This window comes from Bufo bufo, chromosome 8 (genome assembly GCF_905171765.1).
Source record: "Bufo bufo chromosome 8, aBufBuf1.1, whole genome shotgun sequence".
Lineage (NCBI taxonomy): Eukaryota > Metazoa > Chordata > Amphibia > Anura > Bufonidae > Bufo > Bufo bufo.
Window position 1 is genome coordinate 21,737,623 of NC_053396.1, and position 72,089 is coordinate 21,809,711.

Genomic DNA, 72,089 nt, shown 5'->3' on the forward strand with positions numbered 1-72,089 from the left:
ATTTAAGGACCTCAAGAAGTTCTTCATAACCTCTGAAGATGCAGGAGAAAAACCCGGCTCCTCCTTCAGGTTATACAGTTGTGAGTAGTAGGACATGAACCTGTTTGCAATATCCTTTGGGTCATATAATTTGTGTGATTTAGAGGGGTCCCACAGATAAGGAATTTGGGATTTTAAGGCCCTTGTTTTCACCCTGTTTGCCAGGAGTTTCCCTGCCTTATTGGCTTGAGAGTAGTATTTGGCTTTAATCTGTTTGAGGGAGAGCTCATATGAGTGTAAAAAGCTTTCTCTGAGCTGACTTCTGAGTAATCTAATCCTATCAGAAAGTTCTGTCAAGGGTGTGAGTTTGTTTTGCGCTTCTATTTTTTGGATTTGCGTTATAAGATCATTCTGATGTTTGTCCCTTAGTTTTTTATGCCTGTGCCCTAGTTTCAGTAGGATACCCCTTATGTATGCCTTGTGGGCAGTCCAAACAATTGTGCCACACTCCATTTTAAATGATCCCTGGCCCAGTGAAAACGCCTGAGCTTGTGGATCTTGCTTAGAAATGGCTTCTTCTTTGCACTGTAGAGTTTCAGCTGGCAATGGCGGATGGCACGGTGGATTGTGTTCACTGACAATGGTTTCTGGAAGTATTCCTGAGCCCATTCTGTGATTTCCTTTACAGTAGCATTCCTGTTTGTGGTGCAGTGTCGTTTAAGGGCCCGGAGATCACGGGCATCCAGTTTGGTTTTACGGCCTTGACCCTTACACAGAGATTGTTCCATATTCTCTGAATCTTCGGATGATGTTATGCACAGTTGATGATGATAGATGCAAAGTCTTTGCAATTTTTCGCTGGGTAACACCTTTCTGATATTGCTCCACTATCTTTCTGCGCAACATTGTGGGAATTGGTGATCCTCTACCCATCTTGGCTTCTGAGAGACACTGCCACTCTGAGAAGCTCTTTTTATACCCAATCATGTTGCCAATTGACCTAATTAGTGTTAATTGGTCTTCCAGCTTTTTGTTATGCTCAAATTTACTTTTTCCAGCCTCTTATTGCTACTTGTCCCAACTTTTTTGGGATTTGTTGACACCGTGAAAATTGGAATCAACGTATTTTTCCTTTAAAATGATACATTTACTCGGATTAAACGTTTGATCTGTCATCTACGTTCTATTACAAATAAAATATTGACATTTGCCATCTCCACATCATTGCATCCAGTTTTTATTCACAATTTGTTTAGTGTCCCAACTTTTTTGGAATCCGGTTTGTACCTAGCTTACCTCAATCAGTGTACTGCTATGCTGGATGCGGAGATTCACTACATCACCATTTGTATTAGATAGATCGCGGTGTCTCCTGTGGTGCCGCTTGTTTGATCCGGCGTCCCACGTGATACCTCGCTACTTCCACACCACTCAGACCTTCATAGGAATATTTCTATAGTATCCATGGAGCGCTCCACAATATTCCTTTCTTTCAAACAGTTGAATGTTGTCCCCAGTACATCTATGTATCACTTAATTAGGTCTCGGATCTTATTATTACCGGACGCGTTTCGGAGTTAAACTTACTCCTTCAACAGTGGCCCTGATGTATGCAATCGAACAGCCAGGAGGGCTGGGAAACTGCAGTGGCTGTAGGAGACCATCCCATACGAGGTAGTCCGGCAACCCAATCCAAGCATACCAGTGTCCGAGGTGAAACCTGAGGGTGTAACCAGGCCTGTGCGCACAGTGCAACGAAATATGCTCAGGTCATGCACTTTTCTGAGAAAGGCTCCTGAGCCTATACCAGAGAACTCCTCCACGACGGCAATGCCCTCTAGGAAATAACAACGGTGGAAACCACCTCAACTAGAGCCAATCCTCTCGGAAAGAAGGGAAGTGTTCAGCTGAGATAAGACATTTGCAGCGTACTAACTTTGGGACAATGCCTTCCCCTTATGACAATTATGTCCTGGGAACACAGGTTGCTGGGATGGCCACCCTCAAACCAGGGAGGGAAGGTGTAGTGTCAGGAGGAGCTGTTGCAGTGCTGGGACATAGAATCTCGCAGTTGTCATTCCAGTCCAGCAGAGGGAGCCATTTCCCAGTTAGAGATATCAGGGGAAGACAAAACTTGCTACACAGGCAGGATAGCCAACTAGAATTTTTCTTTTTTCTGGACAACTTACCCAAAAATCATGGGCATGGAAAACCGTAATGAATGATAAAGTTGATAAGTTCTACATGTCTATAGCTCATTATACTGATAACACGTCATCACCAGCATTTACTGTGAGCTGTAAAATGCTGATAATTACAGCCAAAATAATCAATCGGACATTTATGGCATTTCCTATCGATATGCCGTGAACGTCTAGTTCTAAGAAAATAAAAATAAACAAGTGGTTGTAAAAAGGAGAATTTATTAAAACCGACATTGTTTCTACACATAATCTCCAGAGGTACAGGTCACACAGTAGTCATTCATAACATTGCAGGCAACTGGCCGCCATGACGGTCTCCAGAACAATCACAATCACAACCAGAGCTGCCTTTTACCATTCTGATCCAGAGGTTATCCTTTATGTTCTCACTGGTGGTTTAGTGATCTGTACTTTATAATCAGCCTGTCCTTGGGATAGACTTGTGTTTATACAGAGTAGCCAATCATAGGAAGCAGAGCTACAGGAAGGAGGAAAGAGTAGCAGCCTGAACCAATCATGAGAAGGGGGTGTGTCTCAGACTACCCCAGACTCCCTGTAGGCACTGTAACCAAACTGTAGTCACAGATCACAGCTCTGTCCTAATCAAGGAGCAAGATTGGGGAAAAATAAAAATGAGGTAATCATCCCTTGTAGGTACTGTGGGGATTCGCTCTGGTAGACAGGGTGTGCGGACGCAGTACAGAGGCAAATTACCAGTTCTTAAATCAAACTTCCGTGTTTATTCACACATAAAGCAAAAACAAAATGTCACTTTGCAGTCTTGGTGTTAGTTCACACAGGATGAAAAGTCCACATAGCAAAAATTACCTTGTCAGTTCTGCCTCCAGCAGTCCATAGCAGGCTTTCAGGGGGCCCGTTTCCCTTACAGACGTGTCTCAGCCCTCCAGCATGGCATAAGCCTCAGATCCCAGCACACACCTCCTGAGCTCCACTGTCAGACTGAGGTAATCCTCCTCACCTGGCAGTGCTGACTGGTTTTTAGGCCTGGCAAAACCCGGCCTGGAACATGGGGAGTAGTCACCCACCCAGCACTTTGACTACTCCCAGTAAGAGCCGTCCCGGATCAGCTATACAGCCATATTTAGTTTTAAGGTGTCAAACAGCAACTGCTGCTGACACATAAAAAACGGCTCTTACTCCACCAAGGCCAGGAACCTCAGTGACACGTACCTATCATCCACAATGATTCCTTGTACCTTCTTACATACCTCCCCCCTTTGTTCAACCCTGAGGGGGTTAGCACATGCCATACAGTATACTCGGGACAGGGCATCTGCGTTTCCCTGCAACCGGCCTGCCCGTGTTCTACGGAGAACTTAAAGCTTTGTAAGGACAGGAACCACCTGGTGACTTGGGCATTTCTCTCTTTGGCCTGGCTCATCCACTTGAGAGGGGAGAGGTCAGTCACCAGGCGTATTGTTCTCCCCAACAAATAATAGCGAAGAGACTCGAGTGCCACTTGATAGCCATGCACTCTCTCCACTATACTGTACCTGGTCTCGGCTAGAGTGAGTTTGCAACTTAGGAAGACAACGGGATGCTCCTTCCCGTTGAATTCCTGAGACAGTACAGCACCGAGGCCTACTTCGGAGGCGTCTGTCTGCACTATGAATTCCTGCTTGAAGTCGGGCGTCACCAAAACCAGGGACCCGCACAGGGCCAACTTCAAAGCGGAGAAAGCCTCTTCCGCCCAGTCATTCCAGTGAACCATCACTGACTTGCGTCCCTGTCAATGGCGCGGCTACAGTAGCAAATTGGGGAATAAATCTCATGTAATAGCCTATCATACCTAGGAATGACTTTACTTGTTTAGTGGTGACAGGTCGGGGCCAATTTCTTATCGCCTCTATTTTGTTTACTTGGGGTTTGATCACTCCGCGCCCAATGACATACTCCAGGTATTTAGTCTCCTCTAACCCTATCGCACATTTTTGTGAGTTAGCGGTTAGTCCCGCCTTCCGAAGGGAGTGCACTACAGCCAGCACTTTGGGTAGGTGACTTTCCCAATCGGTACTGTGGATGACAATATTGTCCAGGTAAGCCGAAGTGTACCGACTATGTGGACGAAGTACAATGTCCATAAGCCGTTGAAAAGTAGCAGGGGCACCATGCAGACCAAAGGGTAGCACCTTGTACTGATACAGCCCTTCAGGTGTGATGAAGGCAGTTTCCTCTTTGGCAGACTCCGTTAATGCACCTGCCAGTACCCTTTTGCGAGGTCCAAAACAGAAAAATACTGGGCTTGTCCTAACCTCTCGATAAGCTCATCCGCCCAGGGCATGGGATACGCATCGAATTTAGAAATCTCTTACAGTTTACGAAAATCTTTACAGAACCGGAGTGTCTCATCCGGCTTGGGTATTAGCACTATAGGACTAGCCCACTCACTTTTAGACTCCTCAATGATGTCTAGCCTCAGCATCATCTGCACTTCCTCTGAGATGGCTTTTCGCCGAGCCTCGGGTACCCGGTATGGTTTTAGCCGGACTTTCGCCTGAGGCTCAGTGACAATGTCATGCCGAATTTGGAAGTGCGTCCAGGGAGGTCCGAAAACACATCTGTGTTCCGGCTAGAGGCTGCTTAGAGGAGAGGCTGTCAGCAATTCTTACTGTGACAGCCGCTTCCTTTGCTTCAGACAGAGGGGCTGAAACTGCTTTCCCTAGAAAACCTGGCCGCGGGCTGTCTTCAGTACAGGTTTCCCTATCTTTCAGGTTTAAGTAGATTCACATGGTACACCTGTTCCGGCTTTCGCCTCCCTGGTTGGTGTACCTTGTCATTTACCTCTCCAATTTTTTCAAGTACCTCGTAGGGCCCCTGCCACCTGGCTAGGAACTTACTGTCCATGGTCGGCACCAAAACCAAAACCCGATCACCTGGGTTAAAGATCCAGACCCGAGCCTGCCAATTATAGACCCAACTCTGGGCTCACTGAGCAACCTCCATATGCTCCCTGACAAGAGGCAAAACGGTCTCTATCCGCTGTTGCATCTTGGTAACATACTCAAGGACACTTTTATGCAGAGTAGGTTGCTGTTCCCACGCCTCTTTGGCTACATTCAACAAACCGCGAGGATGTCAGCCATATAGCAATTCGAAGGCCGATAACCCAGTAGAGGCCTGGGGTACATCTCGCACAGCAAACATAAGATAGGGCAGAAGAAGGTCCCAGTCCTTCCCATCTTTAGACATCACCCTTTTTAACATGGTTTTTAATGTTTTATTAAACCTTTCAACCAGACCGTCTGTTTGCGGATGGTAAACTGACGCCCGTAACTGTTTGATATGCAGCAACTTACAGAGCTCCCTCATGACCTTAGACATAAAAGGGGTCCCCTGGTCAGTCAGAACCTCCTTAGGTAGCCCCACTCGAGAGAACATTTCCATTAGCTCCTTAGCTATCAGTTTAGCCGATGTATATCGCAGTGGCACTGCCTCCGGGTACCGAGTGGCATAATATAGGACAACCAGGATGTGTTGGTGTCCTCTAGCGGACTTCGGTACTGGGCCTACGAGGTCCATCTTGACTCGCTCAAATGGTACCTCGATGATCGGGAAAGGTACCAAGGGACTGCAGAAAAGGTGCTGGGGGCTAGTTGCCTGGCAGGTCGGGCAAGACTTACAGAATTCGTCCACCTCTCTAAACACTGGGCCAGTAAAACCGTTGTAGTATCCGGTCCTGTGTTTTCTGCATTCCCAGATGCCCCCCCGAGAACATGTTGGTGGGCTAACTCTAACACGAGTTTGCGATAAGCCTGGGGCACCATTAACTGTTCAATATGGTCACCCCGCAGTTGGTTTACCCGATACAACATATCCTGATGAACCACAAAATGGGGAAACACCGACTCTGCCCCTGGATGTTGTTTGTCACCATCTACTATTAATACATTTCCCCAAGCTCGGGATAGGGTTGGGTCTCGGTGTTGTGCAGTAAGAAATTATCCCCAGAGACATTAAGGTCGGCCAGCTCAGGCCCCGGCAGCAAGTCCTCTACATCTCGCACCATTACATTCAGTGGGGTTGTCCCCCCCTCTTCCACCGAAGTGGTGGTCACCCCTACCGCTAGCCCTTCGGCTTTGGGTTCCCAGGGTTCTGCCCTCCCCCTGGAGCCAGGCCACTCTGCTGGGGTTACCTCTGTCTCTTAGGTATCAGTCACTCTCGTAGCAGACCGCAGTGCTGGCAAGCCCAGGGAGTCTCTCCCTATTATAAGTTCATAGTGTAAATTTGTGGCAACTGCCACTTCGTGAGTCCACCTGTCGGCCCCTGTGGTTAGAGACACCAGGGCAGTGGGATAGTCTTTTAAGTCTCCATGATGCAAATAACCCTGGCTTTCCGGCCAGTATACTCCGTGGACCATACAAGGGGAGCCCTTACTAGGGACACCAGACTCCCTGAGTCCAGCAGAGCCTCCTCTGGAGTGTCTCCCACTTCCACCCGGCACAAGTGTTTTCGAGTTTCTGGGGTACCTGCTGCACACAGCTTCCTGGCATATAACGACTGACGGTAGCCATAGTTAGTATCCATGGGTTTCACCTGATGTGGAGAGTCAGCTCTTACATGGCCAGGCTCCTGACACCGCCAGCAGACTATCGGAGCCAGGTTCGTAGGGGGTACATCCCGGGTGGGTTTGGTTGATGCAAGTCGCCGGGTCTGGGATGGAGATTTACGGGGTTTGGCTGCCCTGTAGCTGGCCAGCTAAGATCTGTCCTAGGTTCCTAATATAGCTTATATGTTTATACAGCTAAACCTGCCAATAACCTTAATACAGTTCCTCTGTGTGTTAAAGACAAAAGCAGATTTATTTACAGTGACTTCATGTTTGGATGTCATATAACTGTTATATATATTGTGTTCACAGAAGCAGAAAAGATAATATGCCTTTAAGATTCATTATATAGATGTGAGGTAAGCTCAATGACACAGCAGAAACAACAGAAAGCATAGAGTTAAACTGTTATTGCTGGGCAGGAGTCTAGACCAATCACAGCCAGTCTCACACACAGCAGGAGTTTTGACCAATCACAGCTAGCCTCACACACAGCCTGTGTGGGAAATTCCTCTAGCAGGAGCTGCTAGAATCATTAAACCAGAGGAGAGAAGCTGAACAGACATTCACTCCACTAAGAGCTGTGCTTTATGGAAGCAGAGAGGCCAAAATAGGTATTTTAAACAATGATATAATGTTCCCTATTGTTAATATAGTTATTAGAACTGTATACTGAACTAGTTATATATATGTTTACTTACAGTTCCACCAATTGCAAACTACAAAGTTCACAATCCAAATTCAAATTCCATATTGCAATCCAAATTGCATACAACCATACCAGATCTTACTCAACCAATCTGCAAATAGTTACTGCTTACTGCAAATTGCGACCTAATTCAGCAAGTAGAACTATTAGTTAGACCTCAGAGAGATCATAACGTGCTTAAATAACTTAAAGTGAGAGTACAGATACTCAAGAGAGAAATATATCCACCATTTTATGTTGAATGACAAGATTGAACATTTGAACCACCATCTTATGCATTCTGCCATTTTGTGAAACTTTATTCAACACGTGTTATGTACATGGACTATCTGCTGCGGAGGCGGCAGTGTTATATATGAAGAAAAGTTGAAGTTAATAAATAAGTTATTTCAAGCATTTGGTGTGCTCTTTAAACCTACTTCCATAGAATGGCAGAAAGAAAAAATATAGGCGTGCTCAACCCCCGCCACACCGAGCACGGACCAAGCCAGGAACCATGGCGTTAGCAAAGCAAAAAAGAAAGAAGGGGTCCAGATCGATTAAAATGTTACCTTTATTTTTCAGTGCGGGTAAAAGCCAGTTACACTCAAGTTACATGTTTCGGATCAGGAACAATAGCGATCCTTCCTCATGACCGGTCATGAGGAAGGATCGCTATTGTTCCTGATCCGAAACGTGTAACTGGAGTGTAACTGGCTTTTACCCGCACTGAAAAATAAAGGTAACATTTTAATCGAGCTGGACCCCTTCTTTCTTTTTTACTTCCATAGAATGGCGCTAGAGGAATTACAGAGTAATAGACAGTCTGGTTAGACTAAAAAGTCAGAGATATCAAAATTCTTCTAATGCCACAGCGCAAAAGGCACTTCATAGTGCTGCGCCTGCCACATGCCCCCCTCCCAAAAGAACCCCTCGTAAGATTCTTAGTAGCCTTGTAGCGCTCCACCATTTCCAGGGCATTGCCAGGAGACACCTGGACGATCCAGTGCTGGAGAGGGGGTGGCAGAGCCCTCCAGAACATATCAGCCAATAGTCTATCCAGCATAGCCGTGGGACTCAGCACATCAGGCTGTAGCCACTTTTGCAAGAGGTGGAATAAGTCATAATACTGGGATCTCGCAGGCTCTGCAGGCTTAAACCCCCACTGATGTACCCGCTGGGCCCGGACCAACACATTCATCCCCAGTCTTGCCAAAATCTCACCCTTTACTTTTTGGTAGTCGGCCGCTTGATTGTCCGGCAAGTCAAAATACACTCGCTGGGAATCGGATGCCAGGAACGGAGCGACGACCTCAGCCCACTGGTCTCGGGGTAGCTTCTCCCTGATGGCCACTTTCGCGTATATCGCCAGGTAGGATCCGATATCGTCTGTAGGAATCGCGGCACGGACTGCTTTCCGGGCATCGTGGGTTGCTCCTGCTCTCTGCAAAGCCATCACATGTTGTAGCAGCAACTGGTTGGTCTCCTGCTGCTGCTTATTAGCCTCGCGTTGATGCAGGTTTGTCTCTCGCTGCTGCAGATTAGCCTCCATGAGAGCCTTCACAACAGCCTCCATTTTGTCGTGGGGCACTGGTTGTAATACAGCTAGTTTAATGTACGACATACAACTGTGCCTGAGAAAATGCAGAACCCAAAAATATTGGCGCTCATGCCAGCCTCACTGCTCTTGCGCGCATCCTCCACCAATTGTTGGGATTTGCTCTGGTAGACAGGGTGTACAGAGGCAAATTACCAGTTCTTAAATTAAACTTCTGTTTTTTTTCACACATAAAGCAAAAACCAAATGTCACTTTGCAGTCTTGGTGTTAGTTCACCCACAATGGAAAGTCCACATAGCAAAAATCACCTTGTTGGCAGTTCTGCCTCTAGCAGTCCATAGCAGGCTTTTAGGGGGCCTGTTTCCCTTACAGATGGGTCTCAGCCCTCCAGCACGGCACAAGCCTCAGATTCCAGCACACACACCTCCTGAGCTCCAGTGTCAGACTGAGGTAATCCTCCTCACCTGGCAGTGCTGACTGGTTTTTAGGCCTGGCAAAATCCGGCCTAGAACATGGGGAGTAGTCACCCACCCAGCACTTTGACTACTCCCAGTAAGAGCCGTCCTGGATCAGCTATACAGCCATACTAAGTATTAAGGTGTACCTATCATTAGTGATGGATGAACATCGGCCGGAACGATTTGTGAACGCGATCAAATGTTCGCGAACCGCAAGTTCGCGGTGGGCCCCATTCACTTTAATGGCATGTGAACCTGAAAAACCTTCTGGTCATATTTGCAGCCACCAAATACTTACTAGATGTGCACAAATCGTCCCACAACATGGACAGTGACATACCAGAGGGGGATCAATGGCAAAAATTCCCACAAAAAATATGTATTTTAATCATGGGCCATTTTTATGCGTCTTAAAGGGAAACTGTCAAAAATGTGCCCTGCTGGAGCCTAGAAAAATGTTATTTTAGGCCACGGGAGTACAGACCCCAAACATTAGGCATTCAACGGACAGAAAACATCAAGTGATTATGTGGCTGGAGGTATATTAGATGGTCAATGAATATCAATTTTACTGCAGGCCATTGGAGTACAGGCCCCAAACATTAGGCATTCACTGTACAGAAAACATCAAGTGATTATGTGGCTGGAGGTATATTAGGTATATTAGACGGTCATTGGATATCAATTTTACTGCAGGCCATTGGAGTACAGGCCCCAAACATTAGGCATTCACTGTACAGAAAACATCAAGTGATTATGTGGCTGGAGGTGTATTAGACGGTCATTGGATATCAATTTTACTGCAGGCCAGTACAAATACATGTCAAATACATATGTTTAAAAGAACTAAAAATATAAAATTGGATTAAAAACATGGCTAACGAAATCCCCCCTCTTGAATAAACCCCGAATGATTATAGGTGAAATTTGATAACACGTGGTCGTCACAGGTGTTGAATAGGCGGTCACCGTATAACAATTTTACTGTTGGCCAGTTAGATTACAGGCCCCAAAAATTATGCACTCACCGTACAGAAAACACCAAGTGATTATGTGGCTGGAGGTATATTAGATGGTCATTGGATAACAATTTTACTTCAGGCCAGTGGAGTACAGGCCCCAAAAATTATTCATTGACCGTACAAAAAAGAACAAGTGATTATGTGGCTGGAGGCATATATGACGGTCATTGGATATAAATTTTACTGCAGGCCAGTACAAATACATGTCAAATACATATGTTTAAAAGAACTAAAAATATAAAATTGGATTAAAAACATGGCATCTACGATCACTTCAGGAGGAAGTGGTGATCATACAAGAAACCCAATTCAAGCTAGGTAAGACCCCTGCCTCCTGTTGCAGTGAATCACGGTCCAGAGGTGTAACCATTGCAATCAAGAAAAATATCCCATTTACACTTCAATCTAGTCTGATAGACCCAGAGGAAAGGTTCAGTTTCCTAAAAGGCATGATAACAAACACACCAGTTACTATCGCGGGCTTATATGCTCCAAACTCAGATCAAGTTGCATGGCTTTCCGATACATTGGGGAAGCTGAAATCCTTTGGGACTGGGGTATATATTATAGGAGGTACCTTAATTTAGTTTTAGAGCCCACAATGGATTCCACCTCGAAACGATTAAATGTATCGCAAAAGAAACTCGCAGCCTTAAGGAAGTCTTTGGCCTCAATGCTGCTGCAAGAGACATGGCGGGTAGCTCATCCACATGACAAGGATTACACTTTCTATTCTGAGGCACATACAGTGCTGCCTATAATTATTCATACCCCTGGCAGACCAAGGAGGACGCCACTTCTCCAGATATGGCACACAAAAGCTCGCTTGGCCTTTGCAAAAGCTAATCTGGACAAAGAAGAAGACTTCTGGTCAGATGAAACAAAAATTTAATTTTTCCTTCATTTGGCGTAAAAAAGGAGAAGCCTTCAACCCAAAGAACACCATCCCCACTGTCAAACATGGTGGTGGGAACCTAATGCTGTGTTTTTTTAGCCAATGGACCAGGGAACCTAATCACAGTAAACGGCACCATGAAAAAAGAGCAATACATGAGGATTCTCAAAGACCACATCAGGCAGTCTGCAGAGAAACTTGGCCTTGGGCACCAGTGGACATTTCAGCATGACAATGACCCAAAACACACAGCAAAAGTGGTGAAGAAATGGTTAGCAGACAACAACATTAACGTTTTGGAGAGGCCCAGCCAGAGTCCAGACTTAAACCCAACTGAGAATCTGTGGAGGGAGCTAAAGATCAGGGTGATGGCAAGAAGACCCTCCAACCTGAAAGATTTGGAGCTCATTGCTAAAGATGAATGGGCAAAAATACCTGTGGAGACATGCAAAAAGCTGGTCTGCAATTATAGGAAGCGTTTGATTGCTGTAATAGCCAATAAAGGCTTTTCTATTGATTATTGAGAAGGGTTTGAATAATTTTGGACTGGACACTTTTTGCTCAAATGTAACTAACAGCTGAGAAATGTATTTTTTTCCACAATAATGCCTCTTGTACATCGTCTTATTATCTTGTGGGAGACACCTATGTCATTATCCGTCAAAAAATTACTTGCTGGTTGAATAAAAGTAACTAAGTCAAAATTTGCCAGGGGTATGAATAATTATGGGCAGCACTGTAAATCTTACCATAGATTAGATTATTTGTTTATCCCTTCCGCACATCTCCCTAATATGGCAAACTCCTCCATAGGCACCATAGGCATTTCTGATCATGCACCTCAGATATCCCCCTCTGTGATATGAGAAGCTCATAAGACAGTTGTGCGCGGAGATTTAATAGCTCTCGGGATCTTTGTTAAGAAGGAAAGGCAAAAAGACATAGAAGATACATTACTTTCCATCGCCAAACTAGAACAGAAACACAAGTACTCTTTGGCTTCGAGAGACTTAGCTGAATTTACCACTCAAAGAGAAAAATTTAACCAATTGCTGAACTATAAATCCCCTAAAGCAGGCATGTCCAAACTGCGGCCCTCCAGCTGTTGCAAAACTACAACTCCCAGCATGCCCTAATAGCTGTAAGCTATCCAGGCATGCTAAGAGTTGTAGTTTTGCAACAGCTGGAGGGCCGCAGTTTGGACATGCCTGCCCTAAAGCTTCTACACTCCTTACACCTACCATCTTTATCTACCTCACAGAGGAATCCGTTCTTGACTCCATTTACTTCACAGGAACTACAAACTGCTTCGAAAGAAACTCCCTTGGGTAAAAGTCCTTGCCCAGATGGGTTCTCGGAGGTACTCTCTCCTGCCTTTTAACTCAGCAGCCAAAGAAAGTAATTTTCCCACACAATCACTGGCGGCCCACATTACTGTATTACCCAAGGAAGAAAAAGATGTCAAACTATGTGGCAGCTATAGACCTATTGGACATAAAACTGTATGCCAAAATGATTGCTAACAGGATGCAGCATCTACTTCCTTCCCTGGTTAATCAGGAACAGGTCGGCTTTATTAAAGGAAGAGAAGGGCAGGATAACACATTAAGGGTTCTACAGTTAATACAATATGCGAAAACCAAGCGTGTCCCTATGGCTTTACTATCCACAGATGCGGAAAAAGCCTTTGATAGGATAGATTGGGAGTTCATGAAGAAAACGTTAGGAAAATGTAACTTTCCAGACCTCTTCATAAACGCTATATTTGCACTATACACTAACCCTTCCGTCTCAATCAAGATTAATGGCACCCTGTCTTCCAACTTTCAGATCACTAATGGAACATGGCAGGGTTGCCCACTCTCCCCACTCTTATTTGTCCTCACTATGGAAATGCTCATACAATTAGGCAGCATCCAGAAATTAAAAGGAGTCACAATTAGGGGACAGTGCCATAAAACAGTCGCGTATGCAGACGATTTGTTAGTCATAACTTCTAACCCAGATGCCTCTTTCCCGGTTCTGTCAAAGTTTTTTGAAGAATTCCAAGTGATTTCAAACTTCAAAGTAAATCCGTCTAAATCAATGGCAATGAATATATCCTGCCCACAGAATATGATAAGTCGAGCTCAGGCAGTTACTGACTTTCCGTGGTCAAATAGCCACATAAAATATCTAGGCTTACAACTATTTCCAAACCCGGATGACTGGTATACACTAAACTACACTCCACTACTCCGCCAGATAGGGAACATAATAAATTCATGGAAAATTCCATATATTTCATGGTTGGGTAGGGTGAATTTACTAAAAATGATGATTATGCCAAAGGTAATGTACTTGTTTCAAACACTCCCCATATTTTTATCTAGATCATTCTTTACCCAACTCAGGAGTGTTTTTCTAAAATACACATGGGCAAATGGGATATGTAGAGTAGCACACTCCACAATGGTTAAACCTAAACACCTTGGGGGTATAGGATTTCCTGACATGGAAAATCTATATGAAGCAGTTCAACTTACCAGAGTATTCGACTGGTTTAGGAGGAGACAGTATTAGACTGGTTTAGGAGGAGACAGTAGGCTTCTCACTAACCCAGGCTTTAACAGGAGTAGGAATGGATACTCGTCCTCCCACTAACATTCCTCTACTGACTAAGGCTCTGCTAGGGTTTGGGCAACCACTCATGGCACGCATAAATTATGGGCCCATCCCTCACCACTGTTAACGATAGGGGATATGTTAGGACTTAAGGACCCATTTACTACATACTGGCTGGACAAACAAAGAGCATTAAAAAACGACAGATTGGGTGACATTCTTTTAGATGGCACGCTCCCAGACCTACCCACTTTAGATCTTAAAATCCCAGGAATAAAGATGGACCATCTTACGTACTCTCAAGTCTCAAACAATTTTAAAAGTGTCCGGTTCTCTGACTCCTGGAGAAGAGATTACCTATGGTTTGAAAAGCCTGCATTGTACTCACTTATGCATTTCGTTACTTATGTGTAAGCCCTACAAATTGCTTAAACGCAAAGGGCTGATTATTGAGCACAAGTTAGTTTATACTAAGTAGGTTGTTACCAGCCTGTTTTGAGTAAGGTTAAATGCTCTCGCTAGATGATACCATGGATTACACACGGACCTTAGAAGGTAGTATGTAGAAGGTCTTGTGATATTGAATAATAGCTGTTATTGAATGTTCTTTATTTGTTACAAACAATGGAATTGTACAAAAAAAACAACAATCTCATTATATATATGTGCAATATTATGATGACTGTTTTATTGTCATGGAGACATAAATAAAGAATCTAAAACAAACACACAAGCATAGCATGGCAACGTCTCACCTGGCACGTCGAATAGGTTCTGGGGAGCTTGGGGGGTGCAGCCGAAGAGGCGGTAGCAGTGGAAAAGGAGGAGTCAGCCGAGGAGGAGACGGAGGATGGAGTAGGAGGAGAAGAAGAGGCAGGCCTGCATGCAATCCGTGGCGGTAACACTAAATCCACACAGGTGCCACGGTTGCATGCTTGACAGCCGTCAGAAGGTACACCCAGTGGGCAGTAAAAGTTATGTACCTTCCCTGCTCATGTTTGCTAAACCACGTGTCTGTGGTCAGATGTATCTTGGCACCCACACTGTGTGCGAGAGATACATTCACTTGCCGCTGAACATGGCCATATAGTTCAGGGATGCCCTTCTGGGAGAAATATTTCCTTCCGGGGACCTTCCATTGCAGTGTGCCAATGGCCACAAATTTTCTAAAGGCCTCTGAGTCCACCAGTTTATATGGCAGTAGTTGGCGGGCTAGCAGTTCCGACAAGCCGGCGGTCAGCCGTTGGGCAAGAGGATTATCCGGCATCATCAACTTTTTACGTTCGAACATTTGGGCCACGGAAGCCTGCCTTTTGCCAGATGAACGCGACAATGGCACGGTGGAAGGTGGAGTGGAGGACAAATGGGAGGAGAGAGGAGAAGGAGAAGAGGCAGGATGTGGAGCGCCGGGAGTGTGGCTTTGTGGGGTCTGACGGCATTGCTCCCACTGGGCTCGGTGATGGGAGGCCTGGTGCCTTCTTAAGACGGTCGTCCCTAGGTGAGTGTTGTGCTTACCATGACTTATGCGTTGACAGCACAGGCTGCAGATGGCAACACTATTGTCAGCAGCTAACAGGTTAAAAAAAGCCCACACTGCGATGCCATGTGCCGCCGTCCTGGGAGCACCAGATGTGACCGTGCATGGTGGATGGCTCGCTCCAGATACATTTGCAGTCTGCTTTTTGCCTCCTGTGCACTGCGAGTTCTGCCTGCTTCTCCTGCTTCTCCTCCTTCTCCTCCCTATCTGCTGCTCCGTCTCTCCCTCTGAACTCCCCTCCTCTTCCTCTCTTGTGGGCACCCACGTGACATCCATCGACACGTCATCATCGTCACCTTCACCACCACTGACATTAGAGATCTCGGAGTAGGCAGCAACAGCGGGGTCCACCCTCCTTGGGCTGATGTGGGTACTGTCATCAGACCGCTGGGTGGTGGCCGTTGCTACCTCCTCTTCCTCATCCGATGCCAAGAAAGGCTGCGCATCGGTAAGGTCTGGGAATGGATGGGAAAAGAATTCCTCTGACTCGAGTGGAGGGGCTATGGTGGTGGTGGTGTCTTTGGGGGTGCATACAGCAAAGAGTGAGGAGGGTGCTGATACAGAGGATGAGGAGGGTGCAGAAGCAGAAGTGTGAGTGAGCCACTCAACCAACTCTGGTGCGTCCTTTGACGTAATCGCATGCACCTTCTGCAACTTCCCACTTAGGCTCCGGCCTGGTGCACCTGCCCGACCTCTATCGCCCCTGCGGAATGGCCTGCCTCTTCCTCTGCCTCTGCCTGTCATTTTAAAAATGACCCTGTGACAAAGTCCCTATAGAAGAGCAGTATTTGTGGAAGCAGGTATATTGCAGGCCTCAATCAATATTTTGCCAGTATATCAATCCCCTCTATCAGTATTTTGTGGAAACAGGTATATAGAACCCAATAATGAGTATTTGCTGGAAGCTGATAAATCAAACCCCTTAATCAATATTTGGTGGAAGCTGATGTATCACACCCCTCAATCAGTATTTTGTTAAAGCAAATATATCGCACCCCTTAATCAGTTTTTTGGGGGGGCAACAGGTATATCACACCTGTTGCAATTAGTTATTCCAATAGCGTTTGTCCCTCTATCTAGCTGCGGTATCTCAGCAGAACCGCACACAACTGCTGCACAATACAATTGCACTAATTTCTATGTTAGAAAGTATATTATAAGTATATCACACCCCTCTGTGTATCACACCTACCCAGTCCTTAAAAGGACTTTTGTGGCCCTATTAGCTAGCGTTTGGTGTCCCTAACAGTCTTTCCCTGCTCCACTCAGCATCCTCTCCCTACACTGGCAAAAAACAGAATGTAAAATGGCTGCCAGATCGGGTTTATTTATAGGGTAGGGGTGTGTCCATGTGCTGAAACGTCTCAATTGGCTGTCCTGTCCCACTTGATGGATGTGTCGTGGGTCAAAGTTCTGCACAATGTAAAGAAAATGGCGCCGGCGGACATCGCCGTATGTTTGCCTGTTCGGCGAACCGCGAACGAGCAAAGGTCGCCGCGAAACGACCGCCGGGCAAACCGCAAGGCCATCTCTACCTATCATCCACAATGATTCCTTGTACCTTCTTACAGTACTCACTTACATATAGTTTTCGAGCTCCTGACTACACAATTGCTTTAAGTATCTCATCCGACACGCATGGAAGCTGAACCTTCCCTTTAATCCAGCGTCGATTCTTTGCAGACATAAATAATTCCCACAAGCTCCGGGCTTGTACTGGTTTCTCAATGTTATAAATTAGCAACAACCCCATCAGGAACCCCATTATGAGGTAAACGGTTAAATATTTGTACTACTTCTATATTCTAAGGACCCTTAGCCTTTTGACTTCCAGGCATCTGCTGGAGATGTGAGTTTTTCTCATAAGACTTAAAGTGCTTGGCAGTTTTGTGATGTCGGGTGGTGCCCGGCCAGCAGGCAACCAGTGGGAGCAAAGTTTGCTGTGCCAGCAGCAGATATCAGTCCTTCTGGTCATATGAAATGCCCACGTGTGTAACACGTTGAACCCTTTATGGGGCGATGTAGGAATTGTCCTCAGCTGCACGAGGTGCCTTCAATCCCCCGGGCAAACAACTGGATGAGCTGGTGATGGACCCTGTCATAAAAAAAAAGAAGGAAGATGAGAATCATTCTATGACTCTTCTGACTGCACATAGTCCACCATGACTACATCCCTATCTGTTCTGAGGTGCAACATTAAAGAAGAACTTGCCCAATGGCTAACAAAGCAAGGACTGTGATAATAATGGACGTAAAATTCTGTAACGGCAATTGTCATTTTTTTGTCATTTTAGTAAATGGTGTCCCTCACCTCACACTGAGCTGTGCGCAGTTCAAGATCTCCCCATCACAGTTCCACGTGCTGGTGGGTGATGTGTTCCCACACGGACACATGAAAAATCTCTTTTGACGACGGATTTCCTCTTCCTCATCCAGTTCTTCAGGGGTGAAGCGCATGGCACGGATCCGGTGCACTTCCACATTGGGCAAGTCAAACTGTCGGAATAGAAAATGAATGACTCTATAATAGGACTGAAGACTTAGAAACAAGGACTAACGATGGTAGCACCACGACCATTCTCACCGGTCCTGTCTCTTACCTGGTCTTTGCGGTTGGTATACCGGCTGAGGTGTCTCAGGAACTGTACTGTGCTGCTTTCTTGCACTAGAATAAGATCGGCAGTCCCGTCCGCTAAGTGTGCAGTTGGGGAGAGGCCATCTTGACTCTTGGGACAAGCACTGGACATTCCAGTAATGTTGACTGCCAAGAAGGAACCGGTCACCTTCCTCCAAGTGTCCGAGCAACCATCTGCTTGAATAGCAACGAGACATTAGGCTGTGCTCATGTGTAATATAGATCATGGAGGACTGTTTTGGAGGAATCTACTTAAAGGGGTATTCTGGTTTGTTAGATCTGTAGTAGTCCGACTGCTGGGACCCCCAACGATAAAAATCCCAGTACCTCGCTGCACCATCTTAATGAATGGAACGACTGGTTGAACATGTACCATGCCACTCCATCCATTCTCTATGAGACTGATGGAAATACCATGCGCTGTGCTCGGTGATCTCTGGCATCTCCATAGAGCAGGGATCAGCAACCCTCAGCACTCCAGCTGCCGTGAAACTACAACTCCTAGCATGCACACTTACTTGGCTGTCCTTTGTAACTCACTTAGAAGTGAAAGGAGGATTCTGAGAGTTGTAGTTTCAGCACAGCTCCATTAATTTCCAAAATGCAGTGGGATATGGGTCTCCCATTCTTTTGATCATTGGGGGTCCAAGTAGTTGGACCTCAAGTAATCTAAGGCCTTGTTCACACGTCAGTTATTTGATCAGTTATTTCCATCAGTTTTTGTGAGCCAAAACCAGGAGTGGAGGCTACACAGAGATAAGGTATAATGGAAAGATCTGCAACTATTCAGTGTTTTTGACCCGCACCTGGTTTTGGCTCACAATAACGGATGGAAATAACTGACGTGTAAACAAGGCCTAAAAGTTATCCCCTATCCTGTGAATAGGGGATACGTTGATATAACTGGAATTCCCCTTTAAGTCTGATGGCTGAAAGAGGTTGTTTAGGGCTATTTGTACATGATAGTCTCAGGGACCACACTGTGTGAGACTTTTAGGCCACGTCCACACAAGACGCAGTATGTAGCAGAAAAACTTGCTTCAGTTACATGCAGATTTGGGGTGGATTTTGATGCAGATTTCACCCTGCGCATTGCAAACGGTAAAATCCGTGGTGTAAATGGACATAGTGCGGATTTAAAATCTGCGCACACAAGTCAAAGTACGCTTCAGCAGCATGTAGATGAGATTTGCTGAAATGTCATCCACTTTGCTGGTGCTGTAATATGCAGCGTATCCATCTTGGGTGGACATACCCTGATGGCTACCTGCACACGTTGCAAATTGCGTTCGTATTTTCTGCGTAGATTTTCGTGCATGAGTGGTGAATGAGATTAGACAAATCTCATGTACACTTCACCATTTTTTTCCATGTAGATATTGACCTGTCGGGCTGGTTTAGAAATCTGCAGCATGTCAATTGTTGGTGCGATTTTTTTGTAACAGATTTTTGCATTGCAAAAGGGTGAGATCTGTGGCAAATCCTCAACAAAAGCCACAACTAGCACCTCTGTTTCTTGGTGCAAAATACACAGTAATTCGCACAAAATTCTGGTTTTGAAATCTGCACCCGTGTCCGTCATATAGAATTATACAGGTCATGTCACAGATCTTTGCCCTACTGGCCTATGAATGCAGCCGAACATGATTCCTATAAGTATATGTTCACACGCATACTTAGTGCATCCTGACCAAATTGACTTGGAGAGCGTACATTCTTTATGTTGGGGCAATTTCTACTTCAACAGGTTCTAAAAAAGGATAGGCCGTCAATATATGATCGAAGTGGTCGAACACTTTTCACCCCCACCGAAATGCTGTTTCTGAGTAGCTCCAGCACAGGAAGTCAGAACCAGATCTGCACAGCTTTGTCCATTATGCAGTGGACAGACCTTCTAACTGCAGTACTGTTCCCATTCAGTGGGAACAGTGCTGCAGTTACCAGCTCTGTACACTACACAATGGACAGATTTATGTAGTTCTGGTGCTGACTTCCAGCGCTACAGTTACTTGGAAACAGGTGATTGATGGGGGTACAGAGTGTCAGACTCCTCGGCCTATCAACATTAAAATCCTGGAATACTCCTTTAAAGCCATGTCCTCACATTACATGTTGACTTGACTTTCTGCATTTGACGGAGAAGGGTTGAAGTGTAGAACATCATGCCTACATGTCTACTTACTTGGATATTCCTCTGCCGCCTCTCGTAATCTATCTGATGACTCAGAACAGACAAGACACCTACAAAAAAATAAGACATTAGTGAAAGGAAGGAATTCACTGTATGTAATCCCGTCTTCTGTAGCCATATGTTACTCATTTAGAGAGCAAGCTCTTTGGTGCAGTCCCAATATTTGACATTACATTGTCATACTTGCAGCAATGTTACATCTGCATATCCAGACACAGTGAAATATAAGAAGGAGGAGGATGAGGAGCATGAGGAGCATTACCCTGTCCTGCAGCGAGTGTTGTCTCTTGGGCTGGAGTTGCTGTCACCGACCTCCTGGAATTCTATGGTTCCTCGGTATGACCGGTTAGAGAGTGCCATCTTTATGCCTACAAGGAGAAAACAGCGCAAGATATAGCTAACAAGCTTTTCAAGTCCAATGTTATGATCCTCGCACTCGCATCTTCTGCTAGGAACCTATGAGAACTGGGCTCCCTTGCGTTCACACCATTCTTAGTACAGCTACATACATGTGACATAGACCAGGGAAGCCCAACCTGTGGCCCTCCAGCTGTTGCAAAACTACAACTCCCTGCATGCCTGGACAGCCTACAGCTATGACAGCATGCTGGGAGTTGTAGTTTTGCAACAGCTAGAGGGCCGCCAGTTGAGCACCCCTGACATAGACAATAAGCCAGGGGTCAACAATTTTTGAATCTCTCCTACCTATAAGAATAACCCTCAATTTATAGGACAACTGGGTTTAATGCAGTGGATCTCACCTGCTAGATCATATCGTATAGGTCCCACCCAACGCATGTTCTCACTCTCCCTTATGATATCACCAAAGAAGCCATAGCCAATCAGCGACACAGAATATTTCATCAGTTGTCCATCGTGATATGACGCGCAAACGTCCATTGGTTGTGTGTCACCTACAAAAAGACAAAGCCATGTAGATCACAATCCATCACAAACTTCGGGCACATCTTTAATAAGCTTGACATTCTCGCAGCAGCAAGAATCAACTTAAAGAGCATCTGTCAGCAGTTTTGTACCTATGAAACTGGCTGACCTGTTACACGTGCACTTGGCAGCTGTAGACATCTGTGTTGGTCCCATCTTCATATATGCCCGCTTTGCTGAGAAAAATGATGTTTTAATATATGCAAATGAGCCTCTAGGAGCAACGGGGGTGTTGCCGTTACACCAAGAGGCTCTGCTCTCTCTGCAGCTGCCCTCTGCACTTTGATTAACAGAGCCAGGGGTGATGACATTTTCACTATCTGGCCCTGTCAATCAAAGTGCAGAGGGTGCGGCAGTTGCAGAGAGAGCAGAGCCTTTAGGAGTAACGGCAACGCCCCTGTTGCTCCTAGAGGCTCATTTGCATATATTAAAACTTCATTTTTGCGGGCACATGTGAAGATGGGACGAACATAGTGTTGGGCAATATACCGGAATCCACGATATATCACCATATCAAAAAACGGCGATGTGCTGATATCACCATTTCTTAAATACTGTGATATTGTAATGGCATCATAGGGGCGGTTGTTGGGGTAATAAGGATCGGGTAGTTAGAGTACAAACTTATCGATTTGTCCTCCAGGAAAAAAGCTGCTGCCAAATGGCAGTGTATTTGTTCTCTCCTTTCCCCATTCAGGACACATGCACACTTGGCCGAGCCTAGCTTGCATGTGTATGAATGGAGTGGTAGGGATAGCTGTTTGCTGGAAACCCAAGGCATGGTGCAAAAGCAAACGGCTGTGGCATCCAGTGACTAGTTCTTGTCTCTTCTGCTTCCAGTCCCGGAACTGTGTCTTGCCATCTGCATGCAAGTCACCCATGCCAAGCCATCAATGCCCTCAGCGGTGACTGATGCAGCTCAGTAGTCACGTGTCATTCCTGCAAAAGTCACTGCTTTAGCCATTGAGTGGCCACCAGTGATGACGCGCATGTAGATGCCACCTCACGGGATTGTTCAGTGGCCGAGACTGGTGCTCAGCTCAATCTGGAATGACAGATGAGTCTTTTTTTTTTTTTACTTTGGCACCATGCCCAGTCCCCTGACCATATGTTCCCAGTCTTGGAAAATCCCTTTAAGAATCAAGAAATGCAAAGACTTCACAATCAGTAAATTCATCTTGACTTACCGATAATGATGTGCAGGGCTGACGTCACTGGGTCATTGATTCCCATTGTTGCGAAACACACACAGTCAGTCGAGCCTGGAGACGAGGACACGGAAGTGAGAAATTATACATTATAAGGACAAGGAAGTACAGAAACGCCCCTGATTTAAATGCAACTTGCAGTCTTGAAACCAATGATTTATTTTGCTCCAGTGCATCTAATATAAAAATGAAGCAACTCTGCAAATCCTGATCAACAAAATCTTTCTGCATTGGGTTTACAGCTCCTATGAACGCTTATGTGTCTCCATGGTTAGGAACAGAGGTGGACATATCATGTGCAACCGGTCAAGCAGGCAAAAGGGGGTCCCCGCCGCCCTAAAAACAATATGCAGGCGTCCCACTGCCTAATAGTTTGAACGTTGGGGACTGAGTTAAAGGGAAGCTGTCACATGGAATTCACACCAGTACCAACGTATGCTATAGCTGTTTAGCAGCATTCTAGCCATGCTAATATGTAGAAAATCTACTTACACAAATGACCCTGAGCAGTCATCTGGACGGGTCTGCTTCGGGAAATAGTCCCGCTGTTTGGACTGTGATCACGCCCATTGTGCTGCGACTGAGATGCCAAGCAGAGTCTGATATGATTACATTAGCTCCTGAAATCTCGCCCTTCTGCTTCTCGGGCATGCACAGTTAAAGCGGCACGGAGCTTCACATAAACGTAGTACAATGTGTGTACATGAGGAATAACACTGCTTCTGGCCATTATATGACTTGTCTCTGCCATTTCTCAGGACTTTTTTTCTGTGCTTGCTGAATGTCTGGTTTGAAGATCTCTCAGACATGGTGGGTGGACACTAGCTGCCATTCACTGCACACAGAAAAAGTAGAGGAAAATCTCTTTCCTAACCGTCTCACAGTCACTCAGAAGCAACCGCAGGATAATGGAGGACATTACAGAGAAGTACTGGCCTGTATTTTCGTGAATGAAGCACATGTGCTGAGCTATAACCTTCCTATGTAGCTGTGCAGTCATTCTGGGTGTGTGAGTCTCACTAATTTCCTGCTCACTCCTCCCCCCTCCCCTCTCTATAGACTTGCATTGGCATCATAATATGATCCTCCTGCAGAGATGATCCCGTCCTGGACTGGAAAAAGGCAAAGTGAAAAAGCAATTAAAAAGAGGGGGGCGAGGTGGTAAACAACTAGACATTTCTCACTGATAAAATATATTGCAAAGTTTCTTGTGTTCACTTGTACTATTGATTTATGCAAGTTTTGTGAAAAGGTAATGGCCATTTAATCCAGATGTACTCTGCCCGGCTTTATCTATGCACTGTGCATGTGTCAGAGGCTGCGAGTCCAGGAAACAGGAACAAACAGAGCAGGCACAAGATTCCAGGAGCTAACGTAATGGTGTCAGACCATACTTGACCTGTCAACCAACAATGGGTGTTCTTACATTCCAAATAGTGTGACTAATTCCTAAAGCCAACCCACCCAGATGACTAGACCCTTACCACACTGGTCACATTTTCTACAAACTAGCTTTTCTAGAATGCCGCCAAACAGCGATATAACTGGTTAATTTAATATATGAATTTCACTTGACCCGGATCCCTTTAATGAATTTCTTACTGGGGAATTGTTGGGGCAATCATAAGAGGGTGCTCTACGATAAGGATGGTGCTCTAAAATTAGGGAGCAAGGGTCTCATATACAGTTCTTTACTGGTGTCCATTTGCGTCGTAAAGTGCACTGTTACTGTATTATATTATGTGACTTTTACCAGCCGGTATAATTCCGATCCGCAGGTTGCAAGGTGTTAGTTGCGCATCCTCTTTGTCTTCACAAACTCCGCTGTCACACTGTGTACGACTCACCAGCCCGTGGAGCAACTCGCTGAACATGCCATCCCCTCCAACACACACCACCCTGCACACAATAGGAAAGACATGTTGGAAACATTGGCTTTGTCTATGGTCATAGTTTCATCCAGGAATCACAAATCTGAGAAAACTGGCTTCCCCGATCATATGTTTAACATGGTCCGCAAGATACAGTTAAGGTCCTTTACCTGCATTCTGGGCCATAATGAGCAATGCTTTATCCAGGCTGATGCAAAGTGCATTGTGTGTCCCCCCATACTTTCACATTATGTCGGCAGCACATCCTTTGTTTACGAGGGGAGATGTGCTGCCGACTAGCGAGCACTTCCACGCGTACAGTACAGACCAAAAGTTTGGACACACCTTCTCATTCAAAGAGTTTTCTTTATTTTCATGACTATGAAGGCATCAAAACTATGAATTAACACATGTGGAATTATATACATAACAAACAAGTGTGAAACAACTGAAAATATGTCATATTCTAGGTTCTTCAAAGTAGCCACCTTTTGCTTTGATTACTGCTTTGCACACTCTTGGCATTCTCTTAATGAGCTTCAAGAGGTAGTCCCCTGAAATGGTCTTCCAACAGCCTTGAAGGAGTTCCCAGAGATGCTTAGCACTTGTTGGACCTTTTGCCTTCACTCTGCGGTCCAGCTCACCCCAAACCATCTCGATTGGGTTCAGGTCCGGTGACTGTGGAGGCCAGGTCATCTGGCGCAGCACCGCATCACTCTCCTTCATGGTCAAATAGCCCTTACTTTCTACGTTTTCACAATTTTTCGGCTGACTGACTGATCTTCATTTCTTAAAGTAATGATGGCCACTCGTTTTTCTTTACTTAGCTGCTTTTTTCTTGCCATAATACAAATTCTAACAGTCTATTCAGTAGGACTATCAGCTGTGTATCCACCTGACTTCTCCTCAACGCAACTGATGGTCCCAACCCCATTTATAAGGCAAGAAATCCCACTTATTAAACCTGACAGGGCACACCTGTGAAGTGAAAACCATTTCAGGGGACTACCTCTTGAAGCTCATCAAGAGAATGCCAAGAGTGTGCAAAGCAGTAATCAAAGCAAAAGGTGGCTACTTTGAAGAACCTATAATATGACATGTTTTCAGTTGTTTCACACTTGTTTGTTATGTATATAATTCCACATGTGTTAATTCATAGTTTTGATGCCTTCAGTGTGAATCTACAATTTTCATAGTCATGAAAATAAAGAAAACTCTTTGAATGAGAAGGTGTGTCCAAACTTTTGGTCTGTACTGTACCTAACCGATCAGATTAGCCAACGAATGAGTGAACTGCTTGTTTGTTGGGTGATCGCTGACCAATTTACTCAGGTCTATTATCACGAATAAGTGATCGTTTAAGGGTCCATTCACACGTTCGTAATTTGGGTCCGCATTCGTTCCGCAATTTGCGGACCCATTCACTTTCAATGGGGCTGGAACGGATGCAAATCCTCATCCATTTTTTCGGGATCCTTATCCGTTTTTTCGGGATCCGTTTTTTCGGGATCCGCAATTTCGTTCCTGGAAAAAATAGAACATGTCCTATTCTTGTCCGCAATTGCGGACCAGAAAAGGCATTTTCTATTATAGTGTCTGTGATGTGCGGATCTGCAAATTGCGGATCGCACATTGCAGGTGTCCGTGTTTTGCGGATCCGCAATTTGCGGATCCGCAAAACACTTACGGACGTGTGAATGGACCCTAATCATTCATTCCCGATTATTGGCCAATGTAAAAGGGCCTCTACCGAGATTTTTTGTATTATAAGTGTTAACTGCATGAAAAAGACTTAAAGATGAGTGAATCAATTCGTACCAATCAAAGTCGTTAAAAAATCAGCCTTCTTGAGCAGTGAGAGCCAGGTGAGATGTTTTTCCCTGTCAATCAACGGGGAGGGGGAGTCACTTGAGAGGCGGGTCCATCCCCTCGCTGCTCAGGAAGGCTATTTTTTGTACAAACCGATTCGCTCTTCTGTAAGACTTACCCATCGTATGTCTGTAGATCTGCTTCCATTATATAGTCTCTTGCATGGTTCGCTCGAGTTGTTTCTGAAATAATGGAAAAAAAGCAGGAATTAGAATTCCAAAAATTTAATTAAAGGGGATATTTGGTTGGAACCAGTTTGATACTGAAGGTTCTCAGGTCACCGTGTAACCAGTAAGAGAAAGCTGCTGATAGGCACGTCTGACAGCAGTTTATCTCCTCAGGGCAACAGGATCAGGTAGCTGAAATGCAACATACCCAATCCCCCTACATATCAGATCAGTAGTGAGCAAGCTCCAGCATGCTATCTGTTGAGAAACCAATTCACAACAGCTGGAGCTCTGAAGGTTGCTGATACCTGACTAGATGGTCGTCCAAACCCGCCAAAATCAGTGGCTGACACACTAATTTTCAACTTTGCATAAATCAATATTATAAGCAACCACAAGAAACTTTGTAATATGTTTTATCAGTGAGAAATATCTAGTTCTCCTGATACCAGTTCCATTCCCCCTGCTAATGCCTTTTTCCCATGCAGGACAGGATCATCTCTGCAGGAGGATATTATTATACATGTCAATGCAAGTCTGGGGAGGGGGAGGAGTAAGCAGGAGCTGAGGAGACACACACAGACTGCACAGCTACAAAGAAAGTTTATAGCTCAGCACAAGTGTTTCATTCACAAAAATACAGATTAGTACCTCTTTGTAATGTTCTCTGTGTTTTGTGGGCTACTTCTGAGTGACTGTGAGACAGTTAGGAAGAAGATTTTCCTCTACTTTTTGGGTGTGCAGTGGATAGCAGCTAGTCTCCACCCACCATGTCCGAGAGTGGCTGTCTATTAGACTAGAGTTCAAAGAGTTGACCCCATCCAGTTCTATATAGCTTTTCAATTCCATTACAGCTTCCTTGAGGGTATTATTTAAGTGTCTCATAGGCATCATTAAAACAGTATGGTTCCTTGTGAAAGAAGAAGACCTTGAGGCATGATTGCTTTGTATGTAGACTATATACTCAAGGCTGGTTCACACCAGGCTGCAGCTCTAAATTACAGGATAACAGCTTGTTTTCCAAGGCCGCAATACTCATGGTCTATCCTGAGGATAAGTTAATAAAATTTGATCCTTGGGGGGTCTGACTTCCAGCACCCCTGCTGATCATCAGAATATAGCAACCACATTGATCCAGCAGGCACTTCTTCCCTTCACTGTCTACCTAGATACAGCACTGTACATAAAATTGAGGTTGTGCCTAGCAGCTTACAGCAGCCCTTCAAGTGAATGGGACTGAGCTGCTGTGATGAGCTGCAATACCAGGCCCAACCACAGCTTTCTGTATGGCGCTGTGCCGCGAGTTGAACCCCCCCCCAAATAATGATGGCCTGTCATGAGGATAGCCCATCAATAGTCAATCCCTTAAAGGGTTATTCCCATCTGAGACAATGGGTCTGATAGGCTCGGGTCCCACCTCTGGGACCTGCACTTACACAGAGAACGGGGCCCGCAAAGTTGTGGAGGGCGCACTGCGCATGCACAGCTCCCCTCCCCTATTTATCTCTATGGGGCCGCCGAAAATTGCCGAGTACTAGCTCGGCTGTTTCCATCTGCCCCATAGACATAAATGGGATCGGTGGCCACATAAGTGTGGTGCGCTCCCATTCACTACTATGGGGAGAGCACTTGGTGGTGGCTGGACCCGGGGAAACCTGGGGTCCTCCGGCCACCACCTTCCCAGCTCCATTCTCCGTGTTGCTGCGGTCCCCAGCGATATAACCCCATTGTCTCAAATGGGAATACCTCTTTAAAAAATGTACCCATTATAAATTCTTACCTATCACATCAGTTTCAATTCCTGCCAGCTGGAAGAGGTGACTTGTGTTACCGTAGTAAATTCTTGAAGCTTTACCGCGACCCCCAAACGGGTTAATGAAGACGAGAAGTTTCCTTGGTCTTGTGTGTCCTTTAAACAAAAGAGAGATTTACTGTAAGGTTCATGGTGCAATGAGAAACAGCACAGAGGACTTATGATATAGAAGTATACCGCCGGTTGTAAAGAAGCTGTGCCGACTCACCAGACCTATAGATAACATAGGGGACTGGGAGTCATAAGGAAGGAAAAGTAAAGGTCACTGTATTCAGCATGTCAATGGTGATCCTACTGGGAGATAGGGGGTATGAAAGTCAATTTTCATGCCATAGCCCTGCAAGTCTGTTAGCGGCAAACAGAATACCGTACACAGCAGTCTGTATTCTGCCTATGGAGCAGACGGCAAAATAAAGGAACTAAAAGATACTAAGATTAGCTACATATACATATGGTCCATGGCCTGGTCCAAGAAATGAGATGGTCAGATCCATCAATGGCCGGAAACACTTCTTATTTTCTGTGTATATTAGCTTCATGTGAGGTGTCAAGCAACAGTCACCCACACCACGATCTTACTTACCCATTGGTTGTGACTGCTTCAAAAAGAAACTAGACTCTCGCTGAGGAAGACTGCTCCCCATTTACTGTCACTAGCGAGACAGCTTCCCAATAATAAGTAAGACTCCTCTAAACAAGCGAGACTGCTTACTGAAGAACAGAAGAGCGTTCTTAAAATTACTACATTTGCATCCCATTCAACCACAATAGGAACATGTCATTTTTAGACAGTTTTTCTTGAGAATTCAGCCCACATAATACCAATTTAGTGCCATATAAGTGACAAGATTTTACCGCTAAATACAGCTCATATTCTACCACTTTACCACCATTTAAGGTCAAGATAATACTCCCATAGGCAGCCAAAATAATACCACCAAATGGTACCCAAATGATATGCAGCACCAGATAGTATTCCGTTTGAGACTCATTATACTAAGGGCTCATGCACATGGCCATTGCCTTTTTAGAGGTCCACAAATTGCGGATTCGCAAAACACAGATACTGGCCGGAATGTCATGCCCTCTATAGAACTGTTCTATCCTTGTCCGCAAAATAGACAAGAATAGGACATGTATTTTTTTCCATTGATGTGAATGGGTCCACATCCGATCCGAAAAAAAATGCTTCCTTTCCAAATTAAGACCACCATACTGAATTAAGACCACCAGTTTTGCAGAATAACAGGCTGAACTGGATGGACATATGTATTTTTTCAGCCCTATATGTTACTGCTAAATCATACTAGTTGGAGTTGTTTTTTCTCCCATGCGGCCACCATCCTTGGCGGGTGGGTGAGTAAACAGTGGCCCTGGGCAACTACTCATTTTCTCACACCTTGATATTGATGACCAATCCTCAGGATAGGTCATTAATCTCTGATTGGCGGGGGTACGACACCTGGCACTTCCACCGATCGGCTGTGGCCTCTTCAGAATATACCAAGCATAGGGCTGTACATAGTATAGTGGCTGTGCTTGGCATTGCAGCCTCGTCCCATTCACTTGAGATGCTCTTAGGTCAAGAGAATGTGTCATCACTGGCCTAGGAAGAAGCAGCAGATTTTACCGGACTCTTTACGCAGCTGATCATCGCCCCACCGATCAGATATTGATGAGCTATTCTAAGGACAGGGCATCAATATTAAACTCCTAAAAAGCCCCTTTAAAACTGTCCCTGATATGGACCACAACATATGGAAGAGACAAAATCTTGAAGTTCTTAGCATGTACAGATAATGGTATGATTTATTTGCCTTTAGGACTCCAACTCTCTATCTCGTACATCTTCATACAATTTATCACTATGGATGCTCCTTACCGATCTCACACATCTTCTTCTGGATGGCCTGCACCCAGCTATGAGCCACCTGGGCATCTGAAGCTGTAAAGGTCACCATTTGAAGAAACCAGCGTTGAGAAGACTTACGAGACACGTGATACACTGCAAGATAAAGAAAACATTTTTTGAGTGAAGGAGCGAGAGAGAACAGGCAAGTCTACTTGTTTCTGAAGTTCACAAGATGATGACGACGACATCTGCTGGATGTCTCCATTCTGTGGTTGTCGCTTCCCTTTCACTTCCATAGAGCTAAGCTGTCCAACACCACCCATGGACAGGTATGGGGCTCTTTCTAGAACTAAGAAAATGCTAGATCTAGAACTAAGCCTCCATGGTTTTCTAATCTATTTGACAGCAGAGGATCAATCGAAATTGGGATCTGATGGTAAAAGTGAGTATGAATGTAAAGCCTTGCTGAGAAGATTTTAGCATGGCAGTTCGCCATTGCCTGGAGGCTATTCAACAAGATCTCCATGAAATACAGGTCCACACCCTGGTGTGTGTAAAATAAGCTCCTGTGAGTCAGAGCTGCGGGATATTAATGGCTGATGTCACTCTGAAATGCCAACAGAAAAGACGTCCAATCAACGTTCCAGCCATAAAGTTCACAACCAGCCGTGGGCTGAGGAGAAGGCTGGATGCTTGACCTGATTTCAAAGAGCCTCGGGCTAGGGACTGCGACATTGGCAGGAGCTAATGTGACAGGTCAATCATACGTACAAAGGCTTGGGGGTTATATTTCATTGAGTACTTTTCCATGACGTAAACCTAGACAACACGTCGCCGAGGTACAACCTTCATTGTCATAACACCATGAAAACAGTACTTTTTGCTGCACTTAACATCATGGCTTCGAAGATGTACCACATGTTAAAGTGCCATACATAAGGCGCAGTGGAGTGCTGTTTGAGAACCTTAATACTTATAAGACCATGGACATGCCATCCATTGGGATCAGTGCAAGGTTGGACTGGTCCACCAGAGGATCCTCCGTTGGTCTCAGGCACTGACACAGTGACAGGCCCAAATGTGCTGCAGAAGACAAACCCATTTGAAGCCAATCACTTGGGCCTATTTCTTATAGGATGATTCACACATAAGCTTTTAAGATAAGGACAACAAAAGTTATGATGCCTGGAGATAGGATGGTGGATGAAAGGTTTCAGATCCAGTGTTTGACTGAAGTACCTTGGACCCAAGGGAGAAAATAATTCTATGAACCTAATCTGACCATGTGGACAAGACCTGAAAGTGTCCACATACTCTTCAAGGGGTTGACCAGCTTTCAAACGCTTAGGAGGAAGGCATACTTACCTGCTCCCCATCGTTTGGCTCTTTGGTCCACCATGCTTCGGGCCCCAGTTGTCAACTTCTTGGATGGATGGGGGTCATATGTTCCACTGCATCAACATGCCCCCCCCCCCCTTAGCGGCACATCAGTGGGAGTAGGAAGTATGCTTCCCTCCACAGGTCCACCATCACTTGTTGGGTATTGTCGGGAGGCCACCATACACATTAGACTGTCAGCCACCGGCATGTAGGCCACGCTCCTTTATTTGGTAGGTTGGGAGCTGTCCAGGATTAGAAAGACACGTCTGCCTTTTTCTGGAAACAGCTCCACACCTGTCCATGGGCTGGTATTGCAGCTCACTTCCGCTAAAGTAAATGGGGCTGAGCTGCAATTCCACACCACACCTGTGGACGGGAGTGGTTCTGTTGTTGGCTAAAAGCAGCCATGTTTTTGTAATCTTGCAAAACCCTTTAAAAAGGACCTGTCCCTTCTTCTGACTACTTGCATCCTGCTTGTAATTACACTTCTGGAGCATCTATTCTTATGACTCTAGGTGTGCCATTCCTTTATTATTCCTGCTAGAAGTTATGAATGAAGGTCCAGATGGGTCTTACCAGTTGAGAGTATTATGTCTTTGCGCAGTCTGACATAACTAATCAGTGCTGCCCAGACTGTGCAGGGACACACCCCACCTGGTAAAACCCATTTGGACCTTCATTACAAACAACTAGCAAATTATTAATAACTTCTACCAGGAAAAACAAAGGAATGGCACAGCACAGAGTCGTAAGAACAGATGCTCCAGAATTGTTATTACATGGGGGATGCAAGTACCGTAGATACTAAAACGGACATGTCAGGAGAGGTGACACTTGTAGCTCCACGCTACGTCACGTGACCGGTTGACAAACAGGTTGTTAATAGTACGATAAACCAGAAATAAGTAAAATAATTAGCTACTAATAAAACCTTTGTTGATTAAAGCAGCCATTAAAGAGGACCTGTCATCTCTCCTGACATGCCTGTTTTAATAGCTTCATGCATTCTTCATGTAATAACAATTCTGGAGTATCTATTCTTATTACTCTATGCTGTGCTGTTCCTTTATTATTCCTGCTAGAAATTATAATTGAATTGCTATTAGCCTTCAGTAAGGGTACAGAGGGGAGGTAACCATTTGGGGGGGTGTACCTGCACAGACTGACTCTATCCAATCAGTACTGCCATGTTCAGTCTGTGCAGGTACACCCCCCCAAATGGTTACCTCCCCTCTGTACCCTTACTGAAGGCTAATAGCAATTATTTAATAACTTCTAGTAGAAATAATAAAGGAACAGCACAGCATAGAGTGATAAGAATAGCTGCTCCAGAATTGTTATCACGTGGGGAATGCATGTATGGATTAAAACAGAAATGTCAGGAGTGGTGACAGGTCCTCTTTAAGGTGGAACTGGATCTCATTGCAATGCTTTGGGAATGGTTCCCTTCTAATGACTCATGTCCTTCACCCTCCACCGCCTCGCTAATTACGGACGTTCCATTTCCTGTCCTCTGTGGATGTTACCTGTGAACTGGTTACTAGGAGCGCTCATCTTCTTCGTCTGCTGTTTGTTGTCGCCCAGACGCACGGTGACAATTTCATTGACTGGAATGGAGACTGTCATACCTGTGCAAAACGAGAGAGACTGGAATTTAGAAGAGAAAGTCACACAGGAATCATCCCGACCAGAACACACAGCCCGATAGCCAGCGTGTCATGGCGCACACTAGGCCTCACATCCTAAATCTAGTGCAGAGATACCGAAATGGAGGTGACCATACATATCTCTGCCTGTGTGTCTATTCTATGATAGGTTGGTAGGACGGTGTACTTTTCTAAATACGAGGCCATGTTCAGACAGGGCAGACATTTTAAGGCTACGTTTACATCTCCGTTAGGAGATCCGGTAGGCTGTTCTGGCACAAAGCAGCCCGCCAGATCCTGTACTTCACCGCTGCATCCCCATTGACTGTAATGAGGTCCGGAAGAGATCTGGCCAATTTCTGGTATCAATGTCGGGTTTCAGCCGGACTTATTCCACTGCATAAAAAAGTTTTTGGTCCAACCAACAGTCGGCCTTTGTGCCGGTTCTCAGAAACAGAGATGTGAACGTTGCCTTACCAACATTTTAGGTTGCGTTCACATCTCCGTCAGAGATGATCCAGCTGCCTGATCTGATGTCGGCTGGACAAAAACCTCTGAATGCAGCAGTATTTGTCTGGCTGAAACCCGGCATTTAGGCCAGATCACCGCTGGACCTCATTACGGTCAATGGGGAACTGAAAGTGAACTACAGAATCCAGCAATGCCAGATCTGGCAAACCTGCCGGAAATGTTCACCGGAGATAGGAACGTAGCCTGAGTTGGTAAATTCTGTGCAATTAGGCCCCCCAAGGGAACACCCAAAATCACTTGAGAATGACCATTGCATTAACGCTGCCCATTTCTGGCCTGGGACACTCCAAATTTGCCGGGAGAGTCCCTACAAATTTGGGATAGTTGGCAACTATGGGTAGATTGAATGCAGCTTTCTGGTACTGATCATGATCAGGCACCCAAAACCTAGATCGGGGGTCAGCAAATCACTGGCACTCCAGCTTGGGAAACTACAACTCCCAGCATGTCGGCCTGCTCGGCTGTTCTCTCACAGAAGTGAATGAAGCAGGCTGGGAGTTGTAGTTTCGCAACAGCCGGAGTGCTGGAGGTTACTGACCACAATTCATGCAGATGGATACGAGGACATGCCGAGAATAATTATATCCACAGCACACCCGTCCTGTCAAGGATCAGACGTGGATTTCCGCAGATGGGTGAACGCCATGGCAAAACCTATGAGTGAGCTATGAGAATTTTGCCAAACAGACCCTAAGGGCCTATGTATCACAATAGCTTCATAGAAAAGGCAGCCATATTGCCTCCAGGAAACAAGGCTCCTTGGGGGCTACGAGGGTCTAAATGGAGAAGATCTACAAATTTTCCGATTTAAATGTGGGTCACAGTAACTGAAGACGTAAAAAGGTCAGATTACTAAGGCCTTTCTTTGTGTTAGAGACTGAGAGGTAATAGGACCACATGTCTAGCTACAGGCCGCCGCCACAGAATCCGGCAGTGACCCATAAGTATACTCCATGCAGGACCAAACCCCTTGCTACCAAGTACTCCTTACCCTGGGACACCCTGACTTCTGAGTATTACCCTTGCCTGGCTGCACAATTATGGGTGGTCCTCCTTAGTAATGCTCAGGTTAACCCCCATCACCCTTTATCATAGGAATGGAGATCCCCTTGAACACGAATTTATTCACCGATTCATTTCACTGGTCTAAATACCAATATAATAAACGCGGCCTTCCCGTACATGAACCAGAGGCAGGAAGACCTCTGGGTGACATCACCTGAGACGGGACACCACGTTAGGCCTGGTTAATTATAATGACAAATCACGTTTGTCTGGCATACTGGATACCCAGCGTCTATTAATTAACACGTATTGCTGTTAAATGGAACCTTTCATCGGAAAATGACCTATTGTTTATGTTAAACATATTTAGAAATTATTTTTGATGATGCTATTTTTAATTTTCCACGTCACAACCTATATTTTATGAAAATCCCCAAATCCTGCAGTTTTCACACTGGCCACTAAGCCTAATAAGAAGCTCCACTTCTTGGTCTGTGCAGACCACTTTTCACTATTCATCTTATTGTCATCACAGGCAGGATAACAATGAAAGATATCACATAGATAGATGGACAGGATCCACCATTCACAATAGGTGTTGTTCACAGCCTATCTATTTCCCCTCCCTGCACAATGACCTCTGCACAGTTCACAGAGCATACCATATAAATCAATGTGTCCTCTTCCGACTACTGTGTCTATGGACCATGGTGGCTGCTGTAAAGCATATCACTAAATGCTGTTAACAACAGCTCAGGCAAGATGGCCGCCTCCATAATCATGTTCATAAAATAGGATAAAAAAAAAACAACAATTAGAAAATGAGATATGCATCACTATTTGGTTTTAACTGGTGGAAAAATTATAGGACATACATTCCCTTCAAAGAGTTTTTCCAAGATATTGATGACCTATCGTCAGGATAGGTCATCAGTATCTGATCGGTGGGGGTCCGACACCCACGTAAGATATACAGCTCCCATACACATTAGATGAATGGCCGACCCCGCATAATATATACTGCTCCTATTCCTAGTGACGTCATCATATTGAATGGAAAAGGAGTATAAGGTTGGCCATATGACATCTGCCTTCAAGGGAATGTCAGGAGGCCTCCATACACATTAGATGGATGGCCGACCCCTCATTCAACTATTCCTAGTGATGTCATCATATTGAGTGAAACAGGAGTATAACGTTGGCCATACACAGGAGACAGCTGACGGCCAAACCCCTGTATGGTGAATAGCTATCTCTCCCAACACCCCATACACATGCATGCTTAGCTTGACCAGCTTCTCAGTACTAAAAGGGGAGAAAGCTGCTGCCAGACACCCCTGGTGACGGCTTATATTCCAAGGAGAAAATGATTTGAGTAAGTTAAAAATCCTTATCCTTATTTCCTCCAACATTTGTCTTTGAGGGAGTGTCGGGAGGCCTCCCATATACATTAGAGGGATAGCTGATCCTGCTGAAATTCACCAGGCTCGGCTGATATTTCTCTATAGCCAGCTTAAAGGGGTTCTCCGGGATTTTCATATTGATGGCCTATCCTATCCGACTCCAGTGACCCCTCCAATATAACGGGGGTGCCATCACCATATAATAACTGTTATGGCGGTCTTGTATTTCTTGACAGTGGACTTCAGCAGGGAAGACCCATGTGTCTTTCGGGCTCAAGGATCTTGCAGACTGTTTTAAGTGTGATATTTGCTTTTTGTGGGTGGTGGAATTGCCCTTTGTACTTGTACTACTGTGTAAATACTAATTAAATAGGCTAGGATTCATTAATGATTTACCAATGACAATGGAGAACCAGCAACCAGCCCTGAGTACAGATAAAAGGTGGACAGGGTTATTGTGCCAGGAAAGATAATGGAGGATGGGAATTCCTTGCTCCATTCATCTTAGATCATTAGATTATTGTGGAGTCTATTCTGGATGACCATCTAAATAGTATCGTGGTCTCCAGACTCCCCTTTGACTGCAGATGGTGGGGGAATATAAGGATTAGGCGGTTGGAGTTTAAGATTCCCAATCTTTTCTTGGGGAGGTAAGCCTCCAGCCTTAGTTAGTTTATTCCTTCTCCTCATACAGAACACATGTGCATGGAGGATCAGGAGTGGCCGAATAAGCGTTCGTCCAACATTTGAAGTGTACGGCCAGCTTTAGCAACCTCAGTAACATAGCCTTTTCTGATGAGTATAGTGGTAACAGCAGTAGACCACCCATGGTCACCACTGGCGAGTCATCAATCACTGTCCAACCATGACTATCTTCAATGGAGGCAGAACTCCTAAATCCTTGGCCAATCCTTGGACAAAGGCAGATGAGTGGGTTAATGAATGTTCCTACAATTGCTCATTCTGATGTAAACATGCTTAACATGTAAAAAGTTCTTTAAATCTTGCCAGACATATGTAGATGATGCCATCAGATATGTGAGGACAGCCTCTATACATGTTATTAAAGGGCTTGTCTCATGATGACAATCCCTTTCTACATATCCTATAAGGCCACATGGACATCACAGAATTGGGTCCTCAGGAGTGTGGAAAGCCACCAACAAAGTGGCTCTCAATCTAGTGGACTCAGCCCATCCATGTAAGACATAGTCAACCATGAGGCGAGTGGGGAAAATATAAAGCCAGCTGGCCTTATACTGCTCTGGGTTTTAGTTGACCACTATGCGTGGCTGAAAATTATCGTAGGAAAATGTTCTATGAGCTGTGGCTCACCAGATAGTTTTCACCTCCATCATGTCCTGACCACATGCATCTACCAGGAGCTATTTGCTTTGCAAAAGCTGGAGACGCCATAGGTTGGAGATCACTGTCTTAGAAGGGGAACCCTACTGAGCTTGGTCCAAATGATCCACGTCTTGTATGGTCACCCATTCATTTGAACGGATGCCACGTAATACAAAATTTCCCAGCAGCATTAGCTATTGTGACAAACATAAAACTAACAATACAATAATAACCCAAAAGAAAAATGGTGGCACCATGCAAGATCTGAGTTTGCACTGTTTTTCCGTAGAACGTCCCACCACCATAAAGTCCTCCTGGGTCTGTGGTTGCCAGTATTTTTGCTGAGATTTCCCAGGTCAGAACCAGGATCTTAAGGTAATGTATTAAATGTATGATATAACACTAATCAGCAACCATGCCATTTGCCACTTACTTTTCTTCCTGTAGGCCTGTCTCTTGTTAAAGGTCCAACTCAGGGTAGATGGCTCCAGAGCCAGCGACACCTCTGCACCTTTTATCCTCAGCAGACTCATGAAATTTTCCTTCTCCATTGTAATGGTTTGATCCCGGGGTAACGAACGCTATAATCTGGCCTTCCAGAATTTGGGTGTAGGACATGCTATGCTCCCCCAACGCCCGTCTTGGATCTTCTGATTTATGGCCCTGTCTACACTTCCCTCTCAGAGTCCAGCTCTGACTCTCTCCTTCCTCTCACTGCCAAGTAATAAAGTGTCAGCTCTGAGGATAATGACTCCCTATAGTTGCTGAACAGGTTCTGCCTGGAGGAGACTCCACCTCCAGCACAGGGCTTCCTTCGGCGGACATTGTGTATATCACACTGGCAGGGTACACATCGTCCTCTATTGTCTATCCCCAAACAGAGCACCCTGTGAGGAGGTGATTGGAATAAGAATGGGACGTGTATAGGGATGTTTGTTCTGCATTGCAATAGGCAAGCCGCTGTGCTAATCCTAGCAGCATGGGAATGGCTGAGATGGAGATTTGAGGTCTATCTAATCATTTGACATTATTCACGCCCCCATTGATTAATGTCAGATTAATTGCCATTTAGAAGGTCTCCACACGAGCCTGCAAGATGCAAATAAATCTGAATGGAGACCAAAGATCTCCCACGATTAGTGCAAAAAATTAAGATCGTACATCACATAGGACATGGTTACAAATTCTATGAGTGGCGAATAAACCTGATATAATTGCAGTACAAAGGAGTGCCGATTCCTTCCTTCATTCATCACAATTTCTATCTAACAAAGCTAGAACCAGCCCTGTACCTCACATGGATCCAGAGATCTCCACATTCATTGTTCCAATTGCTCCGCTAGATTTAGATCAAGCTGTCAGCTCGGGTGTGTGTCCTTTCTGCTGCAGCCCCCCCCATCACCGCTCAAGCGGGTGTCCCCTTTCTGCTGCAGCTGTCTCCCTATCGAAGCTCAGGGGCATGTTCTTTCTGTTGCAGTGCTCTCCCTATCACAGCTCAGAAGCAGTTGAAGGATGAAACTGAGCATGTATGTCCACCTCAGCGAGGTGGACAGAGAAATAATAAGAAAAAAAACAGCAGGGGACATGTCCTTTCTGCTGCAGCTCTCTCTCTCTCTATTTCTGTATCTGCCACAGCTTCTAACAGAACATATGACTGGTGGCAGTTGAAGATATAAACGGAGCACGTGCGACCACCTCATTGAGACGGACAAAGCATAAGGAAAAGAACAAAAAGCAGGTGGCGCTATACAGATACATTTTATTGAGTAACTCAGTGGCTATGCTAAATTTTTAATAACGTTTAATTACAAAATTATTCCGATCCAGGTTCTGCTTTGAGTAATGCAGAACATTTTTGTGGGACAACCCCTTTAATAACTTTTCTCATCTCTTGTCAAATTTAGACATTTTTGTTGCCAATTTTGGCGACATTTTACAGGCGCGACCTCGCATCATAATTCTGTTCTAATAAAGGTGGGTCGTATTGTGCGGACAGAACTACTTGGGTGATCAATCTGGTCTGAAGGATCAGGTCATAAAACAGGTTAAAGGGGTTGTGCGGTGTAAAGATACTGATGGCCTATCCTCAGGACAGGTGATCAATAGGGTTGAGCGAATCGACTTCGGATGAGACATCCGAAGTCGATTCGCATAAAACTTTGTTCTAATAGTGTACAGTATTAGAATGTATTGGCTCCGATGAGCCGAAGATATTGCTTTGCGAAGTCTCGCGAGACTTTGCGCAATAACTTCATACATTAATTTGTACTGTAAAAAAACATTTCCTGAACTAGGGTTCGGTTCCAAAGTAACAAGGTTCGGGTTCGGTTCCAAGGAAGCAATAACTTCGGCTCATCTGAGCCAATACATCCTAATACTGTATGGAGTTCCTGCTCCGTACAGTATTAGAACAAAGGTTTATGCAAATCGACTTTGGATGTTTCATCCGAAGTCGATTCGCTCATCCCTAGTGATCAATATAAGATCAGCGGGGGGTCCGACGCCTGGTTCCCCCCCGTGATCAGCTGTTTGAAGAGGTAGCAGTGCTTGTCCAAGAGCTTCTCCTGCGTCAAAATGACCCTTGCGCCGTCTCAGTGGCAGCAGGCGTGCAGTGTAATTACTACTGGTCGTCTTATTCACTTGAATGGGACCAGCAGTTGTAATCACATTGCTCGGCCTCTACCAGCGAGACGGCGCTCAGGCAATTTTGAAGTGTGAGCAGAGCTTGCAGGAGCGCCGCTACCCCGTCAACCACCTGATGGATAGATATAGATATATAGAGATAGATAGATAGATACTGTAGATATAGATATATAGAGATAGATAGATAGATAGAAAAATTGAAAAAGAGGCAGCATTCCAAAATTCACCCATACATATAAAGACGTCCACATTTTTTCGGAGTGCTTGTCCGTGATCTTGAGAGGGATTGCACTCGTCCACTTTTTGAGTGCGCTGCTTTTCTTTATCTTTTCTCTGAATAGATAAGATATATAGATATTAGATAGATAGATATTAGATAGCTGGAACCCTTCTGTCCTGGGGGGGGGGGGGGGGGGGGGCTGGTTTGATCCTTGCTATGGGGCCCTTTCTTCTCTATGTACGCCGCCACTGTGTAGACGCCACTTTGCATTGGTTTCGACCAACAATCTCTGCTATTCCAGTAGTGGATTCTGACATTGGCCTTAGCTAAAAGGTAGGGTGCCCCCTCTATTAGCTAATAGGAGACATATAAAAAACACGATAAGAGAAAGCATGCTTTCTGGGAAACCTTCTGGCATTGAACTGAAATTCACGCCGTTGTTTACAGCCGCCCGTATTCCGCGAACGGACTTGCAGACGCATTCTGTTAGGAAATTGCTATTTATGCACTTCCTTGACGTATTGCTAAAAGTGTCACCGAAGGTAAGGGGGGGGGGGTTACTTTTTGACACCTGGGTGGCATTGTGTGCCTTCTTTGACACCATTCAGATCCTGTTAGCGACTTGGATCGATTTGCTTACTTCAGGGGGGGCGGGGGTGCTGGATATTCTCTTTTGTTCCCGAGCAGCTGAGAACAGGACGCACATTGTTCAGCAATCTGTGATCCTGCACGCCTCGGGCTCCGTGACGTCAACCTGTCACCAGTAAATACACAGAAAGGTCACATAAAAGGACTTTAGTACCAAACCCAGCCGCTCACGCCTTTCACCTGCACTTTAATCCTCAAAAATAAAACCTTCTTGTTTTTCTGATGTCAGTAATTTTTGGACCTGGGGGGGGGGGGGAATGCTGACAAAACAAAAAACAAATGTAGTCTACCAGCATATCATATGTATAGGAAACTGTCAGCAAGGAAAGAGTAGTTGGCCATAAGTATGAGATAAATATCGTCCTAAGACCATCTAATCTTTACGGTGACCCATGACAACTTGGAAAAAAAATATGTAATAATTTAACATGGACGACCCTTTCTTCTCATAAGAGATAAGCGGCATCGTACATTCCTTGTGCTATTTATTCAGCTGTTGGAGAATCAACAGAGATAAAGTTGAGTTAGAGTTAAAGGGGTTGTCCCGTCTCATACTATGGGGGCATATTGCTAGGACCTATCTTTAGAACGGAGCCCATTTCTATGGGACTGCCGAAAATAGCCAAGCGCTTGCTCGGCTATTTCCGTCAGCCCCACAGCAGGGAAAGGAGTGGTGGCCGAGCTTGCGCGGTGCGCTTCCCATTCATTTAATTGAGACTTCCGAAAATAGCCGAGAGCGGATCTCCCATAGAAATGAATGGAGGGAGGCCGCGCATGCACAGTGCACCCTCCTTCAGAACTAACCTAGAGATATTCACCCAAAGTATTAGATGGGACAACCCCTTAAGGATTCCTCCCATACACAGCCCGTTCAGCTCACAGTTTAGTGGGTGGGGAGCTTCCAATTCTGACCCGACAGATGATGTCGGGGGATAGAAGGATCAGGCGAAGTGAATATTTTCACCTAATCCTTTAGTCCTCTTGGAAGATTAGCTGCCGGCAGCGGCTTTCTCCTCTCTCGCCGAACTGAACATGTATGCCTATGGGGAGTCGGCAAAATGATTGTGAATGTGTATGGTCGGGTAAAAGGTACAGCCACTCGGGCAAAGACACGGCAGATCTTCCCCAGAAGAATTGCATTATTATTTTCTCCAGTTCTATTGTCCCCTTTAAGTACCCAGTTTAGGGAACGTCGTCCAGTTGTACACCGTCGCCTAGGGCGGACCGTGCAAGTAGGCAGGGACAGAGGTGAGGGTTGAGCTCAGGGCAGTGCACGCTCTCCCCTTCCGTGACAAGATGTCCATAAACTACAAGCTGACTTGAACACTCTGAGTGATTGGGCATCAACTTAAAGGTTCAATGTGGACAAATGTAAAGTTCTGCATCTTGGTAGTAATAATCTCTGTGTTCTTCATATGTCCTAGGTGATGTAGCACTGGGAGAGTCACTTATAGAGAAGGATTTGGGTGTCCTTGTAGATCGTAGATTAAATTACAGCATACAATATCAGCTGCTTCTAAGGCCACCAGGATATTGTCATGCATTAAACGAGGCATGGACTCGCGGGGCAGGGATGTAATATTACCACTTTACAAAGCGTTGGTGCGGCCTCATCTGGAATACGTAATTCAGTTCTGGGCACCAGTCCATAGAAAGGATGCACTGCAGCAGGAAAAGGTACAGAGGAGAGCGACTAAACTGATAAGGGGCATGGAGGGTCTTAGTTATAAAGAAAGATTAAAAGAATTGAATTTTAGTCTTGAGAAGAGACGTCTAAGGGGGGACATGATTAATCTATACAAATATATAAATGGGCCATACAAAAAAATACGGTGAAAAGCTGTTCCATGTAAAAGACAAGGGGGCACTGCCTCCGACTGAAGAAGAAAAAGTTCAGTCCCGGAAGTGTCAAAGCTTCTTTACTGTAAGAACTGTGAAGCTGTGGAATAGACTTCCTCAGGACGTGGTCACAGCAGGAACAGTGGACAGTTTCAAAAAGGGTTTAGACAAATTCGTAAAAGTAAAAAACGTAAATCTTTAGAAAACGTGTAGAAATCTGAGTCTCACTTCCTTCTGGGATTCGCGTCCCCACCTATCCCTTGGTTGAACTTGATGGACGTTTGTCTTTTTTCAACCGTATTAACTATGTAACTATTTAACTATGTAACTTCCCAGTGACAGCTGGGATCTGATTGGCTTCTTCTTCTTCACACCTCCGCTTTTTTGACATTTTCGTAGCTTTGCACCAGTTACTGGTAATTCCCGCCTGTGTCATTTAGTTCAGTCTCCCTGGTCTTGTAAAAGCAGCTAATTGCAGTCACCACTCACTAAAAACTGGATCAAAATTACTGGTCGGACGAGTTTCAAGCAGGGACTCTCCCTTGTCATCTTCACTAGAGATGACATCTGTCTGATCGCTATAGGAACACAAGTTGGGCATAAATCACAGTCTATAACCCCCCCCCCCCCATGTTTAAACAAAAATAAATCATTTGCAAAAATTCTGTTTCGATAGAACCTTTTTTCCCCATAGGAAATAACTGAGTAGGTGTCTGCAATTTCACACCATGCTCAGCTGATAATAGGAGTTCTCTAGACATTTCTCGTTCAAAAAAATATATTACAAAGTTTCTTGTAGTCGCTTGGACTATTGGTTTATGCAAAGTTGTGCGAAAGGTTAGTGTAATGACCGGCGTCACGCAAAGGGAGGGAAATGGGAAGGCCCTGTCCAAGGGAGAGGGAAAGGTGGTGACCCCTGACTCACCTTGCGGCTGGCACCTGACTGCCCTGACGTCCCTAGACGGGTTCCTCACCCGTACGCCGATCACGTGCCTAAACCCTGGCTTTCCCTAAGATGAGCCCTATGTAGTGAACGGGGCGGTGGGATCACTAGTCCGCACCACTGACACTAAGAGGAAAACACCAAGGAGAGGACAGATAAAAACAAACACACATATAATCTCAGGTGGGCGACAACAGCAGACCACCAAGGCCCAACAGGGATCCGGAGGGTAACGTTCTGGAACAACCAGGGAACACAGCTACACAGCTCCAGTGGGTCAGTATACAAGTCCAGGCAGGAAGCTCTATATCTGGCAACCAGAGAAGTGAGAGAGGGGAATATAAGGAGGTTAGAAGTGCTGGACAAGAAACAGCTGAGGAGAAGAAGCTACGGATCCCTGAGTGAGCCAAAAAGGGTTGCAAGGCAAACCCAGAAAGCTACCATTATGAAACAGCACTGTCTTTATACATAGAACGCACAGCCACCCGCTGCGACTTCCTGACCCCGGGTATAACGGAGTCAGACGTGGCTCTTGACACCCTCGTGACAGTTAGTGACCCAAAGGCACATGGAGTATCTACAACTCCGTACTGCAAAACCTTAGACACCCCCAATACCGGCACATAGCACTCAGGTCCATGCAGTATTACTAGGTGTAGTCTCTCCTCCAAGCAATGTGATACACCTCCGTAATACAGTGTTCAACACATCAGGATTTTATTTCTGTCAAATAAGGCCATTGTTAGACGCCTTCGTGAAAAAACAGAGACATATGGCGGTAGACATCATCTTTGGATTTTGTTTTACACCTCCACATATCTCGGAGTTTACACGTGGAAGTTTCCACCATATACACAAGGTGAGGCAAAAGTGTGGACACACCCTGTAATTAGTAGGGAGGCTTCATTATTTGGTGGAGGAAACATTTATGGTAGCCATTTTGAAATCCGCCATATTGAATTGCGCCCAGGGTTTTTCCAATTGGAAGGGGGTCAAGTGATGTATCGGTCTTCTGGAAGCAGGGGCGGATTGGGAATTAAAAGTGGCACCATGTTGTAGGTAGGTACAAACTGACAGAAGGCAGGGAAATGTAATTAGGAAGGCCAGCAGAAGAAGGCAGGGCCAGCAATACCATAGTGCAGAGCAATATACTGCCCAGATCAATCAAATACCACAGTGCAGCACAAAATACTGCCACCTGCTGAACAGTATTCAACTGTATCGCCGCGGACCTGAGGACATACAGTAGATACAGTTGAATTCAGGAGGACACCTGCAGCTGCTGGCCAGGTGCGTAGGAGAGAATCAGGTCATTAAGTACCTGGTTTGCGGCCGTGAGGAGTCTTGGGTGGCCCTCCTAGGGATCGGCCCTCCGGGAAATTTCCATGTAGGGACTATGGCCAATCCGCCCCTGTCTGGAAGTGTCACTTTTGAACTATCTTTATGTTTTTAGGAGTTAAGACAGGTCAAAGTTTTCTGAGGAGCTTTACATGACGTGTTCGATGTGTCAGCCATTCTGCCGGATGCACATGGTTAAAGGTTTAATCCAGTCTTGGTAAACACGCTGAAGAACCGCAGGTGATACTGCTCCACAGCATTGTAGGGTTTTTCATTTCAAGTGAGCCATATTGCGCATTGTTTTCCGCATACACAAGAGACTATACATGACCCCAGAGCTAAAAGACAAAAGGCGTTAAGTCCCACGAGCTTGAGGGCCATTCTGATGGACCTCTACGTCCAATCCAGTGGCCAGGGAGCTTCATATCCAGCTATCTGCGTACGGCCACAGCGAAGTGATGCAGAGTTGCCTCATCCTGTTGAAAGTAACGCCGGAAATCACTGCGCTCATTGAAGACAGATGGGAATAGGTTATCCTGTTACATCTGGATGTTCTTCTCACCATTAAGTCCCCCAAATACTGAGAAAGTATTTCCTGCGGTTCTTCAGCTGGATTAAACCATGTAACAAAAAAGGTCCAGCAATACAGTGCAATCGATATAATCGAATTCCTTAAAGCAAAAATAATGGCCCAGAAAAAAAAAAAGGAATACTCCTAAAATCATTAACTTTATTTACTTTGTTTAAGAACGGGAATATACAATCCCGATATTAAATTGATCAATTGGCCAATATATGATACAGTCAAGACCAGACAAACACAGAACATCAGGGGATCTACCAGGATCAGGATGGGGAAGGGGACCTAACTGGCCCTACATTTACCCTATCTGAACCCTCAGCCCAGGGATGACCCTAGATGGTAGGGACTCCCTGTCCTCATACCTAGGCTGAGTTATCCCTGGTTGTCCCTATTAGAGAATTGGGAGGCCAATAAATTAAGGAATAGGTTCCGCGATAGGGGTTACCCTAAACCGGTCCTGATGGATGCTTTTAAACATGCACAGGAACAATCTCGTGATAAGTTACTAGTCCCACGACGGAAGGACAGTAATGGCCAATCTCCAATTAGGCTGATTTCTATGTTTGACGCAGCAAATTTGCAGGTAAGGGATATCCCTGTCCTCGTACCTAGGCTGAGTTATCCCTGGTTGTCCCTATTAGAGAAATAAATCATACACAAACCCAGTATAAGCATAAGTATTAACTAGTGTCCCCACTAGATCAATCTTCAGTTGTGGGGGCTATCTAGAACGTATATGTGACACCTCAACGCGTTTCTCCCTATAGTACGGGTTCCTCAGGAGGTAAATCCTATGGGTCACAATTGTGTAAATCAGACAATGGATGCAGCAGTGGTAATCTAATATATAAATCCTGTCTTCAAAAAATGCAGACAAAGGATTCCATGCAATTTCAGGTGAAGAAATGATCATCTGTGAACAAGAGCCAAGGAAAAAACAACCTAAGAGATTGCATACATCCAGATAATGATACTTGCTGTCTATAGGCCATAAATTATCACATACCCGTAAGGAGGCGGTTCCCCGATAATACGATCACCACCCCCAATATAGTTTCTAATTGTGGTAATATCGATACGGGATCAACGGTCCTGTAAATAGGCATATATGGTACATAGATTCGTTCACCAGATAAACGTAAGCATTGCAAGAAAGAATCAGCTACTTACATTGGAAGACGGCGCACAGTGAGTGTCCACTCTGCTGATGTCACGATGGACTGGCTGGTCAGATACCTGCTGTCTATTTAAGCAGGATGCCCAGTTCCCACCATTAAAAAGGTTTCTTCCCCCCAGATATAAAATAGGTTCATTAGGGGCAACGTCACCACTCTGCAGAGTCACATGGTACTAGTCCAATGTGCCATGTGACACGCATGCAAATCCCGCCTATGGAACGCAAACCTGCAGTTACCAGGAATCCGGTGTTCTGCCACTTTTCTATACCCGGACAAATGTCTATACTGATGTAGCTGCACCGGAAGTCAAGTGAACGCGTTGGAATCAGCTGGAGGAGGGGGGTGTGCGCGCTGCGCAAGCGCATTCGGCTAAAGTATAGTAATCTGGCAGAACGCCGCGAGCCCGTAATCTACATTAATTTGTACCCTCGCGGGCTCGCTTTGCTCGCCACGCATCGGGCTCGGCCACGCTGCGCTCGGCATTTACTAAAACTAACTCTATGCTGCCATTGATAGTAAAGAAAGAAATGGATGGTAAAGAAAGAGATGGATGGTAAAGAAAGAGATGGATAGTAAAGAAATGGAGGGCTGGGAAAATGCAGGGGCGTTCTGCCAGATTAACATACTTTAGCCAAATGCACTTGCGCAGCGCGCACACCCCCTCCTCCAGCTGATTCCAACGCGTCCACGTGACTTCCGGTGCAGCTACATCACTTCCGGGTATAGACTTTTGTCCGGGTATAGAAAAGTGGAAGAACACCGGCCGTAATGCAGGGCTAGCGCTCCATGTAATCACATGACACGTGACACGCATGGACTTCCTGTCCATGGAACGCAAGCTGCCGAGATCCGCATTCATGATGCACGGCTAGAGATCGGATGTGCTTGTGTATTGCAGATATACCACATGCCCCTTAATCCTCCCAAGGAGATGTGGATATAAAAAGGGAAAAGATGGGGATATTATCAAAGAAAAGAGAGACATGTAAATACCGGTACGATGATGAATACTCCTCAATATGGGACAACCATGTAGGAGATTATAAACTGAACACCAGCACAGCAATAGTGATGTAATAATCCCATATGGATGCCCAGGGGTTTATCATGGGGCCATAAGGACCACCAATTATGTTAAAAGATAATAGATATCCCTGTTGGAGGGGATTCAACAGTACCTACATGTGTTATTACTGAATCCCTGATCTGATTAAGGGGCAAAATGGGAATGCACAGGTGTTGCCCTACCTTAGCGGGTAAAATTAGACGAGAAAAAGGAGAGCATGTATCTCCATATATGGCGATTAGTCGAAATAAAAATAAGAAAAAGAGGAAAGATAGTTTCCTCATTAGGTAAGATAAACAAATTTCGGATGCTTCCCGCATCCACGACACGGTCTAGGGGTATAAGGACACTGAGGGGTGGCCTAACAGACTAAAAATTCCGGAGGTCGTCAAGTATAATCTCAGTCTCACAGGAAACAGCCAAATATAAGCCTCTCGTTCAAGCCAAGAGGGGACTGGGACCAAAAATGATATATCCATTCGCATTCTTTTTGCAAATTTTTTTTGATCCCAGCCACCCCCCCCTCAGAGATGGAGGCACTACCTCAAGCACAGAAAACCTGAGGCATCTGGGATCTCCATTGTGGACTTCCAATACATGGGATGCCACTGGAGTAACATTTTTCTTCAGTACATCATTGATGTGCTCACACACCCTTCTACGTAACTCTCTGATGGTTTTCCCGATATAATCCATCGGGCACGGGCATTGGCAAATGTATATGGCTCCCTTACTTCTACAATTAATGAAGTCCCTTATCACTATGACCTGCCCTGTCGCTGAGCTCAGGATAGTCTTGGCGGTAGAGATAAAATCACAAGCTTTGCACGAACCGCATCTGAACATACCATTGGGCTTACGATCTAACCATGTCCCTGCTACCTTGGTTGGTGCATAATGACTTCGAACTAACCTATCTCTTAGGCTTCTGCCTTTACGATATGTTATGCTAGGGTGGTCTGTTACAACTTCAGAGGGGTCTGAATCCATGGACAAAATTGCCCAGTATCTCTTTAAGGATATCCCTTACCTGCAAATTTGCTGCGTCAAACATAGAAATCAGCCTAATTGGAGATTGGCCATTAATGTCCCTCCGTCGTGGGACTAGTAACTTATCACGAGATTGTTCCTGTGCATTTTTAAAAGCATCCATCAGGACCGGTTTAGGGTAACCCCTATCGCGGAACCTATTCCTTAATTTATTGGCCTCCCAATTCTCTAATAGGGACAACCAGGGATAACTCAGCCTAGGTACGAGGACAGGGAGTCCCTACCATCTAGGGTCATCCCTGGGCTGAGGGTTCAGATAGGGTAAATATAGGGCCAGTTAGGTCCCCTTCCCCATCCTGATCCTGGTAGGTCCCCTGATGTTCTGTGTTTGTCTGGTCTTGACTGTATCATATATTGCCCAATTGATCAATTTAATATCGGGATTGTATATTCCCGTTCTTAAACAGAGTAAATAAAGTTAATGATTTTAGGAGTATTACTTTATTTATTTTTTTGCTGGACCCATTATATTTGGATTAAACCATCTGCATCCACCAGAATGGTGAACACACAGAACACCTCATGTAAAGAAGTTTAGAAAACTTTGACCTTGCTTAACGACGTCTAAACAGGTATATAGATGTTCTTTTAGTAAATTCCAGCCAAGACCGATATATCACATGACCCCCTTCCCATTGGAAAAACCTAAGCTGAATTCCATATGGTGTATTTCGAAATGGCGGCCAAAAAGTTTCCATCCTGGAAAAGATGTTAGTCTGTTTGAGAAGGGTCAAATCATTGGCATGCATCAAGCAGAGAAAACATCTAAGGAGATTGCAGAAACTACTAAAATTGGGTTAAGAACTGTCCAACGCATTATTAAAAACTGGAAGGATAGTGGGGACCCATCGTATTCGAGGAAGAAATGTGGCGGGAAGAAAATCCTGAATGATCGTGATCGGCGATCACTTAAACGTTTGGTGAAATCAAATCGAAGAAAAACAACAGTATAACTCAGGGCTATGTTCAATAGTGAAAGTAAGAGCATTTCCACACGAACAATGCAAAGGGAACTCAAGGGATTGGGACTGAACAGCTGTGTGGCCGTAAGAAAACCACTAATCAGTGAGGCAAACCAGAAAGGCTTCAATTTGCTAGGGAGCATAAAGATTGGACTCTGGAGCAATGAAAGAAGGTCACGTGGTCTGAAGAGTCCAGATTTACCCTGTTCCAGAGTTATTGGCGCATCAGGGTAAGATAGGGGTGCACAACCTGCGGCCCGGGGGCCACATGCGGCCCTTGATATCATTTTGTGCGGCCCCCAACCATCTGGTAACAGACATGTATTTTATATGTCTTGTGGCTGCTCACATGTATCTTTCATGTATTCTCCCATTAGATGGAAGTACTAGAAGTGTAACTAGAAATACTGCATGTTCAATATGCCATAAACATAGTATCTAAGTTGGTAATACCCCAATAAGTTTTATTTTCGGCCCTTGGGATTGGTTCAGGTTGACAACGTGGCCCCCAACCAGAAAAGGTTATGCACCCCGGGGGTAAGAAGAGAGGCAGATGAAGTGATGCACCCATCATGCCTAGTGCCTACTGTACCAGCCTGTGGGGGCAGTGCTATGATCTGGGGTTGCTGCAGTTGGTCAGGTCCAGGTTCAGCAACAGTATGTGCTCCAAGAATGAGGTCAGCGACTACCTGAACATACTGAAGGACCAGGTTATTCCATCAATGGATTTGTTCTTCCCTGATGGCACGGGCATATTCCAAGATGACAATGCCAGGATTCATCGGGCTCAAATTGTGAAAAAGTGGTTCAGGGAGCACGAGATATCATTGTCACACGTGGATTGGCCACCACAGAGTCCAGACCTTAACCCCATTGAGAATCTTTGGGATGTGCTGGAGAAGGCTTTGTGCAGCGGTCAGACTCCACCATCATCAATGCAAGATCTTGGTGAAAAATGAATGCAACACTGGATGGAAATACATCTTGTGACATTGCAGAAGCTTCTCGAAACAATGCCACAGTGAATGCGGGCCGTAATCAAAGCTAAAGGCTTTTTTTTGGACAGGCAGTGTATATAAAAAAAAAGTTAGCCCATATGGTGAAGGATGTAACAGAAAAAAATAAAAAAAGGCTGAGTTGCCGTTTTGTCATCACTTTATCTCTGTCACAAGGCGCTGGCTTCGCGCTCCTTCACTTCAGTGCCGGCGCCGCCCTGCGATAGGTTCGGAGCGAAGACGTGCGCTGCGTCCTTGTCTCCAAAGCAACGGGGGTTGGGGAGGACCCGGCCGCGCACGCCTCCTTAGCGTGGCCGGCGTCCTCCGCTCCCATGGTTACTGTAAGGAGTCTGAGCGCTGAACTGGGCACTCGGCGCTCAGCTGTATGCAGGGGGATGAGTCATGTGACACTGGCCACGTCACATGACTCCTTCTCTCCCCTATTTAACAGGCAGCCTGCTGGCTACAGGTTGCCTGTGATTAATGTCCTATACCTTGTGTATCCTATTCTGTGACATTGCTCTTTGGTATTTGAATTTCGGCTCTTTTTTTTACTTCGTCCTTCGCTTGCTCCTTGTGTCCGGTTGCATCTCCTGGTTTGTTCTCTGACTTTGCTTTTGCTTGTTCCTTGGTACCGCCTTGACCTCCTGGTTTAGACCTTGCTTGTTTGACTACGCTGTGTTTGTCTGTCTTGTTTGTCTCTCCCGCACTTACTCAGGTTACGGATCGCCGCCCAGTTGCGCTCCGTTACCTAGGACGGGTAAGTGCAAGTAGGCAGGGACAGAGGTGTGGGTGGAGTCAGTTTTGCACCTATCCCCACCCCCTTCTCGTGACAATCTCCCAAGAAAATTGAATAAAAAGTGATCAAGTCATACACATCCCAAAATGGTATTGTCAAAAAAGACAGATTTCCCTCAAATGAGCCCCCACACATCTCCGTAGACATAACTATAAAAAAAGTTATTGGGGTCACCGGGGAGCAGGGGTTCTGTTAGAGTACTTTCCCACTAGTGTTAGAAGAATCCGTCAGGCAGTTCCGTTGCCGGATCCGGATCAGTCTGACAAATGCATTGAAATACCGGATCAGTCTCTCCAGTGTCATCCGGAAAAACGGATCAGGTATTAATTTTTTTTTTACATTTTTAAAGGTCTGCGCATGCACAGACCGGAAAACCGGATCCATCAATTTCATGAACACTTGGTACTGGATCCGGTATTAATACATTTCAATGGAAATGAATGCTGGATCCGTCAATCCGGCAAGTGTTCCGGAAAAGGTCTGAGTGAGCGTGCTTGGCGATTTCTGAAACTCCTATAGAAGTGACAATGCTTGGGAATACCCCCTTCATGGTCATAGCACTGATTCCATATATGGATATATATATATATGGACTCAGAGCAGGGACTCCTAAGCCAGAAGGAGTCCTGACCCGGCACTTTGCCGGATGCTGACGCCGGCCCTGTGTGCTTGAGGCCTTACCATTACCATCATCATAGCAGCTGCGTGTCAATAGAAACATAATCATTTTATGGAAACTGCTTCATTTCACATCAGAAAACTGTGACCTGTCAATAATATATAACAAGGAAAATCTCACTTTAGTTAAAGGGAACCCGTCATCAACTTTATGCTGATCTCACTGAGGGCAGCATAAAGTAGTGACAGAAATGCTGATCTCAGCGATGTGTCACTCATCAGATAAAAGTAAGTGGTTGCCGAGAACCAGCATCATAACCATTGCAGCCCAGGCCTTGAGAAGAGTCATGGTTATGGCAAGCGCCCGACTGTATAGGGAGGGTGCTCAGGGACTGATGGTCCTCCCCCTCCCCCCTTAGTGCGTTTAGGGAGTCAGCCGTCACGGTAATGGTTAAGTAGGTGGCAGATTAGGGCCATTAAGGGTTAATTCACTGTGTAAGTGGAAATCAACCCTGCTATGTCTGCCTTGTTCACAGGAGCCCAGAACTGTACACAGTACTCCATGTGGGGTCTGACCAGTGATTTAAAAAGTGGTTGGACTATGTTCTCATCACGGACATCTATGCCACTTTTGGATGCAAACCATTATCTTAATGGCCTTGGTTTCTAATGGGACCTGATGGCGTCTTCCTCTTGTATGTTAGTCGGGGCAATTCCTAAGGTTTGCTGCTTTAATAAAGAAGCTGTGGCCGATCACCACCCAGAAATAAATCTCCTGCTCTCTCACCCGTCTGCTGATGATTGGCAGTTCTCTCCTAGAGAGAAAACTAGGTAGAAGCCGGTCAGTCATCAGCAGGAGAGCAGGAATTCATGGATAACCAGGACTCTTCTCAGGTGGCCGGGACTCTTCTCCAGGCCCAGTCTGCAATGATTGTGATGTTGGTTCTCGGCAACCACTTACTTTTAACTTATAAATGACAGAACCGCTGAAATCAACTCACCTGTCTCTACTTTATGCTTCCTTTAGTATGGGCAGCACAAAGTTGATGACAGGTTCCCTTTAAAACACCTCCTTCTTCCTTAAAAAGTTCTTCTCTTTTCGGTAAATTAGAAAAAAAAATCATGTTACACCCAGACAAAAAATGTTGCTTTTCCTGGTGTTTAAGTAATTTTGTCATTCTATCAGTAAAAAGAATTTCGTCCCTAGAACAAAAAAAGAATAACTTGAAATATGAGTTCCAGATTTGACGTCTAGTCCAAAGTCTTTTTCATAGGCTGTACATAGCCAGCGGAAAACGGGCAAGTAGTGTATGGTGAGTACTGTAAAATCCCAAGTACGGTAACTGCTGTGACTACAAAGGAAAGTAATGCTGTGATTACAGGGGGAGGAGAAAGGCTCTGCTGTGATTACAGGGGGGGGGGGGGGGCACTGCTGTGATTACAGGGGGAGGAGAAAGGCACTGCTGTGATTACAGGGGGAGGAGAAAGGCACTGCAGTGATTACAGGGGGAGGAGAAAGGCACTGCTGTGATTACAGGGGGGGGGGGGGGGGCACTGCTGTGATTACAGGGGGAGGAGAAAGGCACTGCTGTGATTACAGGGGGAGGAGAAAGGCACTGCTGTGATTACAGGGGGAGGAGAAAGGCACTGCTGTGATTACAGGGGGAGGAGAAAGGCACTGCAGTGATTACAGGGGGAGGAGAAAGGCACTGCTGTGATTACAGGTGGAGGAGAAAGGCACTGCAGTGATTACAGGGGGAGGAGAAAGGCACTGCTGTGATTACAGGGGGAGGAGAAAGGCACTGCAGTGATTACAGGGGGAGGAGAAAGGCACTGCAGTGATTACAGGGGGAGGAGAAAGGCACTGCTGTGATTACAGGTGGAGGAGAAAGGCACTGCTTTGATTACAGGGGGAGGAGAAAGGCACTGCTGTGATTACAGGGGGAGGAGAAAGGCACTGCTGTGATTACAGGGGGAGGAGAAAGGCACTGCAGTGATTACAGGGGGAGGAGAAAGGCACTGCTGTGATTACAGGGGGAGGAGAAAGGCACTGCAGTGATTACAGGGGGAGGAGAAAGGCACTGCAGTGATTACAGGGGGAGGAGAAAGGCACTGCTGTGATTACAGGGGGAGGAGAAAGGCACTGCTGTGATTACAGGGGGAGGAGAAAGGCACTGCTGTGATTACAGGGGGAGGAGAAAGGCACTGCTGTGGTTACAGGGGGAGGAGAAAGGCACTGCAGTGATTACAGGGGGAGGAGAAAGGCACTGCTGTGATTACAGGGGGGGGCACTGCTGTGATTACAGGGGGAGGAGAAAGGCACTGCTGTGATTACAGGGGGAGGAGAAAGGCACTGCAGTGATTACAGGGGGAGGAGAAAGGCACTGCTGTGGTTACAGGGGGAGGAGAAAGGCACTGCAGTGATTACAGGGGGAGGAGAAAGGCACTGCTGTGATTACAGGGGGGGGGGCACTGCTGTGATTACAGGGGGAGGAGAAAGGCACTGCAGTGATTACAGGGGGAGGAGAAAGGCACTGCAGTGATTACAGGGGGAGGAGAAAGGCACTGCAGTGATTACAGGGGGAGGAGAAAGGCACTGCTGTGATTACAGGGGGAGGAGAAAGGCACTGCTGTGATTACAGGGGGAGGAGAACGGCACTGCAGTGATTACAGGGGGAGGAGAAAGGCACTGCAGTGATTACAGGGGGAGGAGAAAGGCACTGCTGTGGTTACAGGGGGAGGAGAAAGGCACTGCTGTGGTTACATAGGGCACTTTTGTTGCTGGAAGAAAGCACTGCTATTACTGGTGAAGAGTGATGACCCGCTCTTAATAAGGGGGTGTACTATCGCGCCATTGTAACGTGGGAGCATGGCGCTGTTAAATTGTAGGGTGAAATCCTGATTGTACTACTTCTCTTACCAAGAAGGCAGAGGGCCACAGAGGTCTCCATCTATTAATCTTCTCTATTTATGTTTCTCTGGGGGAAATAAATCAGGGGCAAATAAATGAGGTGGCTAATCGGTGAGGGTCCGACACCCAGTTGTATGAGAAAGCTTTCTGCTTACTGTATGCTATTTATGGAACTCCCATGGCTTGCGCAGCGTTTTCTCCACTCACTTCTATGGGAATTCTGAAAAGGGCTGAGCGAGCATGCTTGGCGATTTCTGAAACTCCTATAGAAATGAATAGAGAGTGGCCATGCTTGGGGTGTGCCCTCGTTTACTTTGGGAGCCCCATTCTAGAGACAGATTCGGGTCCCTATCGGAGATTAGTGGCATATCCTAGCGTAGCTCCACCACTAGGGGGAGCTCAGTGCAAATAGATGATTATAACTTCCATTGCAATGGTAACTGTATAAACTCCTATGCCCGGGAGCTCCCCCTAGTGGTAGCTGCAGGCAGCCCACTTTGTAATATCTGAAGTAAAACAGGAGATTCAATCCATTGATATGGTCGTCAGAATGAGCGTCATATTTATGAAGCACCAGTTCAGCTTTTTCCGACATAAAAGTCCCATAACGTGGAGACAATTTTTTAATTACAAGTTTTTAAATAAAACAAAAAATTCAAATTTGTCAGAAATCTAGGGCGTTGTGCTTTGCGTTCTGCATTGCCTGGGATTGTTTGACGCACGCATACTGGGAAATTGGTGGTGATGGGGGGCCCTATAAGATCTGTGTACGCCCCTGGGTGCGGATTCCGTTGTGGAAATTTTCGTCAACGTGAGGAAGATTTTAAATTTTTTTTATTTGACTCACTTTGCTGCTATTGCATGTGGCGCAAAGTTTCCGCACACAATTTCGCAGTGGAAAATCCATCACGTGTGGTCGGACCCAAAGCGTTTTTCAGGCCGTTTTGTTTCTGCATTTGCGCACCAAAATCTGCCCGTGTTACATGCAGGTTTTTTGGCGAATTTGCCCAAGATCTGCATTGCGAAGGGTGAAATCTGCACGCAATCTAAACAAAACCCGCACCGCAGGGCAATGTCTGCACCGTGTACATGAAATTTTTAAAATCTCATTCTACTTAGCTGGCTCATGCACAAGACCGTATGAATTTTGCGGTCTGCAAAACACGTATCCGCAAAAAAACAAAACAGATGGTATCCCTGTGACGTCCATTGTAACAATGCCTGTCCTTGTCCGCAAAACGGACAAGAATAGGACATGTTCTATTTTTTTACAGAACGGACTTGCGGACATACGGAAACAGAATGCACACGGAGTTATTTCCGTTTTTTGCAGACCAATTGAAGTGAATGGTTCCATATACAGGCTGCAAAAAAAACGGACACTGAAAGAAAATACGGTCGTGTGCATGAGCGTAATACACTCTGTGTGAAGGGGTACCTGAACACGTTTCGAATTATGTGTGGTTTTTCGGCGCTGAAAAACCGCAGCTTTATTCGACAATACGTATGCTTTTTCGGTCAGTGAAGACCTGACGCGCGTATTTTCAATTCCTCAGTGTGCCAACTGTTTGCGCAATTTTTTTCTTTTGCAGATTTAACTCTTTTCAATGAAAGGGAGAGATGTGTTGTAAAACTGCATCAAATCCGCACCAAAAACTGCAAGTAACACTTTTGCGACTTTTTCCTTCTTTGTGCCTGAATTTGTCACAAAAACAGTCCATATTTCTGCTCCACTGCAGGGCTGATGTACTTTTCTTCATCTGTTTTCAGTGGTGAAGGGTGCCTTTTTTTTGCATGAAAAGTCGCATTTTCCTGGAGACGTGACTTTTCTCTGCAAAAATGCATCTTTTTTCATGTGCAAATAAATAAGACCAATCTAAGTGACTATGAACCGGTCGTACTGATAAAGAGCCACCAGAGGGCAGACTAACACCAATACGCAGAGTCTAATTCATCAACGGCTGTTCGACTCTTAATAAATACTCAGAAAAAGAAAAGACAGCCGAAGCAAATACGCCTGTCTAATTTTTATGAGCTTCATAAATGCGCTCTGCCATGTTCACACTGAGTTTCTTCTACTCTAAAAAAAACAAAAAACTGATGCAGAATTCGCTTCAGGATTCCTTATGGTTTTTTTGAAAATCGGTTATTTTTCCGACACAGTTTTCCATGTTTTTCTTTTTTAACAAATCTTTATTTGTATTTAGTATACGCAGTACAAAAAGCATAGTAAATCTGCATAATCAGCATAGTCAACGTGGTCATGGTCGCATAAGTAGTAGCACATAAATGAATCAGAGGATCATAGACATAAATCTAAATAAGGGCTCATGCACACAGCCGTTGCCCGTTCGCGCCCGTATTGCAGCCCGCAATATACGGGCACCGGCCCCATGCACACCGTATCACGAATTCAAATGAATGTGGGAGATATGGTGCGGAACAGAGGCACGAAATGGAAGCCCACGTTCGCACTATGGCCGTCATGCGTTCATGTGCACGAGCCCTTAGGCAGAAAGAAGCATCACATACATTAGAGCAAACTAACTGGAAAGGAATATAATCATGTCCTTAAAGTATTGGCAGGTAGAGAGATAGCCGGACCCCCACCCCCCAGAGAGGAGGGGAAGTTGGGAGTACTCTGACTCCAGGAGGACCACGGAGATCATAGAGTATGGAACTTATCATGGGAGTGAGTTTCTAGCTAGAAAGCTCTTCCATCTGATAAATATCCTGCACCCTCCCAATCCACGGGGGCGACTGGAAGAAATGGAAGTACAATAAATCTGATTAATAGCATCAGATATACTCTTCCAAAAAGGGGATATATGGGTGCATGAGCACCACATCCGACTTGAATGGGTCCGCGATCCACAAGATATCTCCTATATTTTGCGAAGCAGAAGCCCAGCAAAACACTACGAAGGACTTCCGTGGGCTTTCGGGTTCGGGCCTCTGCACTGCAAAAGACAGGACATGTCCTATCTTTTGCCGTATCTTGCAGCTCGTGGACCCATTCAAGTCAATGGGACCGCACCGCAGCACGGAGTGAACACGGACGGTGCCCGTGCATAGTAGACTGCTATTTGTGGGCACAGCGACCATACGGCAGAGCCTTTAGCTCTATGGCATCTCCAGTATTCTGCAGGTTGAGATGGTCGTAGTTTATGTAAAATGTCAGGTGTACGGTATCACCTACTGGTACGTTTTTTTTCAAATACGTCTACAACGGGAGGTGCCACGAAAACGTTGAAATATTTGGGAGATGTCCATGTGTTTTTTATGTGGCTTGGATGTGATTTTTCATCCTGGAAATGGGGACTCGGGGCACAGAATCTACAGCAAGAATGGACGTGCCACTTTTTTCCACGGCACAGTCAGGGGCGCACCACCAATGAGGCCAGGTGAGGCGATCGCCTCAGGCAGCATCAGGTAGCGGCAAGTTGGGGGCAGCGGAAGTGCCATGGGCTGAAGGGAAGCGGTTAGGTTAAGAAACTGGCAATGGGGGGGGGGGGGGGGGGGCGACGTTTCAGTTTTCGCTTCAGGCAGCAGAAAGGCTAGGTGCACCCCTGGGCAAAGTTTTTAAAACCACATTTATGAATTGAAATGCAGATTTCCCATTTCAGTCAATAGAGAAGGTCTGTATGTGTTTTTGACGTATTTTTTTGGCACGAAATCCGTGCCAAAAACCAACTGTGTGAACGTACTCTAAGTGGGTTATCTAGTAGTACACATGAGGGACCAGACGAAGTAGAACCCATCTCGGCAGTAGAATACACTGTACCTACTAATGCGTTTTGGTGGCCATTCTTATGTAATATCAGCACAATACAAAGTTGTCAGATGGCGCGTTCTGCTAAAGGTTTTGCACTGGACTCCAAAAGCTTTAAGATCTAATGCTACAGTATGTACATGAAATCCAGGATTATAAAACCACACGCACACCGGATTAGCCGTAATCCAGAGATAAATAGAGAGATGACTGGGGAATTGCCAAGGAGGAACTGACCTGCAGGTGGGGCTACAGACGTAAAACACTTTTACAAGACCGGTTTGGCGAGTATATACTGGAAAAGCGTACCTTGTACCCGGCAGTCCTAATGATCCAAACTATAAGGGGGTCATTTATCAAACTGGTGTAAACAGACATCCCAACCTGCAAAAACTCATTTCAGGGAGGTGCACTTCTCATTTTTTTTTACAAACTTTTTATTACATTTTCCAGACATATGCAGTATCTGCACACTCTGCTCTATGGTGTGGAGGACGGGGCTCATTACCCTGCCCCAAATGATCCTATTTATGTATATGATTAAAGGGATTCTGTCACCACCTATAAGCCCTGTGAGCTAAACATCTGCTCATGTCCAGGGTAGCAGCATTCTGATTTCTAAGTTGGCCTTATAAAAGCTATTTGTGGCTTTATTCTGCGGAAAAACAGATTTTACTAACCTGTCAATCATTGAATTAAGGTGCCCAAGCAGGGGAGGTCTGTGAATGCATGGTGCCCGGCCGCACGCATCGCCGTTCGTGCCCAGCGCCGCCTTCTACTCCTCAGTGCCGCCTCTCCCTCCTCCCGCTTTGAGATCCCGCGCGTGCGCACAGGCTCAGCCTGATGCGCCGTTGCGGACTGCTGGCATCGGCTTCTTCTTGCACTGTGCGCACGCGCCGAGAAGGGGACACTGCTACAGGTTGCCGGAAAGGTTTACTGCGAGTAAACTAGAATGGGAAGTTCGGATCTTTCACATGAACCGATTCATGAATCTAATCTTCGGTTCATTCGCTGAGCTGACAAGAAGCAAGTGAACCGAAGCTTAGGTTGCGCAATGCGCATGCGCGGATGCTTCGATTCACTTGCTGACTCGCTGAGTCGGCTCTTGGTCTGAGTCAGGAAGTTTATTCTTTAAAACCCTGTGTGTAATTATCTACCCCACTGTAGGAAAAAAACAAGCATCCAGGGGGTGTGAATTTAACACTGGGGTAAATAATATAATTAAAATGGAGGGTTAAATGTGTAAATGTATTTTAAAAAAATACATCTCTCTCAATAGTTCTATAGCTACTGAATGAGACAGAAGAAGGGATGCCTTTAACATATGTATCTCCTTGAGAAGCCAATTTGACCCTAAAGGGTTAATTCAACCTGTAATGTAATCTCTGTCCTGTCACTTCTCTTATCTCTCTGCTCTGCTATCAGTAAACCTTTCCGGGATATATTGTCTCACATGTCTATCTAATAGCGGGAGACTCCCTGAACGTCTGGGAGACTTGAGATCCCTGGATCCTTTGGAAAATGAAAGTTGGAATCTGATTGGTTGCTATGAGCAACAAAGCCAGTTCTATTTTACACCATTTTGATAAATGACCCCTCCTAACATCACCATTGAACCCCAGATGATATTTATGGGTGGAGAAGGATGCAATCAGGCCTACAAATGCACCCATAGCAGCGGTCACCAATCTTTTGGGCCCTCTCACACACAGATTGGCGTTAAGCAAGAACAGCGTATGGGCCTTTTTCTTTTCAGCTGCTGTCATGGGAGTAACGCCTTATTCACACGTCTGTGTCCGTTTTCCATGTAGTGCTCAGTTTCGTTCCATGTTCTGTGCGTCATCCATTTGCACTGAACTGTAATCTGCAAAGGGTTTTCCAGAGCAACAGTCTATAAAATATGGATTGAACACGGATGGCGTCCATGTGCTGTTCACTGACCCATAGGGGCACATTTATAAAATGTAGGGGGCCCCACAGAGCGTATAGCTTGGGGGACTCATGGGGACCCCAGTCACAGGGATTATGTGTGGTTTTAATGTTGTGGCTGCTTGGTGGTTTGTGTGTTCCCCCCACCACCACCTATGTTTGTTTTTGGTGTTCACAGGTCTTACCTGAGGTGAATCCAGTTCTAGACAGTCTCGGTTCTTCTGCCCAGCGACGGTTCCTGATGTTCCAGCTGTCCATTGGTTCAGGTGTCTTGAGGCGAGAGAATTCTTCTCAGTTGATTGGCTGGATCCTCTGGCGGCAGGAAACCTAGGGATTTAAAAGAAGGGACATCACCATTAGTAGCTGTCAGTTGAAGAAGATCAGGACCAGCGCAGGGATGGAGAACCTTGTGCGGCAGCTGATTCAGAGAGCGGAGCCGCTGGCGGTGAGGAGTGGCTGCGGCATTGCCTTGCCCAGCCTGAAGATGGGGCTGAAGCGGCGGAGGAACCGGAGCTGGGAAACCGGAGCTGGGAGAGCCGGCGGTGGAGGGGCGGGGAGCAGCGCCGGCAGAGGAGCAATGAGGAGCAGCGCCTGAGAACAGCAAACTATCGGGGGTGGAGTTAGAGGCGCTGCCTAGCAAAAGAGCTCGCAGGGCACAGCGCGCCTATACTACGTCCTCTGATGTCAGAAGAATGAGGGCCAAATCCAGGGAAGCAGCGGGGGAGGAAGTGCCGGCCCCAGCAAGTGACAGGAGGAGGCGGCACCGGCAGGAGAGTCAGAGGTCAGCGGTTGACGCAGGGCAGCGGCAACTTACATCAGGGGCAAGCAGCGCTGATTATATCCAAGTGTAACACCCCAGAGTTGTGTTACTACACACCTCTACCCCTCTACTATCTTCTAAGAGTCGTTATATTGTCATCTGATGTGATTTATATTATGTCTTCACAAATGTGCATCTAAAACCATGTTAAGTGTAATTGTTTCTTGGAATTTCCCAGGTTTACCAGCAGGTGGCAGCAACACATTGGCCAGGTACTAGTCCTAGTTTAGTGTATCTAGGCTGGAATGGATTATTCCAGCTTAGCTCCCCCTCTGTGGAGGTGTGGACTGTTCCCACATCCTGCAGCATGGGAAGAGAAGGAAGTTAGAGTCAGTGTAGCCCACCCCCTGGCTAGGGGTAGGGTGTGTGTAGGAGATCCCTTGCATAGGGAAGACAGCAAGGATCTTGTCTCGGCTGATACATTGATCATATCCCCAGACTGAGCACCTGCAGCCTCAGCTGGATGAAAAGAAGCAGAAAAGACAACCTCCAGAGTTCCAGGAAGAAAGCATCCCCTGAGAAATCATCTGAGAGTTAAGTCCAGAGACCTAGGAGAAGCCATTCCTCCTCAGCTAGTCTGTCCCCAAGAAGCAGAAGTTATAGAGAAGTGCGGAAGATTAATTCCTGCCACAGTTACAGAGCTACCAAGCAGACGTCCTATCCTGCAAGCTCCCCACATATCAAGCAGAAGCATTTATTCCTGCCAATGATTGCCAAAACCTGCTGGGACCAAAGACCAAAGCTGTATACTGCTTGGATACAAGTTATCTTCAGTAAAGAAACGTTTGAACTTCACCTAAAGGTCTGGACATCATTTCTGCTGCAAAATTCCTCTATTACCCCTACTATCAATACACTCAAATGTATTGCAAGTGAGCCAGGAGTCCAGCAGTACCCAGGTAGGAGACACTGTTGACAGAATTATCACCACCTATAGAGACATTATAGGCCACTACACCACTCAGCCATTCCTAATCTGGGACGTGCGTTATAACACCTTGGAAGGGCCCTGAGGCAGTACCCTGCACACGCTGCAATTGGCGTCACAAACGACCTGGCCACTGCATAAGTGGTGTCAGCGTACCCCGTCCCTGGTCGCTGCACAAGGAAGGCAGCAAGACGTGGAGCCAAACGTATATCCAGACCCACAGTGGATCTACAATGTTCCAAGCAGCAGCCAGGGTTCCTGTAGCCTGCACTTACCCCCAGCAATCTTACCTGAAGTCCAGGGTGAAGATCCAAGGAAGCTGGAGGTGAAAAATCTTCATTCCTCTGATCCTGGTCAGGAGGCGCCATCTAGTGGTGAGAGAATCAATGTTCTGTCTATGTCTAATTTACTTTCTAATCAACAATTTGTTTCTGGCTTATATTCCCCTTTTTTCAGATTTTGTTCAGAAAGGGAATATTGCATCGCCTTCTGGAGTCTGGCTTAATCAGCCCAAGGCGGCGATGCAGAGTCAAATTATTCCTATGTTGGATCAGGGGATTAGTGTTTCTGAGGCCTGTGCTAAAGAGGCGCTGTCTTGTGAATTAACACAAAGCATTTTATCTTTTACTTTTATCGTATATTTTATTGCCAGTGCTTACACTTAGGTTGGCATTTTTTTCTATCTTTACCTTGTTTTTCCCTACGTTTCAGCCTACCTAATTTTTAGCATGCTGATACGTTTTATATCATAATAAATTCTTTATTCCCGATTATTCTGTCTAGTGGTTCTATTTGATTGATTGCCTGTCAATTTTGTGCCGTTACTCAATTTTCTGATTAGGGTGAATCTTTAGACCAGAGCACCTTCTCCATAGTACTTCAGAGGTGAGCCGCCCCAACCCTCCTCATATTTATTGAAATGTTGTCATTATTACCGTCTAGTAGGGAACATATTGTCCGCACGGACAAAAAAGATGAAAAAATGGATGAGGATAGAAAGCGCAGTCAGCCCCGTTCTTTTAATAACTGGCTGCAGGCTTTCTGCACTTGGGGAAAAATTTCCAGAAAAATGTTGCAGTTTATTCCAATATTTGGACATCGTATTGGAGGCGTACCGTAACTTTGGTGGTATGGCATGGTTCCAATACGATGAATTATTTAGTCAAAAATGAGCAATTCACCCATCTTTGAAGTGGGGTGTTAAGGATATAGGTTTATGGATTAATTTGATGTTACCGCAAAGAACCGTTCCGCTTAAAGTGAGTCTTTCACGCCGATTGACCCTATTAACCTATTAACAGACTTATGTCCACGGCATCCCCCCTATTAAAACTGTTCTTACCGTTAGTTCCCTGCTAGCATCGTTCGTCCGAAAAACACTTTTATTCCGTATGCAAATTAGGCTGTGATGGTGCCCAGGGGCGGCCTTACAACGGCCGGTGCCCAGGCCCCTGGGTCATTTTCATACCAATTCACTCCCCCTCCGCCGCGTCTGCCCGCCCTTGGTCTCTTCTCTATCCTTCCTCCTACTGTCCGTAATCCCGCGCATGCGCCGATGACCGCGATATCGGCGCGTGCGCATTGAATGACCACAGTCTGGCCGGGGCATCACAGTTTACTGTGCGCATGCGCCGGCCCGGCCCTAACTTACCTTCTTGCTGTGATGCGCTGTGATCACGGCAAGAACGTAAGTTAGGCCGGGGCCGGCGCATGCGCACGGTAAACTGTGATGCCCCGGCCAGACTATGGTCATTCAATGCGCACACGCCGATATCGCGGTCATCGGCGCATGTGTGGGATTACGGACAGTAGGAGGAAGGATAGAGAAGAGACCAAGGGCGGGCAGACACGGCGGATGGGCGGGCAGAAGCGGCGGAGGGGGAGTGGATTGGTATGAAAATGACCCAGGGGCCTGGGCACCAGCCGTTGTAAGGCCGCCCCTGGGCACCTTCACAGCCTAATTTGCATACGGAATAAAAGTGTTTTTCGGACGAACGATGCTAGCAGGGAACTAACGGTAAGAACAGTTTTAATAGGGGGGATGCTGTGGACATAAGTCTGTTAATAGGGTCAATCGGCGTGAAAGACTCCCTTTAAACAATTTCCCTCCCTTCAAGGTTTGAGGAAGGGAGTTTGTTTTGCGTTCAATGAGAATACAGGAAAGTGGTTAGCCAACTGCCGCTATACCCATGAGTCTTCCTTTTGCGGGGAGCACCCATCCTTTGTCAAGATGTTTCAAGGGCAGCGGCCAGGCAAATTTTCAGCCGTCAATTAAGGGGCAGATTGCAAAAAGCTTGGGCTCCAGTGAGATTAACAGAAATGTTGCCATGGCTAAAGCGATATCCAGACCAAGTGAAAGCTAATTTAATCATTGATGCTTTTTCGCTAGGTTTTTTGGTTCCTGAAATTAAGGGTATTGGTTGTTCATTGGTGGATAATTTGAAATCTGTAGTGAGATATGCTGAGGTATTGCGTACTAAAATTAAGAAGAAATTAGAAGTTGGTAGGATTGCGGGTCTCCTTGATTATCCTCCTTTTGAGAATTTCCGCTTATCCCCTTTAGGCATAGTTCCTAAGAAGGAACCGGAGACGTTTAGGTTAAAGGGCTTCTGTCACCCCCAAAACACATTTTTCATTTTTGGGCTTGTTAAAATCCTTATTGGACGACTATTCCCTATATAGGGATCTTACCTTTGTCTGTGGCTTTGTTTCATTGAAAATCGATCTTTTAAAATATGCTAATGACTTCACTACCAGCAAGTAGGGCGTCTACTTGCTGGTAGCCGCCGCAAAAAAAACGCCCCCTCCTCCTGTTGATTGACAGGGCCAGCGAGCGCTCTCCTCCTCCGGCTGGCCCTGTCAGCATTTCAAATCCCGCGCCTGTCCTTATTCGGCGCAGGCGCTCTGAGAGAAGGAGGCTCGCCTCCTCAGCACTCCCTCAGTGCGCCTGCGCCGATGAAGTCTTCTCTTTCGGTGACTCCCCATGGGTTTTTCTATGTCTTGTTCTTATTTTGAATCATTTTCTACTTTTTTGCAGTGGGTAGTGCAGGTTAGTATTCCAGAAGGTGACTGTCCACACGAACGTGTGCGCCCCGTAGCCGTGCTGCAGCCCACAAATTGCGGGCTGCAATGCATTGAACATCGACCGCGGGGCAGCCGCAGCGGATCGCAGACCTATTCACTTTAATAGGTCCGCCATCCGCCCATTCCCGCAAAAAGATAGGACATGTGCAGCGTACTCAAGTTGTGTGCAATAGGTGTTTCTGGGTGATGTAGTGCAATATACACTAACCTGGTACAGCTGACTCTCTGCAAGGGCAGGTATAGGTAGAAATAGTTCGTGACGCCAGTGCCAAGTAAACGGTGGCACGCCGTTTGCGGATGCAGGAATAAATTGAGGAAACGTAGTATTAAAACAGAACTCCAACTTTAGTAATTTTCAAGCAGAGACAATATTGGAATCGCAGTTCCTTGGCATACAGTCGATTTTGCAATTCGGTCGATGCAGGCAATTCAGTTACAGCAGGGTAATTACAGAGTGTTGAACACAGGACTTGCAGCACAGGAGCTTGCACTCTAATTCTGTCTGATCCTGGAATATAGCATATCTTCACCAAGGCCCATTAACTTAGTTCTGGCTTTATATCCTTGGCTATAGCTTTAATAAGTACCTCCTCTGTCTTTCTGAGTACCTCTTGCTTTCCTGATCTTTGCCTCTGTCTCTCTCAGCTTCTGGAAACTTCCTCAGGCTCTTGAGCTAACATATTCCTGCTTCTGCATATGGGAATTCAGGAGGGAATCTTCTCCTGGACAGCAGGCTTCAGGCCTGGACTTGTCTCTGACATTGTCTAATCTCCAACTGTAGATTACAGACACTGATGGGATATATGTGACTCCATTTTGTCTCATTTAGCCACGTGTATTACATTTGGTTAGTGCACTACAAAACCTCCCTCCCCCCTATGGAATGTGAGACACTTCCTTAAACTGTTTCATGGAATCCATACAGTTTGAAAGTATGAACAGCCTTCTAGCCATAAAAGGACATCTCGTTCAACTGTATGCTAGCCTATGTGTATATACCTGATTGGTCAAATGCTGTTACTATGAGTCAGCTATGATGTTAATGCAGAGCTTATGTGTGACCATACTATTGGTCAAATACTAATGCTAACATATGATTGGATGTAAAGGAAGCTCAACCCCCTCTATTAAAACTGTTTGCCAGCTGTGAATAAACCAGAATGGATTGGAAATAGACATGTGTTCATGTGGTCTATCTTCTTCATTCTCCCGGTACCGGTAAGACTTAATTCAAGCTGGCCACTGAAATCATGTGTCAGGGACACACCGTTAGGGAAGAGAGTAAATTTTCCTTACAGATTTGGGGGCTCAGTTTCCGGGATTGGGAGGGTCAACTCTTCAGGTCTACCGTGAAAGACATCAATTTTTGTCCGCCTTGGACCTGGGAGCAATGACCAAAAATCCCATTCAAGTAAGTCGAACCATCTATTTATGATTTCAGTGGATTGCGATGTCTGGTTCACGCAAATGTTGATTGTAAGCGGCTCATATCATTGAGTCCATATCGTTATAAAATGTTGATTGTAAGCGGCTCATATCATTGAGTCCATATCGTTATAAAATGTTGATTGTAAGAGGCTCATTTGAGTCCGTATCGTTAAGAGATAGTGCACTATATAAGGATATCTGTTCCGGGAACAGAAGGATACAAGCTTGAATTAACTCTTATGTATATATAGTATAAGTATTTTAGAGGTATTAAGATTATCTGTCTGTGTGAGATGTTGGCCGGGTGGTAAGTTTACGGTCGCATCCCGCTTTGAAATCATTCTGTTTCTATCACTGCCAACATGTAAACTTTGTTGCACGGTCTAGTCCCACAAATTATTTCCTAGTTAACACATGAGTAGACAATTGGGCAAGATTTGAGAATTGACAGTTAAAATGTGAAACAGAATGTTATGCCAGGCTGGCAGGGATGAAAATCAGTTACATCAGAACTCCCGTGATTGTGAAGGGGGGCTATTGTGAGTGAGAAGACACAGCAGAGTCAGGAAGTTAATTCATGGCAAGGGAAAAAGTGTCTCAGTGTTTGCAATTAGAAAGGGCTTGTGTTAAACGTTCAGAAATGAACTGGTTAAGTTTTGTTGCCCTAATGATCTGTGTGTGTTTAAATAGTGACGATTTATAGTTCCTGGAATTAGAGATTACAGCACTAAAAGATGGACAGTTAATGCATAAGTGTATTGATAGTTGAAGAGAGAAGTTGTTAAAGGATAATAATAGCCTGGTGCAAGCTGAGTTATGGTGAAAAAGTGTATAGGGAAGTGACTGAGAGAACTTGAAGTTAGAGAAATGAAATGAGCAGCATTTCTTATTTCAAGATGGAGGATTTTGAATCCTATAGAGAACAAAGGTTGCCATGAGGCATCCCTCCCCCCCCACCACATTCCAAAATGTCACTTGTAGTACTACAAAAAAACTTCTTCCTGTCCTGTTTGAGATGTGTTTTCAGAGAGAACCCCCTCCCATCTCACCCCCCTTCTCTGCTCAGGAATTTCATATGGGGGTTGAGGGGGGAGGGGGGCTGCTAATTGGTAATGCATAAGCAGCAATGTGAAGATACTAACCTGTGTTATCTATAAGATATTCCAGACAGGGCTCCAGTATTGATTGTATCTTTCCAAATTGTATGTTCCGATGGTTTAAAATGTGCCTGCAGTGATGATGCTAATTAGAAGTGTCCACTCGTATCAATCTAAGGTTGCACCCAATAAGTTCTTATTCAGATGTGAGTAAAAGTTTGAGGAACATGTGGTACAGCTGAACGTCTTGATGTATTGCTTTACTTCCCCTGTTTCAACACTCCTGAAATAGGAGACGCAAGGCAGAGGAAATGGGGGAAGGGTTAGTTATATACAATAAGTGGCGATGTGTGTAACACTAAAAAAAAAACAAAAAAAAAAACGACATGGCATATAAGATGATTTGTTCATTTTAACAAAATGACTGTATGATTAACATGTATATTGTTTTACAGCGACAGACCATCAGCAATTGCTGTGTTTGTCTGTGCTGCAAGTTTTGGGATGTAACAAAGAGATTGTGTGATTGGGTGAAAGATACATGATTCAGTGGAATGTGAATGGGTGTGGCTCTGAGTTATATGTACGTAGCAGAGCTGTGTGTGTAATTCATATTTTATGTATAAGGGCGTGGTTATGAGCTGGTTTGTGAAGGTGAGTACATGAAAATGTATATGAATGCGTATGGAATACGGTATTTGTTTTTAAATATGCGCATTAAGAATTTTATTTTATTTTATTGGAAGTTTTTGGGTTTTTTATTGGTACCAACAGCATTGATCAAGCTGTACATTTTTATTTCAATGAAAAGTTTTTATGGGCCCTTTGTGTGTTCATGTCTGTATTGTCAGATCTGTTTGTTTCAATGTTTGCAGTTACATGTTACATGTTCAGTGTTGTGCTTAACATCAGAGCTCTGCTCGTATGGACAGCTAAGATACTAATGGCAGAACAGAAGACAGACCAAAGCGTCCACCAAAAGGGGCGGACTTAGGTGACTCAGAGTGTCAGGAAGGAAATGTGAGCCCTCTATGGGAATAAATGGGGTACTGACAAGGACATACAGAACAGATTCCTTACCAGTAGAAACCATGGACAGGGAATACATCATGTCATGTATTTAGCATTATACTAGATTGCCCAGTCAGCCTATTAGGGAGAGATTTGTTCATTAGGCTTAACTTGCAGGTATCAGCCAAGAATCAGGACATAAGAGTACACTCAGGTCTCATTCCAGTCTCTACACCAGTGCCACTGATTCTTGCAAACATACAGGACCACCCAGAATAACATTAACCCTGCATTATGGTCCTCAAATGAATATGACACAGGATTCATAGATTGCACACCTTACAAAGCTACTGTGAAACCAGGTGTCATCTCAGTGTTCCAGAAACAATACCTGCTGTTAAAAGAGAAACTTGATGGACTTAGGCCAATGATAAAGGAATTCCTACAAAAGGGAATCCTGGCAGAGATGATTTCACCCTTCAGCACGCCCGTGAATCCAGTGACAAAGGCAGATGGTGCTGCCCGCTTTGTACAGGATTTAAGGGCCATCAACAACATCATTGTGCCTATAGCCCCTGTTGTACCTGATGTCACTTAATTATTATCTGCCATTCCAGCAGACGCTGTTTGGTTCAGTGTGATAGATCTGAAAAATGCTTTCTTTTCTATCCCAGTTGATAAGATAACCAGACTACTTTTTGCTTTTTCCTTTGACAGACGCCAACTGACCTGGTGCAGAGATGCCCCAGGGATATGCTGATTCACCTGTAGTGTACAGCATAGTCCTCCGAGCGATGTTAGAGTCATGGTACATCCCCCCAAGGTTCTGTGCTGCTGCAATATGTCGATGATTTATTACTGTGTAGCATGTCAGCGGAGGCCAGCATTCAGGATGGTTTATCACTGTTATAATGGTTGTCAGGATGTGGTCACAAAGTGACACTTAAGCAAATGCAATGGTGTAAAATGCAGGTTGAATACTTGGGCTTTGTCCTCACAAAAGGTGAACGGAGAATCAGCGCAGAAAGAGTCCAGTCTATTGCGGGTTTGGTCGCCCCGCACACCAAGAAAGAAATGTTATCTTTCCTTGGTATGATAAACGGTAGACAATGGATTACTGATTGCTCCCACTATTGACAATGTTTTGAGGCAAGCCACTCTGGATGGAAATCCAGATTTGATTAAATGGTCTTCTGAAATGTACAATGCATTTGATTATCTGAAATGTTCGCTCATGTCGAGTCCAGGGCTGGGCCTCCCTGACTATAATATGCCCTTCCACATGTTTGCACGCCAAAATTGTAAAACCATGGCGGGTGTACTGACACAAGAAAACGGAGGCAAGTTGCGTCCTTGTGTATTTTTCTCAAAGGTAATGCCCACCTCTGTCCAGGGGATGCCGGCATGTCTGCGTTCTCTTGCAGCCTGTGCTATGATGGTAGAGTCGGCAAATTCTTTCACAATGTGACATTACACCATTTTGCACACTACTCATGATGTTGTAGGCCTACTCAAGGACATCCGCACTCAACACAGCAGGCAGCTGAGCTTATTGCACTCACTAGGACATGTATTCTACATGCTGATAGACCTGTCACCATTCATACTGAGAGTAGGTACACACATGGGGTAGTGTGGGACCATGGTATGATCTGGCAGAGGAGAGGATTTACGGCAGCAGATGGTAAGGATCATGTCTCACAGGGCAATGCGCTGGCAGTTAAGATGGCGAAATGAGTTGCCAAAAGCAACCTCACAGGTTTGTATAACCATTGGGAGATGCCATGTTTGGCACCTCCAACCCCTGAGATGTTGCACATGCTTACTGATCTTCAGTGGTATGCCACTGAACAGGAACAGCAAGACTGGTGTTATCCAGTATTGCAGAAAAATCCTAAGACAGGATTAGAATTAGTCTGCAAAGAGGGGAAGTTATGCATTCCCCCAATACAGTGCTTCCATCTTAAGTAGCACATTTCCACAGAGTAGGACATAAACAGCATTGAGATACTCATGGGTAGGCCTTTCCCCACACCATGGGCAAGACGCCCCCTGGTGGTGCAGGAAGGGGACTTGGACCTGATCAGAGAGAAGTACTAATCTGATCAAAGTCCTCAGTAAAACTGAAGAAAAAGTGGCTTGTAAGTCTCCTTCTCTTTCACAGGAATCAACCCGTCCATTCCGGATAGGCAACCAGGTGATGATCAAGATCTTAAAGAAGGGAAAGGAACCAGGAAGTTTCACCTACGGACAACCCACCGAGGTAGTCGTGATCACCAGAACAGCGGTCCTCACTGAACAATCGCTCACGTGGATCCACGCCACAAGGATTAAGTTGGTGAAGAAAAGAGAGGTACTAACGGGGGCAGACAGCCTTGACCTCGAAGAAGATACAGAAGGGGTACTAACCGAGGCAGACAGCCTTGACCCCCAACAAGATGACGCAGTCGGGAAATTCCTTGAGATGGCTGAGATGTAGTGCCTTAATAATTGTAATTTTGTGTCTCCTACTTACTGTCCCATGGCTGTGGAACAGACAGATATACCTGGAAACAGAATGCAGAGGGGAAGACAGTCTATGCAAGACAAAGGAGAACTTATGGCTGTACCTGGCCAAAACTCTGAACTTAACTGACTTTATCGGCATCTGTCTCCAAACCACTTTATCGGCATCTAACATTTTGGAGACATGTCTGGTAGCAGTCCCCACCCCACTAGACGTATGGACGGAGCTCCTACGTTCCCAATGGAACGACACAGACTTGGAGGATCATGATGTTAAATATGGATATGTAAATCCTTATCATGCTTGTTATGACTGTCCTACATATGAAAATCTGCAGAGTAATAT

At 45.4% G+C, this 72,089-nt stretch overlaps 1 protein-coding gene across 4 annotated transcripts; it reads right to left on the reverse strand.

Annotated features, from left to right (window-relative positions):
* Positions 1 to 16,966: 16,966 nt before the first annotated feature.
* Positions 16,967 to 40,978, reverse strand: LOC121009143 (ceramide kinase-like). Of its 4 annotated transcripts, none has more exons than XM_040442041.1 (13): positions 40,880 to 40,978; positions 32,971 to 33,072; positions 30,095 to 30,217; positions 28,180 to 28,308; positions 26,351 to 26,414; positions 24,246 to 24,391; positions 22,472 to 22,546; positions 21,101 to 21,253; positions 20,602 to 20,707; positions 20,331 to 20,389; positions 18,114 to 18,325; positions 17,825 to 18,009; positions 16,967 to 17,608 (listed from the first exon to the last, which is right to left on the reverse strand). In XM_040442041.1, the coding sequence occupies exons 2-13, from the start codon at positions 33,068 to 33,070 to the stop codon at positions 17,548 to 17,550; spliced, it is 1,413 nt and encodes a 470-aa protein (XP_040297975.1). In that variant the 5' UTR covers positions 33,071 to 33,072; positions 40,880 to 40,978; the 3' UTR covers positions 16,967 to 17,547. The 4 variants fall into 4 exon arrangements, with proteins under 4 accessions (XP_040297975.1, XP_040297973.1, XP_040297972.1 ...); XM_040442039.1 differs by lacking the exon at positions 40,880 to 40,978 and adding an exon at positions 37,810 to 38,080 and having other exon boundaries at positions 18,114 to 18,322; XM_040442038.1 differs by lacking the exon at positions 40,880 to 40,978 and adding an exon at positions 37,810 to 38,080.
* Positions 40,979 to 72,089: the final 31,111 nt, after the last annotated feature.

Excerpts from the sequence above, each read along its gene's own strand:
- LOC121009143 (XM_040442038.1), bottom strand. The coding sequence starts at position 37,927 with ATGGAGAAGGAAAATTTCATGAGTCTGCTGAGGATAAAAGGTGCAGAG. Across the intron at positions 33,073-37,809 it reads ACAGGCCTACAGGAAGAAAA|GTATGACAGTCTCCATTCCA; the intron begins GTAAGTGGCAAA and ends CGTTTTGCACAG. Across the intron at positions 20,390-20,601 it reads AACACTCGCTGCAGGACAGG|GTGTCTTGTCTGTTCTGAGT; the intron begins GTAATGCTCCTC and ends ATTTTTTTGTAG.